This window comes from Lissotriton vulgaris, chromosome 2_1 (assembly GCF_964263255.1).
Source record: "Lissotriton vulgaris chromosome 2_1, aLisVul1.2, whole genome shotgun sequence".
Taxonomy (NCBI): domain Eukaryota; kingdom Metazoa; phylum Chordata; class Amphibia; order Caudata; family Salamandridae; genus Lissotriton; species Lissotriton vulgaris.
In genome coordinates, this window is record NC_141687.1 from 1,378,809,547 (window position 1) to 1,378,881,635 (window position 72,089).

General features: G+C 46.3%; 1 pseudogene; it reads left to right on the top strand.

Annotated features, from left to right (window-relative positions):
• Window positions 1-12,987: 12,987 nt before the first annotated feature.
• Window positions 12,988-14,470, top strand: LOC147732608 (uncharacterized; annotated as a pseudogene).
• Window positions 14,471-72,089: the final 57,619 nt, after the last annotated feature.

Sequence of the window (72,089 nt, forward strand, 5' to 3'; positions counted from 1 at the left end):
GCAAAAGAGAAGAATAAGACTGGTGTACTGTCTGAGTCTAATGAAGTGAGTCCATATAGTGCTAGTAGAATTCCTGAAACTCCCACTAATGTTATAGCAGAGGCCGACGAAGTGAGAGGTTATATAGATACAGCCACAAATGTTATGTTCTTTGCTTGCAAGTTGCTAGTGCTACTGTGACACAACTTTCTGCTGAATTATTTTGTGTTAATCTTAAAGAGCATTGGTTACAGTATGTTTTTCTTTCTTCATATAGATACTCCTTCTAAACTAACTAGGAAGGAGTTGGCTAGACGTGCCCGGTTGGAGGCAATTGTCACCGAATATCGGCGGCTGGTGGCCCAGGAGGAGGAGGACACACAGTCTCAGTCAACCACAACATCCACGACAGCTGCATCCTCCTCCGCTGCCCCTGGGTTATACGGTCAGCGCAAACCACCAGCGGTACGGAGCAACGGTCCGGCAGCCACCCGCCACCACCGAGCAGCAAAAACAACAGCTGCCCCCACAGTACCTGCAAGTGCAAGGGTCATGTGCATCGCTTGACCCTGAGAGTGTACCACCTTGAGCAGGAGGTGGCGAGGCAGAATGCCCTGCTCAAGGACCTCCGGAGAGAGCTGTGTGACCACCTGACCAAAGGACACCGCCGGCGTAAGTAGGGAGACTGTCCCTTGCCCCTTTTTTAAAGACTTATGGGGGGTGGGAATTGGGCGTTTGGGTTTTTCGACTTTGGGGACTGATTTGATTGATGGACATTGGTTGGGGTTAGGGAGGGGGTGGGTCGGGTCTTCTTGTAGGATAGTTTTTTTTTGTTAGGGCTCCAATAATTATTTATTTCTCTACTTAAACATAGCATACGCTTTTTTTTTACTGTTTTGTGGGGGAGGCGGGGGTTAACTGTACGTTTGTTTTCCTGAAACTTAACTGGCTGGTTGATTCAAATTGTCTAATCGCCCAAATTTGTACAAAAGTGCCACTTACAGAGTTAGTGAATTCAATTGTCCTACTACTTTACTAGTACTACCGTCAGTCTCTCCTCTCCCCCTACTCCATTATTCTTCCTCACCCAAAATGCTTATCTTACCTGGGATTCGTGTCAGAGAATAGGGCTAGGCACAGGGCTGGGTGCATGGCAAATGGCGATTAAGGTTGGCTATGGAATCCTGGACAGATGAAATGTCATCGTTGTGGTGGTAGTAGTAGTGGTAGTGGTACACACTGGCAGTATTAGCATATAAAAAAAATGAAATGAAACATTGAGTGGCCTGAGCGTAGCATTAGAACAGTACGATAGATAGTACAGTACACAAGAACAGTGCCATAAATTGTAGCCTAAGCAATGCTAAAGTATTCAAAATATTAGTACTAGTCACGTGGAGTATAGCTACTACAAGAAATAGTACTGAAGGTGAAGGACACAGCAGCGTAAGCATCCGATTCGTCCCATGTAGGAGGAGTATGTTGTTGATGATCAATCCACTTGATGGCGCACATGAAATTCTGATTTGATTTGCAAATACTTTGGTGGGAGTGTGTCAAGCAGAATAAGAATAAGAATATATCCTCGGATTCCTTCCCCAGCCTTAAAATTGATTTTCTGTTGCTTTGACCTTATCCTCCCCAGCAAGTGTGTGGAATTATTGTTGTCATTTAGTCACACCTCAATGACAACCACACGACCTGGGGGAAGAGGGTTAGGGTATGAAAATTGGATATGAATGGGGGTTTTTAGGAAAGTTTTGTGGAGAGAGGGAAAAAAACACAGCATAGACAAACAACAAATAAAGAAAAACAAATATTTTGATACAAAGATATCCATAAATCTTTTAAGGGACATAAAGGAAGAGCACTACTGCATGCATGAAGTTGTTTGCTAAATGGATGGTTATGTTACTGAAAAGTAGTACTTACTACAACTTACTAACTATGAAGAAACAATTTGACAGTACAGGGCTGCAGTAATTACGCAATTTCACTTGCCTATCTGCCCTCAGAGAGAATAAAGACTTATTAGTACATTAAATTAGTTTTAAAAATAGCAAATAAACGTATCAAATACCTGGAGGGATGAATTTGAAGCACAGAGTAAACAAACGCCCAGAGTCACACTCATAGATGTTCACAACAATAACATTATTTAATAGATAAGGAGAAGTGAAGAGGATACTGTAACTGTATGTTGTAGTTGTCCTGTTCAACTTGGGAAGTTGCATGCATCCAGCCATTCCTCTTATTCGTGGTACTCTTCCATTCCATCTGACGCTCCGTCGATCAATCTTGGTGACCAGACAGACACACTGTCCACTGCCTGCCTGGCGGATGTGGAATTGTGGATCGCTAATGGTAAACCTGAGTTAATCGTTTTTCCCATTGCACAGGGTAAAAGCCGCCCTGTAATTGTTGATGGAAAAACAGGAAGTGATATTAAAAAACACCACGGAGAAAAAATATAAGGTACGGTGTGTAGTGCAAAAATAACACTTTCAGTTTCAGTGGCGACAGTATTACATACAAGCATAATTTCTAAAGTGTGTACTCTAAGTCTTCTTTTCAAGGACAGTAATTAGCAAACAGCAGGCCAGGGGCATGCAGACGGTCAAGGCAGGCACCACTGAGTGAAGCAACCTGATGTAGCATACCTCTTTGACACATCAAGACAAAGCATATCTAATCCCTAAACAGCCTCCCATCTCTTTCCATCTTAGGAGTAAGCTCTCAGCGCCAGGATGCCTGCCAGGTGACAGTTGTGCTCTACAAGTGTTTTAAGTAAATAATAAATAAATAAATTGTATGCAGAAAGCCACATAGCTGTAATTTTACATGAACTGCTGTCTGAACTCTGGCATAACAACACTACACTGGCTCAACCACACCATACCACGACTAGACATACATGTAGTTCTGCTGTAGTTGTTGTTGACTGGTTTACCTGTTTGCCACTTACGTAATGGCCATAGTTCTTTCGTAAACCGACAATGATGAACCATCCATCCCAGTGACTGACTGTAAAGAAAAAAGATATTATGTAACTTTGATCATCAAGACTCTTCATCATCATGGTATATTGGCAAACTCAATGTTGTTCATGCAGTCGCAGTCTATACACACACAGTGAGTCCAAGGACATTTTGCATATTAAAAAATGCAACGTAGTGGCCCCTGCAGTAGAATTAAAATTTGAATTAAACAAGGTATAAAAAACAGAGTAGACTTGAGTTACATTTAGTGTGTAAAAGATGAAATATTAACAGAAGACATATGATTCATTTCATGCACAACAAATAAACAGGAATTACTTTCATCAGACCAAGACAGCCAGTGCTGTCAACTGCATGCCATCTCATTATTCATTACCTGTTCCACTTTTTGACTGCATCTTGTTCTTAAAGTGAAGGCCCACAGGGGAGCCTTTTGTGTCAATTTCAGAAGTAACTGTCAGCAATCCGCATATAGTCAGTAATTCCAGTCCCACTTCTTTTGAGGGGACTCGTCTATGAAGAGACAGTTTCTTCATTCTGCGTAATCCAGCCATCTGCCTTGAGAGAAATGGATAGGGGGAGTCTGGAGAAGGAGGATAGAGGAGCATGACTGAGTTATGAACTTGTGATTAGGATTGCAGAGAGCGGCACCTTCAATAAGGAAATAAGAGGAAGACAGTGCTGCTGATGGATTTGCTGTGATTAAAGTTTTGCTGTGGTAAAAGTTGCAAAACAAAGATAGACACACAGGAGTAAAAGTGAATAAGGAGTCAGGACGAAAAAAACAAGGAAGTCAGTTTCAGGCCTAGGTGCAGGGAAGTAGAGCTTGTCCTCAAACTCCTTGAATTGAGATGGGAGTAGGTCAGCTAACAGAGAAGAACTTCCGTCACCTAAATCGGTGTCCTCTTCTTCCTGCATGGATTCAAGTATTTTGTATTCTGGGGGTATGAAGTGCTGATTCATCTTGATCGTTGTAAACCGCTCCACATTTTTGGGCGAGAGGCGGGTCCTTTTTGAAGTTACAATGGCACCAGCAGCACTGAAAACACGATCAGAAGACACACTTGCGAGTGGGCAAGACGATTAATTTAGAGCCAGCTTGGTGATCAGTGGCCATTGACCCCTTTTCCTAAACCAATACAGCAATGGGTTGTGATCAATGTAGACCTCTGTTGCACCATCCACTCAAGGTCATCCAGGGGTGGTGAACTTTGTGTACCATCTGAGGCCTTTGCATCATCACTGGAACAAGCAAACCCTTGATGAGTTATCCAATCTGCTTCCGACAATATTATGGCTGGGCCTGGTGCAGGTGGGGATGATGATTCGGTTGCTGGTGTCGGTAACGGCTGTGAGGGAAAGTGACTGCCTTTGGCCACAGAAGTGGACCTTGACGCCGGATGGTCTGCTGATTCAGTAGTATTTCTGCCTGTTCCTTCAATTTCCTGCCGCTCTTTTTTGAAACGAGTGGCTGACAGAGCTAGCCAATGTTTGTACTTTGAAACATCTGCTTCATTAAAAGGAATGAATGCTTTTCTGGCCAGTGCCTTTTTGTACCGTGGATCCAGAATAGTGGCTCAAATGTAATGTTGTTCTGAATGTATTGCTTTAAGCCTTGCATTGTCAACTAGGCGGCTTAATAAGCTGTCCACCAACTGATATGCGTCTTGTTTTTCAGCATCTACTCGGAACGTTGAAGACAATGCCTTCAGTTGGTGCTCTAGCATGCACAACAAAGGGATAACTTTGCCCAAAGTACAGTCCTCCCTGCTGACTTCACGCCTGAAGACCTCAAAAGGACGAAGCATGTCTGTCAGGCTTTTAACTAGGTCCCAATCCTCCAACTCTAGCCTCATGTCTTTCATAGAAGAACCCTGTGCAAAGACATACTCATTGATTACCAAGCAATGCTCAGACAGACGCTAAAGCATATAGAAGGTTGAGTTCCAACGTGTTACCACCTCCTGGATGAGTCATCTGACTAGCACTCTACGGCCACGTGGAATGATCCTCAGCTGCTTCCGGGCCTTAAAAGAATGGCTGAAATGTGTGCAGAGTCTTCAGCAGGTGGTCAGTAACTTGCTGACTTTGTTTTCTTTTTTCACGAAATCTTGAACAACAATGTTAATACTGTGCGCCAAACACGGCACTATGAAATAGCCACCATCATTCATGGCCCTAACTATATTAATGCCATTATCTGTGGAAACAACCAATCATGCGCTTTCTTGGATGCAGCCATTTAAAGACCTTACGGTTAAACTCCTCCAAAATGTTTACTGCAGTATGAGATTTCTCCATGGCAAACATGATTACTGTTGCATGTTTCCGACTAGCTTGAAAAATTGTGGCAGTGTCAACACCTGCAGACATCTTGTCTCTAACCCCTGCAAAAGAGACCCAGTGTGCAGTGAAGCACATGTAATCAAGGGCTTGGCAACTGGTCCACATGTCTGTTGTCATGTGGAAAAAGATTATTTTTCGTAGTTTATGTCCCATCATACACCCTCTCAGTCACGTCCCCGAGCCCACCATGTCGGAAAACAAGCAAACGAGAACACAAGTAAACCCGATCACGCGCACACAAAGTTGCACACGCACTCTCCTTCCTCTAAAAATTCAAAGGTACATTCTTATGGTTTATGGCGATGCCGAGAAACAGCTTCCTCACTCAAACTGTACATTCCTATGGTTAAGCCGATTCCGAGAACAAGACCCCCCATTTGTAACAATTTCCCTATAATCGGGCCGATTTCGAGAAATAGGCCCGTTTCTGCTAAACCACGACAACCAATTCCGAGAAGAAGAGCCCCCGTTTGCTGAAAGACACAACACCAGACATCCTGTGAACGACCAGTTCTCCTTTTTCTCTCTCTCTCTTACTCTTATTTAAGGAACCAGCTTAGGATTATCTCTCATTGCTCTGCTTCTGCCGTGACTTCCTCATGGTTAAAGACACAGTCACGCTTCATCTTGTCTTGACTTTCGTATAATTTCGACACAGTAACGCTACTATGATTTCTGTAAAATTGTGACACAGCTATCCGAGTTTTACTAACTTCTGTATTATTGCAAACACAGCTATCCGAGTTTTGCTCAAGGGAAGCTCCTTCCTCTTTTCTGTGTATAAATACCATGTCCTCTTTGATGAAAGTTAGAGATTCTTCCGATCCTCCTCAGGTGACGGAGCTCTCCCTTAACTCGAGTTACTGAATAAAGACCCTTTATTCGAACCACCCCGGACTCTGCTCTTCATACTTGACCTTATTGATATTATAGAAATTCCGATCAAGGTAAATTACTAAAATATTTACCACAGCAAATTGGCGCCCGAACAGGAACTTCCCTTTCTTCCTACACGCCGGTGATGCGGACCCAAACCGGTCTCTTTAAGACATCGACGGACTTCAAAAGAGTGCATGCTGCAGGGTCTTCCTGCATGAACTCCTTCGTGTCCGAGAGAGGCTGTACCGAGGGCTGAGCATCCATACGAGGCGGTGAGGACGACAGCGGAAGTCTCGACCCAGAGCCTGAAACCTGTGAAGATTGCTGAGTCCGAGGTCTTCAGAATCCCGCCAAGTTCCCCGATCAAGAGCACAGCGCAACTAGTACAGTGTCCAGATCTTCAAGATCTTCAAGTTCTCTGCACCTCGGTGAGTACTGCTGGGGGTGTATCAAGACGGGTTCTGGTTTTTAAGAGCACGGTCAAGACGGGTTCTGATTTTTCAGAGCACAGTCAAGACAAGTTCTAGGTTTCTAGAAAACAGTATGTTTGTATTCTGATACTCAGGATATATCAACTTATCAAGTGTAAGTTTTTGTTGTTTGTTGTTTGTTGTTGTCACAATGCCTTTGTTTTCGAAGTTGTGTAAACTAAGTACCAGAGGGGATTACTGAAACAAGATGTACCAGTCCCCCCCAAAGGATACTCCTGGTTTCCTTATGTACACCAAGTATGGCATAGGTGCCGTTTTATATTTGGATTTGTGGAAAGAGTACACTCAAGATTTAGAAATTGCAATTAGATGGCCAAAGAGTAGCATATGGGATTTGAATTTTATCATGGTGGTTGAAAAGAAATGTTGGGAAAAGAAAGCAGGACCCTCGATGTTAGAAAGTATTGAATTATGGCAAAAGGAAGCACATCAAAGGGAACAGAAAGAGCAAATGAAAGTAGAGAAAGCAAATAGAATGTCAGAAGAAAGTAAGATGACAAAGTTACGAGAACAGAATGCGGTTATTCATTTTGAACAAATAAAGAGGGAGGCCTCGGCCTCCGTGACTGGAATGTATCCCGTCCTTTCACAGAAGACAGAGTCTGATGATAACCCTAGTACTCCCACAGCACCCCCATGTCCTAAGAATCCTTCTGCTCCCAAAGACTTCATTGCCACCTACTTAATGGAACCTCCTCCTGCTTATACCAATCAAATAACGGCTAGACGAATAGTCACCCAGACGGAAACAATCTCCGATACCTCAAGCAGGGATCCACCTATGTTAGAATGTGATTACGACCCGACCCCAGGGGAAGGTTCACAAGCAGATATCTCCCTTCGTCTACGAGAAGCCATAGAAGGTATACGAGAGGTACCGAATGTTGCAAATTGCCTAAACAAGATTTGCGAAACTCTCTGAACAGGAGAAAATTTAGAAGCCCTACAGGAAGCTATCAAAAATAGACCCATAGCACATAGAAAATGCCTCTCACGATTCATGATCACCTGTTTTATCAGAATGATAGCCAGTGCAGGAAAAAGAATTCCTGATGATTTGTTACAACTAGATCAAGCAGTGGTTACAGGTAGTTATAATAAGATAAAAGAAATAGATCACTTTATTCCACTCTTTACAAGCAAAGTTTCTGACTTCCACCAAAAAGACACCCCTACTCAGGAAAAAGAGAACAAGAGTACAGACAGGGAAGAAGAAAATGCCTTTCAAGGAGCAGTACGCTCCCATATCCCTCGTTCCCAGAATAGTAGACAAATAAGGATTAAAAATAAGAAATTGTCAGCTCCTACAGATAGGTTGTTCCAAAGAACACAAGATGCTCTAGATGATTGGATGGACGATGAACCTCCACTCACTACCCAAGAAAAAGAACTAGCATGATCAAGCACCCATTGGGTATCTCAATACTCTATATATGGCCCTGATATAGTCGCTCAAATGTTTTTATCGATCCCTCTAACATCCCAAAGGCTAGCAAGCATCTATATGGTTCAACACCTCATTACGATGTACGAAGATACTGGTTCCCCGCCCAAAAAGTTACATTCTCTCTTACGAGACTGCTTATAAGGGAGGTGGGTAGCCAGAGGACAAGAATTCCTTAATATCTTCCTTGACCTACGACAGCGATATGTTCAATACTTTTGAGACAGTTATGATGCAAATCCCCATCACTATGACCAAGGACAGTTCCCCCTCTGAGAAGTACATCCCGTTGTAGATTCTAGAGGAAAGCTACAACAAACATTTGTCTACACACCCCTGACAAAAATAGAAACACTAGAAATGAAGAAAATGGTCCCTTCTCACTTAAAAGATCCTTCGGGTTCTCAAAGGGAACTTAAAGATATTCTTCAAATGAGTTCCTTTACTTATAAAGATCTCAACATTCTCCTCAAAGTCCTACTACCTCAAGGGACATACAACAAACTAAAAGGAAAAGATTGGGAGGTAGAAGGGAAAAAGATAATATGGACAGCTTAAGAAACAGAAGTACTCATGCTGCTGGACAAGGCCTGGGACTTCTAGTCCTAGAACTCCCTCGCCTTCTCCCAAAAATACTCTCCCAGTTGCTGACTACTAAGAAAGAAGATTGGGATGCTATCTCTGCATGCAAACAGAAACCAGATGAGGATATAGGGGACTACTATACCAGGTTAGAGAAATGTTTTCTCATCAACAGCGGCCTCTCCTCAGGTGGAGACGCCTAAAGTCAATTATTTTTCTCCAAATACGTAGAAAATGCTTTGCCTTCGATCAGAAATAGAGTACTAAAGGTAGAGAGTACTTGGCAAGCAAGTTCCCCTTCACAAGCACTTCAGATGCTCCAATATCACCAAAACAGGATTAGAGACGAACAAGAACAAGAAAAGAAAAGAACGAAGGATACTAAAATGAAGGTATTGGTAGCACAGACTAATACAATCTAACAGACCCCTAAACAAGCTCAAGCGTCACAAGAAAAAGTTACTTGCAATTATTGCAAAAGGTTAGACAGCTGGGAGGAACACTACAGTCATCCACTGATCCCGGTCGACCAAAAGGGTCCCTATGTAAATGCTAACCTCTTAGGTAAGAAACAAAATTTCTAATAGACACCGGGGCCAGTAGGACGACAGTACAGCACAATGAAGTTCCCAAGGTACCCCTCTCTAGCTCGAATAGTATTTCCTTGGGTTTCTCAGGTACACCAGTCATCAATAAGTTTTCTGAACCAGTATCACTTCAAGTTGGTCCTCTCACAACATCCACTAATTTGGTACTTACTAAGTCATGTCCAGAAAACGTACTCGCCATCCAGACGTTAAAGGAACTGGGTGCTGTGATATGCTGTTCCCCGGAAGGAATACGACTATTCCTCCGAGATTTCAAAGGTCATCTCACCACACGAGAATTAGACATCAGACTAAAAGACATTCCTGCTACATTATGGGCGACAGATCCGACTGATGTAGGGTTCATGGACATCACACCACACATGGTCACATTGAAAGAAGGTGTTGTCCTACCTCGTGTCCGACAATACAAGTTACCTCCAGATGCAGAACAAGCCCTCATCCATATTATCGATGACTTAATACAGAAATGAGAAGTCAGAGAAGAACCTTCCAACATATGTAACTCACCAGTCTTACCAGTAAGAAAGAAAACAGACGACGGTGCACCATCCGTTTACCGACTAGTGGTTGACCTACGTGAATTAAACAAGTCTGTGGTACCACAATACCCTGTGGTCTCTGACATCAGTACTCTGCTAACAGCTATAGATCCTGAAGCCACACATTTTACTGTAATCGACCTGAAAAACGCTTTCTTTAGTGTACCCATTCACCAAGACAGTCAGTACCTATTCAGATTCTCACTACAAGGTCGTAGCTTCTGTTTCACAAGAGCTCCTCAAGGGTACACAGAAAGTCCCAGTATCTACAGTCAGGCACTTAAAAGACAGTTAGATGACATTGTTATGCCCTCAAATATAACATTGTTACAATATGTCGATGACCTACTGATCACCGCACGCTCTGAACCAGAATGTGAACAAGCATCACGGATTGTCCTAATGTTCCTTGCACAACATGGCCACAAGGTGTCACCCTCGAAATTACAATTGTGTTTACAGCAGGTGGCATACCTAGGACACCTACTGTCAAAGGAGGGTAGGGCACTCACACCTGAAAGAATTCAACTCATTTTTAACATTCCTGTACCTAAGACACAGAAAGAAGTCCGTGCCTTTATTGGCCTCACGTCCTACTGTAGACAGTGGATTCCTCAATTTGCATACTTGGCCAAACCCCTGATACAGCTAACGACCACGACCTCTTCCCCATTGCTATGGACACCTGATCATACTTTTGCTTTCGAATCTCTTAAACAAGCATTATGTTCTGCACCAGTCCTAGCTACACCCGATTATGGCAAACCTTTTGTCCTCTTTGTCACAGAACGGGAAGGTACAGCCTTGTCAGTGCTCACACAAACACAAGCCAACAAACATCGTCCCTGTGCTTATTTTTCTAGCACTCTTGACCCTGTTGCACAAGGTTTGCCTGCCTGTCTAAACTCTGTCGCAGCCACAGCTCTAGCAATACGACAAAGTGACTCCATAGTACTAGGACACTCTCTCGAAGTACAAGTTCCAAATGCAGTAGAACTACTCTTGAATAGGACCCAGACACAACACTTGACCATAACCCGCCTCACAGGTTACGAAGTCACACTATTCCAACCCCACATCATCATCAAAAGATGCAATATCCTCAACCCAGCTACATTACTGCCTACTATTCCAGTTGACAATCAGATTCACGACTGCTTAGAAGTAGTCGAACTAGTCACAAAACCCCGGTCTGATCTTACAGATGTCCCTCTAAGTACACCAGAACACACACTGTTTGTAGACGGTTCCTGTATGCGCCTCCAATCAGGCGAACTTTCAGCAGCCTACGCTGTCACTACAGAAAACACAGTCCTCTTAGCAGCTAGGATATCCGTACATTCAGCACAAGCAGCAGAGCTAATAGCTCTCACTCAAGCATGTGAGTGGTCTAAAGGAAAACGAGTCAACATCTACACGGATTCACAGTACGCATTTGGGGTTGTCCACAATTTTGGCATTCTGTGGAGAGAGAGAGGTTTCCTAACCTCTCATGGAACAAAGATCCAACATGGAGATCTTATCCTCCAGCTACTAGAAGCAGTACACAGACCCACAGAAGTAGCTATACTAAAATGCAAAGCACATACCAAAGTCATAGACTCTTTCAATAGAGGCAATGCTCTGGCGGACGCCACAGCTAAACATGCTGCTCAGACAGGAACACTAAGCACTGAAAACATCCCTGGAACTATCTGTCCAGTTATCAATCCCACCAAAGATATAGTAGACATCTAAAATCAAGCCACAGAGACCGAAAAGAGAAAATGGGAGGAAGAGGGAGGTACACACACAGATCAAGGTTGGGTAACAAAAGACAAGTCCAAATGGTTTCTCCCTGACATAATGGTTCCCGTAATGATAGAAACTGCCCATGGTCCTGCCCACCTAGGAGAAAAAGGAATGTTAGACAGTCTGAATTTGATATGACACAACAAGCATCTGCGTGCAGCAGCCAAACAAAAAGTACGAACCTGTAGGATTTGCTGTCAGTTCAATCCCGGGAAAAGTGTATCAGTTGAGAACAAGGAGGGTTCCATCCTCCAGATCACCCCTTTGAAGTCCTCTAAATGGATTATATCCATATGGAAAGATGTCGAGGATACAAGTATGTCCTCGTAGTCGTCTGTACCTTAACCCGATGGACTGAAGCTTACCCTGTCCCAGACTATGGTGCCCAAATGACAGCTAAACAATTGGTTAGAGAATTTTTCCCAAGATAAGGGTTGCCCAGAGTCATATACTCTGACAATGGACAACCCTTCTCCTCTAAGTTAATGGAAGCAGTTTCCCTACTGTTAGGTTACACCTGGAAATTTCATTGTGTCAGACATCCACAAGCAGCAGGCCTGGTGGAGCCGCACAACCAGACATTAAAAACCAAGTTGGCCAAATTTTGCGCTGACAAGAAAATAGACTGGGTGACAGCTCTTCCAGTTGCCCTGTTCTACATGCGAATGGTGGCACATTCTCGGATGGGCCTGACACCCTATGAGATCACCTATGGGAGACCTCCAAATATCTGGGGTGTCCCATCTCCTAAAAAGCTAACTGACATTGATGCTAATGTACTGACACATTACTTGGCTTCTTTGATGTCTGCACTACGTTCTTGCCGTTCACAGGTGGCTGCAGCCTTTCCAGACAAGACCACGCCCGACGAGCACCCCCTTCAACCTTGCCAATGGGTGCTCGTCAGAAATTTTGACTGAACCAGCCCTCTGAAAAGAAGTTGGACGTCTCCCAAGCTGGCGCTGCTCACAACGAGGACCGCCGTCAAAGTCGAAGGACGAAAAGGATGGCTCCATGTGAGCCACTGCAAGCCTTTCCACCAACCAATTCCTTCGGACACTGTTGCTGATCCCGAGACCAGAGACACTAAACCATCAAACTTTAAAGACACTGAAACGACAGACTTTATTTCACCCCTTCCAGAAATTTTGCCCAAAGAAGAGTACAAATCGCGGCTGCGATCCTACCCAAAACAGACTTGAGACTTTGTGCCTGACCTCGACCTACCAGTGGCTAATTAAGCCCAAGACGGACGCTTGGTGAAGCGGTTGCTGGGAAGTGTCCGGTCACTGGCGCATACTTTACTCAGACTAAGCAGCCGAAATCATGAAGACAAAGACTCATTGCACGAAACTGTTACAAAACAAAGCCTCTATTTTCCTTTCTATCATGATTCTTATTTTCTGCATCATGGCTTGTCTAGGTTGGTTCCTTCATCTATCCTTCCCACTTTCTTCCCCTACGCTTTTGAACAACACTGCTGTGCATTCACACGTAGATCTTCCTCCGCATCTCGAAAGTAGGAGAAAAGAATTCTTCAATAACACATTCATCTCCACACTCCATCAACACCAACTAGTTATTAACAAAATAACTGTTGGGTCTGCGGCCTAATGCCACACTCCGTACACGGAGGTATGCCTTTTATCCCTCTCCCTTTCGGCTATGCTGGATCTACCTATGCTCTCTCTATGATATTCTCTGCTTCTGTTAGAAACATCCCTGAAACCAAGACCAAGAACACTAGTACCTGGAATGAGATAAAAACAAAGACTGTGCGCGCTGTTCAAAAGATGGTAGATTTCACCGTAACATGGGGACGAGCAGACAATAGTGAAAACACCAGTTATTCCCTCTTTAACGACACTACCTCCTTTAGAGAAACATTCTCAGTTCAGAAGAGACAGACAGAGCAGGGAGGATGGGCTGTGCCTCATAAGGGCCTGTTTTGTATAAGAGGTAAGGGCAAGGGTCAGAAGATGGGACACAGCGAGTGTAATAAGACGTACACCCTACCTGACTTAAACTTCCCAACAATGACCACCGCCCCCAACACTTATTTTATTTGTGGACCTCATACACGTACTTGGCTACCTCAAGGTTGGTCCGGGAAATGCTACATTGCATTCCTCCTCCCCCTACCTACACCGCCCCAGCAGATTATCATCTAAGTGATCCTCCGACCGTGATTAATAGACGGCGAAGGGGGGTCATGGATGCTGAAGACACAGTGGATCAAGAGGCTGGCGATTTCTTCAAAGGAATCATCCCTTTCTGGGGGCCCATGATCAATAGCCGCCACATAAGACAACTAACTTGTGTAGTTCAGGGAGCCATAAACGAAACCGCTGGTGCGTTAAGCAACATCATGGCTGAGATGGCTTCCGATAGACTCATGACGTTACAGAACCGTATGGTCCTAGATATCATATTAGCGGACCGTGGTGGCGTATGTGAACTAATCGGATCCAGCTGCTGTATATACATTTCAGATAATGCTCCCTCAGTATATGCTGCCATTTCCCGCCTTCATGTACTTTTAAAGAAGCTAGACGCAGACACCGGAGCCTGGTCCCTGACGGGATGGCTCTGGGGCCTCGTGTCCTCATGGGGGTGGAAGATCCTTACGATACTAGGTCTTGCTCTAGCCATTCTATTCACCTGTTGCCTCTGTATTCAGTGTGGCCCAGCTCTCTGTAGTTTCTGTATCACTACCTGCATTCCCAAACTCTAGTCCAGAAGGAAAGAAAAGGATAGAATCATGTTACAGGAACAAGTAGACGGCCTAATGAGTATAGAGGTAGAATAAGAAGAACACTTTTAAAGGGTATATTATGGGACAAGGAGGGAATGTGGAAAAAGATTATTTTTCGTAGTTTATGTCCCATCATACACCCTCTCAGTCACGTCCCCGAGCCCACCATGTCGGAAAACAAGCAAACGAGAACACGAGTAAACCCGATCACGCGCACACAAAGTTGCACATGCACTCTCCTTCCTCTAAAAATTCAAAGGTACATTCTTATGGTTAGGGCGATGCCGAGAAACAGCTTCCTCACTCAAACTGTACATTCCTATGGTTAAGCCGATTCCGAGAACAAGACCCCCCATTTGTAAACATTTCCTATAATCGGGCCGATTCCGAGAAATAGGCCCGGTTCTGCTAAACCATGACAACCAATTCTGAGAAGAAGAGCCCCCGTTTGCTGAAAGACACGACACCAGACATCCTGTCAACGACCAGTTCTCCTTTTTCTCTCTCTCTCTTACTCTTATCTAAGGAACCAGTTTAGGATTATCTCTCAATGCTCTGCTTCTGCTGTGACTTCCTCATGATTAAAGACACAGTCACGCTTCTTCCTGTCATGACTTTCGTATGATTTCGACACAGTAACACTACTATGATTTCTGTAAAATTGTGACACAGCTATCCGAGTTTTACTAACTTCTGTATTATTGCAAACACAGCTATCCGAGTTTTGCTCAAGGGAAGCTCCTTCCTCTTTTCTGTGTATAAATACCATGTCCTCTTTGATGAAAGTTAGAGATTCTTCCGATCCTCCTCAGGTGACGGAGCTCTCCCTTAACTCGAGTTACTGAATAAAGACCCTTTATTCGAACCACCACGGACTCTGCTCTTCATACTTGACCTTATTGATATTATAGAAATTCCGATCAAGGTAAATTACTAAAATATTTACCACAGTCAGGTAGATATTGTGAACAGCACTCTTCTGCAAAGCTGCCCCAATCACCTCCAGCACATCTTGATGTAGTGCTGCTACCACAACTCTGGCAAAATAGGACCGTCTAGGAACCTTCCATTTAAGGCAGACTGATGCCACAAATTCTTGAAAACCCCCTTTTTCCAAGAAGGAAAAAGGGAGAAGGTCCAGCGCTAACATTTTAGTCAGCATTGCATTATAAAGATATGCCGTTGGGTAGTTGCGTTCTAATGGTGCCGCCAACCAAAACATGCTTTTAATGGTGGTCTGAACCATTTTCATATTTGATGATGATGATCCAGAATTCTTAAACCCAGTTAGGGACTTTTTATGTACTTTTTCGCATTGGTGTCTCTCCCAGACTGTTAGTGTGCCTCATAGATGTTGCTGGGATAGAGGGTGTGGGCGCTACCACTGCAGTGATGCTGCCAGGGGTACTTTGTGTACCACAAAAAATGTCTGTTGCTTCTTCACCTCCCCCCTGCATGATCATCAGCCCCTCGTCATCATCAGATACAATATCAATGGATACATTTGGATATGTTGTACTTTTGGCTTCCCGGATCTTACTTTGGTGCGCCTCCCACTGGATAGTGTGGTGTTTTTGGAGATGACCTCTCTGGCCTCCGGTATCATAATTGGTACCAAGCTTACCCCGACTAACTACAGTTTTACAAATCGAACAAACAACTAGGTTTTCCACCTTTTTGCTAATACTAAAGAAGTCCCAAACTGGGGAGTTGAGATTTCTGGTGGTGGTGGTGGAGGTGCTACTTTCAATGCCAGATGAAGTGGAGGATGGGCGTGGCCGAATTTGACTCACAGTTACAGCACCACTACTTGAGGTAACGGAGGTCGAGCTGGATGGAGGTCCCTGCCGGCCCTTCTGAAGAGAAAATATGGCAGCTGTAGGTCATATTGGTGTAATAGTTACCTGTGTTGGTGTTGGTGTTGGTGCCAGTGCCACGCCGCCAACATCCCTCTCAGCAGCATTTCGGGATAGGGTAAAAATGTCTGTCTGCTGCATGCCCGCTGGGGCTGGAGTGACGACTGTGATGACTGGGTCATCATTGTCAGACTGTTCATCAGCAGCAGAATACACCACTTCTTGTTCCTCGTCATCACCCATAAGTGAAAGCCTTGCTGGAAAATTCCTTTTAGGCTTAGCTACCTTTGTCGGCTCATGGTGTGCCTCCCTCTCAGACTGCATTGGTGGGTTCCAATCAAGATCTAGTTCATCAGAAGAAAGGGGGCTTGAAGAAGAACTTGTACTGGCCCTCCTTGACCCTTTTCTTGCTTGGGATCCGGCAGACAATGGATCATCAGGAGGAGTGGCTTGCTCGGATGATACCTCCGCTTGAATCTCGATTTCCTGATGTGCCCCTACTTCTGGAGGAACAAGCATTGTGGGCAGTTATGCCTCTCCATGCGCCTCTCCATGTGCCTCTACTTGCACCTCTCCATGCGCCTCTCCATTCACCTCTACTTGCACCTAGGGGTGGGCGTAGTTCGCGAAGTATCGCTACGCGAAGCTACGCGAAGTGCACTTCACACTACGCGAACTTCACGTAGCACTACGCGAGCTGCGTAGTAGCATGTTCGCACTGTGCAAGATGCATTTTCAATGATTGCACAGTGCGGACAAGCATCCAGCACTGTGCAATCATTGAAAACGACATCTTGTACAGTGCGAGCTGTAGTTTTCTGCTCCTCGAGTAGATTATTACTCGAGCGGCAGCTTTCTCAACGCGAACTGGTAGTTTCTCATTGAGAGCGGTCGTGAGCATGCGCAACTACTCACAATGAGAAACCTGACCTCCCCGCGTTGAGAATCTCGCCGGGATGTCATTTTGCTTGCTCGCGGTCGCGAACATGACGTTGAGGACCGCGAACAAGCAAAAAATGACCGCTGCACTGCGCTACGCTGCACTACGCGTGTTCGCACTGTGCTACGTGCAGCTCGCGTAGTGCGAAGTTGCGCAAACTTCACAAACTCTGCGAGCATAGCATAGTGCTTCGCCCAGGGTCACTTGCACCTCTACTTGCGCCACTCCTTGCGCCACTCCTTGCGCCGCTGCTTACGCCTCTCCTTGCGCCTCTCCTTGTTGCACCTGTGGTTGTCATTGTGGCTGTGGTTAAACACTCGTCAGATGAGTTACACCCTTCGTTGATTGGATGCTACTTTCTTGCGATGAGTCAATGCCAACATAACTGGTCGATGGTGATTGAGCAATTAAAGTGGCTGCCTCTGCGGCACTCATGGCCTTGGGCCTAGCTTGGCGTGGTGGCACTGAGACCAATGAAGCTGAGGAGCTGCTCCCCCCTTTGTCCCCGGTGGACACCGCTGCTGCAGGCCTAGTTTTGTCCGCAAAAAAGTGTCTGTGGGCACACCAGTCTCCTTCGTAAGTTGCGCCACTTGCTTCTTCTGCTCCTTCTTCTTCAGATGTCAGAACAGCAGGCCGCAGTTGTACGAGTTGCAGAGTTGTCTGTGGCCACACGCGACGTTACGTGCCGTTGTGCAAGCCAGAGGAACATAAGTTAAATAAATGTTGCATATGTCGTGCATTTATTATTATTTCAAAAAACACAGTTGATGGACAGAATGTAGAACAATGTCATACATTCACCCCAGTACAAGGATCTGGGCCTAAATCCATCGTTTTTTTGCTCTCCACACCACCCTGGGTTAGACACTGGCTATATGCAAATCAGTTCTGACCCTGTGCCTCATGGGAACAGTCCAGTCCGAACTACCAAGCCATGTCTTCCCCAGACCGGAATCAAGAATCCAAGGACCGGTTTCTGGCTATCACCCTTCATTCAGCCTGGATAGCTTGACTCCAGTGGTGTGGAGAGCCTGGGGCTCACGTCTGAGCATACCCAGCCCACTCGGGGTGAAAATTGCAAAAAACAGAGTTGATGGATAGAATGTAGAACAATGTCATACATTCACCCCAGTACAAGGATCTGGGCCTAAATCCATCATTTGTTTGCTCTCCACACCACCCTGGGTTAGACACTGGCTATATGCAAATCAGCTCTGACCCTGTGCCTCATGGGAACAGTCCAGTCTGAACTACCAAGCCAGGTCTTTCCCAGACCGGAATCAAGCATCCAAGGACCGGTTTCTGGCTATCAGCCTTTATTCAGCCTGTATTGCTTGACTCCAGTGGTGTGGAGAGCCTGGGGCTCACGCCTGAGCATACCCAGCCCACTCGGGGTGAAAATTGCAAAAAACACAGTTGATCGACAGAATGTAGAACAATGTCATACATTCACCCCAGTACAAGGATCTGGGCCTAAATCCATCGTTTTTTTGCTCTCCACACCACCCTGGGTTAGACACTGGCTATATGCAAATCAGCTCTGATCCTGTGCCTCATGGGAACAGTCCAGTCCGAACTACCAAGCCATGTCTTTCCCAGACCGGAATCAAGCATCCAAGGACCGGTTTCTGGCTATCAGCCTTCATTCAGCCTGGATAGCTTGACTCCAGTGGTGTGGAGAGCCTGGGGCTCACGTCTGAGCATACCCAGCCCACTCGGGGTGAAAATTGCAAAAAACACAGTTGATGGACAGAATGTAGAACAATGTCATACATTCACCCCAGTACAAGGATCTGGGCCTAAATCCATCTTTTTTTTGCTCTCCACACCACCCTGGGTTAGACACTGGCTATATGCAAATCAGCTCTGACCCTGTGCCTCATGGGAACAGTCCAGTCCGAACTGCCAAGCCATGTCTTTCCCAGACCAGAATCAAGCATCCAAGGACCGGTTTCTGGCTATCAGCCTTCATTCAGCCTGGATAGCTTGACTCCAGTGGTGTGGAGAGCCTGGGGCTCACGTCTGAGAATACCCAGACCACTCGGGGTGAAAATTGCAAAAAACACAGTTGATGGACAGAATGTAGAACAATGTCATACATTCACCCCAGTACAAGGATCTTGGCCTAAATCCATCGTTTTTTTGCTCTCCACACCACACTGGGTTAGACACTGGCTATATGCAATCAGCTCTGACCCTATGCCTGGACTGTTCCCATGAGGCACAGGGTCAGAGCTGATTTGCATATAGCCAGTGTCTAACCCAGGGTGGTGTGGAGTGCAAAAAAACGATGGATTTAGGCCCAGATCCTTGTACTGGGGTGAATGTATGACATTGTTCGACATTCTGTCCATCAACTGTGTTTTTTGCAATCTTCACCCGAGTGTGCTGGGTATACTCAGACGTGAGTCCCAGGCTCTCCACACCACTGGAGTCAAGCTATCCAGGCTGATGAAGGCTGATAGCCAGAAACCGGTCCTTGGATGCTTGATTCCGGTCTGGGAAAGACATGGCTTGGTAGTTCGGACTGGACTGTTCCCATGAGGCACAAGGTCAGAGCTGATTTGCATATAGCCAGTGTCTAACCCAGGGTGGTGTGGAGTGCAAAAAATCGATGGATTTAGGCCCAGAATCTTGTACTGGGGTGAATGTATGACATTGTTCGACATTCTGTTCATCAACTGTGTTTTTTGCAATTTTCACCCCGAGTGTGCTGGGTATACTCAGACATGAGTCCCAGGCTCTCCACACCACTGGAGTCAAGCTATCCAGGCTGATGAAGGCTGATAGCCAGAAACCGGTCCTTGTATGCTTGACTCCGGTCTGGGAAAGACATGGCTTGGTAGTTCGGACTGGACTTTTCCCATGAGGCACAGGGTCAGAGCTGATTTGCATATAGCCAGTGTCTAACCCAGGGTGGTGTGGAGTGCAAAAAAATGATGGATTTAGGCCCAGATTCTTGTACTGGGGTGAATGTATGACATTGTTTGACATTCTGTCCATCAACTGTGTTTTTTGCAATTTTCACCCCGAGTGTGCTGGGTATACTCAGACGTGAGTCCCAGGCTCTCCACACCACTGGAGTCAAGCTATCCAGGCTGATGAAGGCTGATAGCCAGAAACCGGTCCTTGGATGCTTGATTCCGGTCTGGGAAAGACATGGCTTGTTAGTTCGGACTGGACTGTTCCCATGAGGCACAGGGTCAGAGCTGATTTGCATATAGCCAGTGTCTAACCCAGGGTGGTGTGGAGTGCAAAAAAACGATGGATTTAGGCCCAGATCCTTGTACTGGGGTGAATGTATGACATTGTTCGACATTCTGTCCATCAACTATGTTTTTTGCAATTTTCACCCCGAGTGTGCTGGGTATACTCAGACGTGAGTCCCAGGATCTCCACACCACTGGAGTCAAGCTATCCAGGCTGATGAAGGCTGATAGTCAGAAACCGGTCCTTGTATGCTTGATTCCGGTCTGGGAAAGACATGGCTTGGTAGTTCGGACTGGACTGTTCCCATGAGGCACAGGGTCAGAGGTGATTTGCATATAGCCAGTGTTTAACCCAGGGTGGTGTGGAGTGCAAAAAAACGATGGATTTAGTCCCAGATCCTTGTACTGGGGTGAATGTATGACATTGTTCGACATTCTGTCCATCAACTGTGTTTTTTGCAATTTTCACCCGGAGTGTGCTGGGTATACTCAGACGTGAGTCCCAGGCTCTCCACACCACTGGAGTCAAGCTATTAGGCTGATGAAGGCTGATAGCCAGAAACCGGTCCTTGGATGCTTGATTCCGGTCTGGGAAAGACATGGCTTGGTAGTTCGGACTGGACTGTTCCCATGAGGCACAGGGTCAGAGCTGATTTGCATATAGCCAGTGTCTAACCCAGGGTGGTGTGGAGTGCAAAAAAATGATGGATTTAGGCCCAGATCCTTGTACTGGAGTGAATGTATGACATTGTTCTACATTCAGTCCATCAACTGTGTTTATTGCAATTTTCACCCCGAGTGTGCTGGGTATACTCAGACGTGAGTCCCAGGCTCTCCACTCCACTGGAGTCAAGCTATCCAGGCTGATGAAGGCTGATAGCCGGAAACCGGTCCTTGGATGCATGATTCCGGTCTGGGAAAGACATGGCTTGGTAGTTCGGACTGGACTGTTCCCATGAGGCACAGGGTCAGAGCTGATTTGCATATAGCCAGTGTCTAACCCAGGGTGGTGTGGAGTGCAAAAAAACGATGGATTTAGACCCAGATCCTTGTACTGGGGTGAATGTATGACATTGTTCAACATTCTGTCCATCAACTGGGTTTTTTACAATTTTCACCCCGAGTGTGCTGGGTATACTCAGACGTGAGTCCCAGGCTCTCCACACCACTTGAGTCAAGCTATCCAGGCTGATGAAGGCTGATAGCCAGAAACCGGTCCTTGGATGCTTGATTCCGGTCTGGGAAAGACATGGCGTGGTAGTTCGGACTGGACTGTTCCCATGAGGCACAGGGTCAGAGCTGATTTGCATATAGCCAGTGTCTAACCCAGGGTGGTGTGGAGTGCAAAAAAACTGTGGATTTAGGCCCAGATCCTTGTACTGGGGTGAATGTATGACATTGTTCGACATTCTGTCCATCAACTGTGTTTTTTGCAATTTTTATTATTATTACAACACACCCAAAAATGGAAAGACCAAAAATAAAAATTGCTATTATTTCTAATAAAAAATTGATTTTTACATTAATAGAAGAGAGACCACACACAGAGAGTTATTTCATGAACCAATGAGTACCCCTGGGCACAATGGATGAAAAGAGGCATACTGGGTGCAGGCCTATGGCACAAAGCACACTGCCCGGCTTCAAAAATGGCCCCTTGACCCCCAACCACATGGCCAGGCGCTGCCAGGACTCAAAATGGCCCCCACCCACATGGCGAGGCCCCAACAACACCCCAAAAAAGCAAAAAAACACACAAAAATCACCCAACCCAATGCCATCCATGCCCTAAATGATGTTTAAATTCAAGAGACTCCACAGAAAGCCTTGGTCCATGCACCACTGAGTACCCCTGGGCATAATGGATGAAAGCAAGGCAGACTGGGTGCAGGTCTATGGTACAAAGCCCACCTCCTGCCTTCAAAACGGCCCCTTGACCCCCACCCACATGGCCAGGCCTCAAAATGGCCCCCACCCACTTGGCCAGGCCCCAAACAACACCCCAAAAAATCGAAAAACACACAAAAATCACCACAATCCAATGCCATCCATGCCCTAAATGATGTTTAAATTCAAGACACTCCACAGAAAGACTTGGTCCATGCACCACTGACTACACCCTGGGCCTACTAGCTAGTGTTGGCTTTACACGCAACCCCAAAATAAAAAAAAGAAATTCCACATATAACAGTGAGCTATTCAATTCCATGACATAAATGATATTTAAGTTCAACAAAACTCACAGAAACAGCTGTATCATGCACCCATGACTAACCGTGGGCCTACTGGATACTAAGCCTACCCACAATATATATATTTTTTTTAAGTTGTGAAAAAGTTTAAAAATTGTAGTTGCAGCAACTGCAATGCCCCTAACAAACAACACCAACTTACTTGTAAAATCTCAAATCCAAAAGTAATCCAAAAGTGATCCAAACAAAAAGTCCTCAAATACAAATATCCAGCAGCAGCCACAAAAAGTAATCCTTCCAGCTCCAGATCCAAATGAAAAGTGACCAGGACATGGACAAAGCACTGGGAGGAGCCTGCAGGACAGGAACAGGAAGTTGGAGACTCTAGGGCACTTCCTTCCTCTCACCCCCCCAAAAATGTACTCATTGCACAAATAAGTGCAGCCAAATATCAATCTGAGGAGTTATTCTGATCCAAATCAATATTTTCAGAGGGTTTATGCTGCCTGTGGTAGATTGCAATTTTTGCAAGTTCGGGAAAGCGAGCTGTTCAAATCTCCCACCGGATGTCAGCTGCGCGGCGCATCTACGTGTTCGCAATAGTTTAATCCCGCGATGCGTGATTGTGGGCCTTTATGACGTAGTCACGTACTCAAACTCTCGCAGTGCAAGATGGCGGGCCGCTATGACGTACTCGCGGTCGAAAAGTCTTGCGCGATCACGCAGCCAGATCCAAAATGGCGCAGCGCATGCAAACCGGGAGGAAAAATAACTCGGCGAACTCAGAATCACGGTAAGTCAACGCCGCACGCGCAAGATTGTATTTTTGAAGAGCGACCAAGCAAAAAAATCCACCAGCTTGCGAATTGCAAACTTTTTTACAAGTGTGCGCGATTCGCAGACCGTGAAATTGCCAAAAAATTGCAAATTCCGCGAGCGAAATGGATTTTCAGCCCACACTTACACATAAATACCCAATGAGGGTTCCATTGTGACACATCATGACGTAAAGCAAAGGAATGACAGAAATAAGAGAAATGAATCTACAGGGAAGAAGAAATACTAATGGAACAATAGAATCATATATGATATACGTATATCGCATATTGAGACGTACAAAAGGCACCTAGGATCTGATGTATGAAACATCTTTCTATTCACAACTCTCTAAATCAGAGTTGCAACCGAAAAAACCTTTCTGACCATGTACCAAACCCATTTTAGAAGTTAGCAAAGTTTTATCAAATCCAAGGAATTGGTTTGCAATTGGATATCTATTTGGTATTTGGAAGGGGATTCCGATTGCTTATCATCAAAAAGCTACAGAACTCTAATTTGGGACAGATACTCATTCACAAAAGGGAAGGTATCCCTTCCTTTTGTGATTTTGAAATAGATTTCTGAGGAAGTAGGCAGTAGACCAGTTTTCTTTAAAGAAAATGTAAAAAAAAAAATCACAGACATGGTGGTTTGCCAACTCTTGTAGGTCCCCATCCCTGTGATGGTGACCTATTGTATGGAGCTGCAATTTAAGAAGGATGAATTATGAAATGACCTTTTATTATATTGGTCGGTTTGCAAAATACATTTCGGGTAGCAAAAATAATGGTGGCAAATTGTGACTGCTTTTTGTGACCAGAACCTTAGCAAATCTGGCCCTTAGTATCGTGGAACGCAAACTGGATGGTTTTACTGGGATGTGCAAGTGCTCAGAGCTATGGAGACCTGTGTTTTGCATTCATGATAACATTTCTAAACTTAATAGTACTCATTTTATCAATATTAAAAGACTGAAGTGTTGAATCCATCTGCCAGGAATAAGTTCAAGTTCTAGTTCAAGTTTAACATTTGTATAGCGCACTACTCACCCAGAGGGTCTCAAGGCGCGTGAGGGAGGGGGGTATTTTACTTGTCGAATATCCAGGTTTTTAGTTGTTTTCTGAAGGAGAGGTGGTTCTGTGTGAGGCGGAGGTGGGTGGGGAGAGAATTCCAGGTTTTGGCCGCTAAGTAGGAGAAGGATCTTCCCCCCATGGTGGATCTATGGATGCGTGGAATTGCGGCGAGGGCTTAATTGGACGATCGAAGTTGGCGGGTGGGGGTGGCATTCGGGTCCTAGGTCGTAGAGGGCTTTGTGTGCGTGGGTGAGGAGACGGAACGTTATTCTCTTGTTGACGGGGAGCCAGTGGAGGTATTTCAGGTGACCAGAAATGTGAGCTTGGCGGGAAATGTCTAGTATGAGTCTGGCTGAGGCGTTTTGGATGCGTTGGAGTTTTTTCTGTAGTTTGGCTGTGGTTCCGGCGTAAAGGGTGTTTCCATAGTCCAGTCGGCTTGTGACCAGTGTGTGGGTGACCGTCTTTCTCTTTTCGGTGGGGATCCAACGGAAGATTTTTTTGAGCATACGTAGGATGTTGAAGCATGATGATGAGACGGCGTTGACTTGTCTGGTCATCGAGAGGGAAGAGTCCAGGATGAAGCCCAGGTTACGTGCATGGTCCGTGGGTATGGGTGCATTTCCCAGGGCCGGTGGCCACCATGAGTCGTCCCAGGCGGAGGGGGATGAACCTAAGATGAGGACTTCCGTTTTGTCAGAGTTCAGTTTTAAACGGCTGGTCTTCATCCACTCGGCTACTTCTTTCATCCCTTCGTGTAGGTTGGCTTTGGCGGTGTTTGGGTCTTTGGTGAGGGAGAGGATCAGCTGGGTGTCGTCTGCGTAGGAGATGATGTTGAGGTTGTGTTGGTGCGCGATGGATGCGAGGGGACTCATGTATATGTTGAAGAGGGGGGGACTGAGTGATGATCCTTGTGGTACGCCGCAGATGACTTCGGTGGCCTCAGATCTAAAAGGGGGGAGGCGGACTCTCTGGGTTCTTCCTGCGAGGAACGAGATGATCCAGTCCAATGCTTTTCCTTGTATTCCGACGTTGTTAAGGCGTTGTATAAGGGTGCTATGACAGACTGTGTTGAAGGCTGCGGAGAGGTCAAGTAGGATGAGGGCAGCTGTTTCTCCGTTGTCCAGTAGTGTTCGAATGTCGTCTGTTGCTGCGATGAGGGCGGTCTCGGTGCTGTGTTTGGCCCTGAAGCCGGACTGTGAAGGGTCGAGGGATTTGTTGGATTCAAGGAAAGCGGCGAGCTGACTGTTGATGGCTTTCTCGATGACTTTGGCAGGGAATGGGAGGAGCGAGATGGGGCGGTAGTTCTTAAGTTCAGTGGGGTCTGCTGTGGGTTTCTTCAGAAGGGCGCTGAGTTCGGCATGTTTCCAGCTTTCCGGAAAGGTAGCGGAGTTGAGGGAGCAGATGATGACGTCTCGGAGATGGGGTGCGATAATGGAATCTGCTTTGTTGAAAATGTGGTGGGGACATGGGTCGGTTGGCGATCCTGAGTGGATGGAGTTCATCAGGCGGATGGTTTCTTCAGTGGTGATTGGGTTCCAGGCGCAAAGGTTGTTGGAGGGGAGTTTTAGTTCGGAGGTGGGTGGGGTTGGTTGGTCTCCGGACTGGTTATCAAAGCTGTTATGTATGTCAGCGATTTTGTTGTGGAAGAATAAGGCTTGGGAGTCGCAGAGGTCTTGGGAGGGAGTGATGTCGTTGGTGCCGGCGGTGGGGTTGGTAAATTCTTTGACGATGTTGAAAAGTTCCTTGCTGTTGTGGGCGTTGTTGTCGAGTCGATCCTTGAATGCTGATTTCTTGGTGGATCAGATCGTATGGTGGTGTTTGCGGGTGGCGTTCTTGAGGGTGGCCAGGTTGTCAGTGGTTGGGTTTTTTCTCCAGGCTTTCTCGAGGGTGCGACAGAACTTCTTGGATTTCTTAAGGTCATCGTTGAACAAGGGGGCTTTTTTGCTGCCTTGCTTAATTTGATGTTTTTTCAAGGGTGCTAGCTCGTTAGCGCTGTGGGTGATCCATTGTGTGAGGTTGGAGGCTTGAAGGTTTGGGTCCGATGATTTTGCAGGAGGGTTTTGGTGGAGCGATGTGAAGAGTTGGTCGGTGGTAATTTTGTTCCAGTTTCTGCGGGGAATTGGTTGTGGGTGGTTGTGGGTCATACTCTTTTTGTAGTTGAAGTGAACACAGCTGTGGTCTGTCCAATGGAGAGCTGAGGTGTGATTGAAGGAGATGTGCTTGCTGGAGGTGAAGATTGGGTCGAGCGTGTGCCCGGCATGGTGGGTGGGGGTGTTGACAAGTTGTTTGAGTCCGAGATTGGCGAGGTTGTCAAGAAGGGTGGTGGTGTTGCTGTCATTGTTCTTTTCCAGGTGGAAGTTGAGGTCTCCCAGTAGAATATAGTCCTCGGAGGGGAGGGTGTGTGGGCTAATGAAGTCAGCAATGTCTTAGCTGAATTGTGTGCGGGGTCCTGGTGGCCTGTAAGTGAGGGTGCCTCTGAGTGTGGTCTTGGGGTCGGTGTGGATCTGGAAGTGTAGGTGTTAGGCGGCTGCGAGGTTATCGTCGGAACTGGTCGTGATGCGGATGGTGTTCTTATGGGCGATGGCGATGCCTCCTCCTGTTTGGTTGATGCGGTCCTTTCGGATGATCTTGTAGCCGTCCGGGATGGCTATGGCGATGTCTGGTGCTGATGAGGCGTTCATCCAGGTTTCTGTAAGAAAGGTGACGTCCGGCGATGTGGTGTCGAGTAGGTTCCAAAGGCCAATGGCGTGTCTGTGGACCGATCGAGTGTTGAGCAGGATACACTTCAGGTGGTTAGTGTCGGAGCTCTGTTTGGAGATTGTGGATTTGGTGTGGGTCTTGATGCAGTCGTACTTGCAGAAGTGGCAGGTGAAGGGTCCATGGGTGTGTCCTGGGGCGGCTTGGTGGCAGTTTGTTGGTCGGCCAGGGTTAAGGGCTGAGAGGGTTGCGGCGTTGTACGTTATGCGGGCGGAGTGGATTTTGCGGGGGCCAGGGGGTTTGGCGCTGGGCGCTATCCAGGTGCGGACGGGCGTAGACGGGCTTACCTTTGGCGCACCTTCGGCACGCATGGGGCGCGTCCGCTACGCGTGAACGCTGCACGCGAATGCATCTGACATAAGTGGATAGTGGAGGGGGGCGGAGCGAGGGAGGAGCAGCTGGGAGGCGGGAGCGGGGTGGAGAGCCGGGCAGGGAGGCACAACAACAAACAACAAAATGGCAGCAAGCCAAAAGCCTAACAGGACGAGATTGGGACACAACTTTGATAATGGCTATTAAATGGCCAGTGGCACCGGCAGAATCAGGCACAAATTATTTACTCAGGCAAAGGCAGCAAAGCACAATTGAATGATAATGAATGCGCACTTTAGCAACATAGCGCTACGATACGAATGTAATCAGCAATCAGGCACAATTATATCCAGGAGCAATGCGAGCAATGCGAGTAATGTGCTATTGCTTTCAATAGCAAAGAGCGGTCTGGCAGTATAGCGCTACAATACCACAATAAGAGCAGGGAGCAGCGTGAGGAGCGACCGCTTCTGAAGAGCTCAGGACGGTCACAGCGCTTGCACAGGAGGGTCGAGCCTAAACTTTCAGTGGGAGGGAGGAGCAGCTGGGAGGCGGGAGCGGAGTGGAGAGCCGGGCGGGAGGCACAACAACAAACAACAAAATGGCAGCAAGCCAAAAGCCTAACAGGACGAGATTGGGGCACAGCTTTGATAATGGCTATGAAATGGTCAGTGGCACCGGCAGAATCAAGCACAAATTATTTACTCAGGCAAAGGCAGCAAAGCACAATTGAATGATAATGAATGCGCACTTTAGCAATATAGCGCTATGATACAAATGTAATCAGCAATCAGGCACAATTATATGCAGGAGCAATGCGAGCAATGCAAGTAATGCGCTATTGCTTTCAATAGCAAAGAGCGGTCTGGCAGTATAGCGCTACAATACCACAATAAGAGCAGGGAGCAGCGTGAGGAGCGACCGCTTCTGAAGAGCTCAGGACAGTCACAGCGCTTGCACAGGAGGGTCGAGCCTAAACTTTCAGTGGGAGGGAGGAGCAGCTGGGAGGCGGGCGCGGGGTGGAGAGCCGGGCAGGGAGGCACAACAACAAACAACAAAATGGTAGCAAGCCAAAAGCCTAACCGGACGAGATTGGGGCACAACTTTGATAATGGCTATGAAATGGCCAGTGGCACCGGCAGAATCAGGCACAAATTATTTACTCAGGCAAAGGCAGCAAAGCACAATTGAATGATAATGAATGCGCACTTTAGCAATATAGCGCTACGATACAAATGTAATCAGCAATCAGGCACAATTATATGCAGGAGCATTGCGAGCAATGCGAGTAATGCGCTATTGCTTTCAATAGCAAAGAGCGGTCTGGCAGTATAGCGCTACAATACCACAATAAGAGCAGAGTGTATGATTAATCATTTTGTGTAGATATATATTTGTCTATCTCCTCCTAGCCGTGAAGATGTGGCAAAGCAATAGGATTTGGAAAAATACCTTGGTGCCCTTTCGGAATGAATGTTGGAAAAGGTGATATGTCTAGTATGTTCTACGCGTGAGCTGGAGGTTGAGATGTGTGAGGGTGGGAGATTTTACAGCACAGCATGCAACAGCATGTAATGCTGAGGAGAGTGAGGAGAGATGCAGCTGTACCTGCATTCACACATTATTTGCAAAGATCACACCTTGAATCTTGTGTTTATGATCTTGTAAAGAGTGATGGTTGAAAAGCTTTATAGAATTGGAAATGATCGTTAATCCTCCTTATTTGAGCAGGCTTGGAGTTCCGATTTTCCTGAGCTCTAGCAAGGAGGTTCCAAGGGGGGACCCAGGGAGAGCCAGGCACGAGCCGGTCTCTTCCTGGGTAGGTTCGCGCGAGAATCAGGAAATCAGGTGGGACTGATTAGGGAACAGATATAAAGGGGTCAGGCTGACGGTTGGGAACTGCGTAGCGGGTGGCTATTAGGGAGGTTTGTTTTGCGACGCTCGTGGTTTCCCTTGTATCCTGGGTCATGGAGGCAGCGGCTGAGGTCCGGAGGGCGGTGCAAATCCTTTGTGAGGCAGGGCGTGAAGACTTGCTGCGGCCGGGTGTCCCGGCGGAGGCGTGGGTCGGCATGGCTCGCCCACCTCGCAAGGCTTCTGAGGGTGTATCCCGGGCGGTGGAGGCTTGTTTATCGCAGGACCTGGAGGAGGAGGACGACGGAGATGCGGCTATGCCGGCTGACGGGCCTGGGCTAGTGTTGCCCGCCGTTGATGTGGAACCCCCGCCGGATGCCCCGGGCGCCTCCCAGCAGGTATGTGCGTTACCATATTTTAGTGCTGGCACACGTGGGGCGCCCGGGGGGAGGAGGGGTCGCTCGGCGGGCCGGCAGGCTCCGAGCCCCAGCGGGCTGGTACGGGGGAAGTCGGGGAAGCCTCAGGCGGGCCCCAAGCCCAAGCGTGGGCGGAGCTTGGATGTGCCTGGGCGTGTGCCTTTTCCCCCCCCTTTGGGGGTACCCCCCGCCCCCGCCTCTGAGGTTCCCCAATTGTCGGCCGGGGCCTCGCCTTACCTGTGGCTGAACGGTCAATGTTTCCTGCTCTCTCCCGCTGTACCAGGGCACGGTACTGCCCCCCACCCCTCTTTTGCCCCCACTCCCCAGGGTGGGGCGGATGCCCGGTTCCTGTCGGGCGAGTTGCCGGCTTGCTCCCTAAATGACGACCCGCCCCCTGCTGAAGTTGTTCATGCTGCGGGTGCTGCAGCTTTTGGGCTGCCACCCCCGGCTGCCCAGTCCTTGGACCCCGGGGTGTCTGACCTGGGACTCGCCGTTTCCACCCCCTCGGCTCCGCGTGGGGGGGGTCCGTTGCCCCGGGGGGCGCACACAGGCGCGGGTCCCTCCCTGTTCCCGGTCCCCAGGGGTCGGCCGGGTGCCAGTGCGGGTGGACTTGCGTATGGGTCGATGGGTCACAATGGTTTGGCGTCGGGGGTTCGTTCCTCGGGGGAGGATGGCGTCTTCGTTTTCGGGGACCAGGTTACGGGATCTTCTTCTTTGTCTGGCTTGAGCGGCCGCGGTTTTCATGCTGCGCCGTCGGCTGGGCGGCTGTCGGCTGTATCTGCGGGCCCGGGAACTGTCCACACGGCTGTTTCCAGTGGTGGGCTTCACGGGGGGCTGTCTGGAGCGGATAGCTCTTCTACAGTTTTCAATGTAAACAGCTTTCAGCCTATTGATTGGCAGAGTTATGACGGGGGTATTGGTGATGGGGCTATGCCCAGTGGCAGTGACCAAGTTTTCTTTTCTGATCAAGCTTTCTGCGGGGATTTTCATGCTGAGGATTTGGAGGAAGGGGAATTGAGAGACTCAACTTGTGGGCTTTTGGCAGCACGGGCCCAAGGGCACTGTTTCTCGTGTTTTGCAGGTGTCTCGAGCGGACCATGCAGGTGTACGAGGGGCAGTGAGGTCTGGACCTTCGCAGAAAGATCGTGGGGCTGTCACGCTGCCGTCCGAGCAGTTGCCCAAAGGTAAGGATGGGTGGTGGTCTGTGTGGCAACCTAGGGAGAGTCTCCCTGTGAAGAGTACAAGGTCTATTGGTACGGAAGTTGGGGTTGTTGAGCGAGTCCCTCTGGCATCAAGGCCTGAGAGGCCGGTATTTTCGAATGTTTCTACTGGGGATGGGGCTATGGCTGAGCGAGTCGCTCTGGCACAGAGGCTTGAGCGGCCGGTATTTTCGAATGCTGCTACTGGGGATGGGGTTGTGGTTGAGCGAGTCGCTCTGGCACCAAGGCTTGAGCGGCCGGTATTTTCGAATGTTTCTACTGGGGATGGGGTTGTGGTTGAGCGAGTCGCTCTGGCACCAAGGCTTGAGCGGCCGGTAATTTCGAATTTTCCTGTGGGGCAAGTTGCCAATGAAGTTTCTACTGGGGGGACTGGGGGAAAGGTTGCCACACAGGTTGCGGAGGATAGTATCCTACCGAAAAAGTTACCTTATTCTGGGGTGGGGATGCCTTTGGGATCTCATTTGTCCGAAAAAACGAAGAATCTGATTTGGTCTGGGGCTTTTGTGGATGTTTTTCGTCTCCTCCATAGAGATGTTCAGGCAAAAGAGGGGTCGAAGGAGGAAGAGTTGGAACTGGCTCGGAGGCCTCGTGTTCCGAAATCTATAGAGAACTGGACTTCAGCCTTTTTGATTTATGCCAGTGTTTATTGTCAACGTCATCCTGACAAAGCTATTGATATGTTTAAATATGCTGATATTGTCCGCAAGGCCCACAGTTATTTTGGTGGTTTTGCCTGGTTGTCTTATGATGATGAATTCAGGGCCCGCATGAGCGCCTTTCCCGAGCGTTCATGGGGTGAGGTTGATTCTGAACTATGGTTACAGTGGATGGCATCGGCTAATCCGTCTGCTACGACCCACACGGCTAGCGGACAGCCAGTGTATTATCGGCCCTTTCCAGCTCGCCCCGCTCAGTCTGGGGCGGGGGTTTGGGGCAGAGGTCAATCAGCCGCCACTGGCACTTGCTGGCACTTTAACCGGGGTTCCTGCAACAGGCCAGCTTGTCGGTACAAGCATGAGTGTTCTCAGTGTGGAGGGAAGCACCCCCTCACCCACTGTTTTCCTGGACAACGAGTGGGCGACCAGGGACGAGGTTCAGGGGGTAGGGGCCAGCCGCAGCAGTCTGTTCACAAGGGCTCCTACTCCTATTAGACAGACGGTTCTCGATCTCTGGCTAGTGGATTATCCGGATTTTGAAGCCGCTAAGATTTTGTCTTGGGGTTTCAAACTTGGTTTTTGGATCGGGTACCAGGGGCCCAGGGTGGGTAGGTGGTCGGACAATTTGAAGTCTGTGAAGGAGAGTCCCCAGGTTGTGAGAAAAAAGCTGGACGCCGAACTTGCGGCTGGTAGAATTGCTGGTCCTTTTGTGTCTTGTCCTCTGCCTGATTTGATTGTTTCGCCTCTGGGCGTGGTGCCCAAGAAGGCGGCAGGGGAGTTTTGTCTTATCCATCATCTGTCCTGGCCAGAGGGTACCTCCATTAATGACTTCATCGATCCAGCTGACTCAACCGTTACTTATGCCTCAGTGGACGATGCCTTACGGCTCGTGCGCCTGGCAGGTGTTGGGGCGTTGCTGGCGAAGAGCGACATTCAGTCGGCTTTTCGGCTACTGCCCATCCATCCTTGGGATTTCAGTCTTTTGGGAATGCAGTTTGAGGGTTGTTTCTACGTGGATCGAGTGTTGCCAATGGGCTGTTCCGTGTCCTGCTCCCTTTTTGAAGCTTTCAGTACCTTCTTGCAGTGGAGATTCACTTTTGTCACTGGCCACTCCCTGGTCTGTCATTACTTGGATGATTTTCTTTTCATTGGGGAAGGTCGCTCCGGGCAGTGTCAGTCGGCTTTGAACAGCTTTCAGGCACTGGCGGAGGAATTGGGCGTTCCTTTGGCGCCTGACAAGACTGAAGGCCCCTGTACGTCCCTGGTTTTCTTGGGGATTGAAATTGACACGCTATCTATGATGGCGAGATTGCCTGCACCTAAAGTACAAGAAATGTCAGATTTCATACAACTGGTCTTGGGGGAACGGAAAGTTGCTTTGAAAATGGTACAAAAGCTGTTGGGATACCTCAATTTTGCTTGTCGGGTGGTGCGGGCGGGTAGGACTTTCTGCAGGCGTCTGGGGTTGTCCATGTCCGGTGCGACCCTTCCCCATCATCGGGTTCGCATTACCGCCGCTGTCCGTTCCGATCTGACAGTCTGGCTTCAGTTTCTGCAGGATTTCAATGACGTGTCCTTGTTTTTTGCGGATGAGGACATGGTGTGGCAAGTACAGTTGTTCACTGATGCTTCCGGGGCTCACGGCTTCGGGATCTTTTGGGACGGTCGGTGGTGTGCGGCCGGATGGCCGGCGCACTGGCAGGAACAAGGCCGTAGCATTGCCTTTCTTGAGCTTTTCCCACTACTGGTTGCATTGTATCTGTGGGGGGATGAGTTTCGGAATAGATCAGTTCTGTTTCATGTGGACAACTTGGCAGTTGTACATCTTGTCAATCACCAGAAGGCTCGTGATTTGAGGGTGTTGCGCTTACTGCGCGCATTCATGCTACGGTGTATGCAATTGAATATTGTGTTTAAAGCACGGCATGTTCCCGGTACCTCTAACTGCATCGCTGACTCTTTGTCTCGATTTCAGTGGGCAGAGTTCCGCAAGTTAGCTCCTGGGGCGGACCTGGAACCAACAGCGATCCCACAGTACGTATGGGACCTGGGGGATTGAGGGTTCACCAACTGGTCGAACAGTCGGTGGCTGCCTCCACGAGGCGGGGGTATGTGAAGGCTTGGAGTGAATTTCTGCAGTTCGGTAAGGATTGGGTGGGATCGCCTGGGGCTGTTTGGTCTGACGAACAGGGCATCGTGCAGTTTGTGTTGCATTTGGCTGACAAAGGTTTATCGCCCACTACCATTTCGGGCAAATTGGCTGGGATTTCTTTTTATGGGCAGCTTTGGTGGGGAAGGGATCCGGTTGGGGGGGTGTTGGTTCGTAAAATGTTGAAAGGTTTGGCCAGGCTTCGGGCTGGTGGTCCCCAGCTCCGGCAGCCTGTTACTTTTGAGTTGCTTCAGTTGTTGTTACCAGGGTTGGAGGTGTGTTGTCACGATGCTTTTGAGTGTGCCAAATTCCGTTTGTGTTTCATTTGGTTGTTCTTTGGGGCATTCCGGGCATCTGAATTGTTGGGGTTACGGGGTAGGGTGGGTATGACTAGTAGTGAGGTGGTGTTGGAAAGTGAGAGGTTGCGGCTGTGGCTGCGGGCCTCCAAAACTGACCAGTTGGGCCGGGGTAAGTGGGTGTTCCTTGGCAGGAGTGGAGTTTCTGCATGTTGCCCGGTTGGGGAATGGGAAGGGTTTGTCTCCTCTCCGCATTTTGTACAAGGGTCTATATTTTGTCACGTGGATGGGAGTCCCATTGTGGCATCCCAATTGTTGGCTGTCTTGCGCAAGGTGTTGTTGCGCCTGGGGAAGGATCCGGTTCTGTTTGGTACACATTCATTTAGAATTGGTGCGGCAACGGAGGCCGCTCGTTTGGGGTGGGACTGGTCCCAGATCCGGCGCATTGGGCGCTGGCGTTCCAAATGCTGTGAGAAATATGTACGAAAGTAGTGCATTTTGGCTTGTCTAACATTTCTTTTTCTCCTAGGTCCTTGGCCGTCGGTCGCCGGAGGCAAACGGAGGGTGTGGATACTGGGGCACTCTTTTATTAAACGTGCAGCTTTAGCCGCTGCCAATCAGCTCTGTGGGAGATCGCTGGGTCTCAACAGCACGGCACACGAGGTCTCCTGGCATGGAACTGGGGGCATGCGCTGGGGCGGGCTTTTTCCCGCCTTGGCAGCTTTGGTTTCCCAGTGTTTGGGGGGCCCTCCGGATCTCCTGGTGCTACATCTGGGAGAGAATGACCTGGTTACTTTATCGGGGTTGACTTTGTTGAAACTCATGAAGCAAGACCTGGAAATTATAAGAACCACATGGGTGAACACCATGTTGATATGGACTGAATTTGTACCTCGTCTACAATGGCGTGGAGCGAGGAACCATTCTGCTCTCGAAAAGGCCCGGAGAAAAGTGAACAGGACGATGCGACCTTTTTGTCATAATTTGGGTATATATTGTTTGAATCATTATCATTTACAGGTCTCGGAACATCATTTATTTTGTGAGGACGGAGTGCATCTTTCAGCTTTGGGTCTTTCTTTTTACCTGTTGGAGCTCAGGGATTTGATTAGTAAAGTTCTTCAAGTTCAGTTATGGTGTGCCCCTTCCTGTTCTTTTGGTGGGGCAGGAAAACACTAAAGGTTTTCCTGGGTGGCGGGGTTTTTGTAGGGGGGGTGGGCAGCCTGGAGCGGGTTGGCCATCCTGAAGGGTAGCGTGGGTAGGTTAGGGGTAGTAGGTAGGAGTTTTCGTTCTGGGTTTTGGGATTCAGTTTTTGCAAGATCATTTGTACAGTTGGAATTTGTAAATAAATAAATAATGAAATGTGTTTCGTGAAATGATGATGCACCTGTCCTAAAATAAAGTGGCCTTTTTTGCTCCTAAAAGAAAGAGGTGGACAATGATTTCTTGCGCGAGGGGGGACCCAGGGAGAGCCAGGCACGAGCCGGTCTCTTCCTGGGTAGGTTCGCGCGAGAATCAGGAAATCAGGTGGGACTGATTAGGGAACAGATATAAAGGGGTCAGGCTGACGGTTGGGAACTGCGTAGCGGGTGGCTATTAGGGAGGTTTGTTTTGCCCCACCCACCCTCCCTCTTTTTTCTTTTACATTTTGGGTGGGGGTCTTTTTTCTTCTTCTGCGGTACTTTAGGTGCTGCTCCTTTCCTTAGCTTGCCACAGTTAGGATGGGTGCAGGTGTGCTAACTAGAGGCGGGGTTTTTGTAGGGGGGGTGGGCAGCCTGGAGCGGGTTGGCCATCCTGAAGGGTAGCGTGGGTAGGTTAGGGGTAGTAGGTAGGAGTTTTCGTTCTGGGTTTTGGGATTCAGTTTTTGCAAGATCATTTGTACAGTTGGAATTTGTAAATAAATAAATAATGAAATGTGTTTCGTGAAATGATGATGCACCTGTCCTAAAATAAAGTGGCCTTTTTTGCTCCTAAAAGAAAGAGGTGGACAATGATTTCTTGCGCGACCGTTTGTGTCTTTAGGGACACTCTGTAACCCATTGTATTACTTTACCTGTTAAAGCTTACACCATGCAATTTTCAATGTTTTGGTATTGTTGCAACTATGCTATTGTTTGGAAGGCACTCCAATTGTCTCATGTGAGCTCTTGATATAAATATCTATGGCCTGTTTTCAGAATCGTGTGACTTGTATGCGCCTCTGTTAATTGAACCGTTCCTACACAAAGAGTCGAGTAGTGGGATAACTGTTTCTTTCTAACTGATTGTAAACTAATCCGTCATTTATTCTCTTGTAATAAAGTGGCTGGTGACCCTAAGGCCCAACACGGTAAGAAAGAATTACAGACCATCAGAGCCTGCTTGGCGAAGCGTGGAATCCTTTGCATCTCTGACACAGATGATGTTTCACCCGCAGGAATACACTGAGCCATGTTAAGATATCTGCTTCCAGGGATGTTGTATTTATTTTTAATCTGAAGGATAAGAATTGAAAAAATTGCCCTATTCAACCCTCTATTGTGTATTTGTTAGATCCTATTGGTGTGTGAGATTAAATCAGTCCTGGCCAATTATCACAGCTCTGATAGACTATCAACAGTGGCGAACTTGAGTGAACCAGTTCATTCAACGCATCAGGCCACAGAAGGCCAGCGAACATCCACGTTCAAATCACTGCACCGAACGGTGAACATGTTGCCAATTAGTTAACAGTGCACAGCCTGTGTAGTTCGTACATCGTAGTATGTGATGTGTAAATCGAGTGGAATAATTTTCTTTATCTTATTACAGTCGGAATTTTGTAAGCACCTTTGACTTCAGCCAATTAATTTTGCACTGGCTTTGATACTTAAAGCAGGTAAAGCAAAGAAAGTGGCGTAAATAAATACTGTGCTGACTAAACCAGCTTTACAGCTAGAACTAAGGTGCTCATTTTAAGTAGGAATTCTTGTCTTATGGTATTTATTTTTTAACATTTCCACCTGTATTTATCCAAGTTTAATTTTTGGCCATATTATTGAAATATATCCGTATTTATTTTGTATTTTGAGAATAAATAAAGTCGTAAAATGGCATAATTCTACATATATTTAACTGATTAACATACATTCATACTTTGATGCCTGTCCTGTTTCACCAAAATAATCAGCCAAATATAATAAGACTCTAAAAGTAAATATTAACATTATACTACAAACATATGTTAACGTATGACCAAATTTAGGGAAATCACATCTTGTTTTTTAATTCCCCCTGCTCTCTATCAGGTCAGACAATGGCCTGGAATTCATGAAAAAAAGCATAGAGAATCACTTACCAGAAGCCCAATTTTCGGTATTTTTATACTTTTAAAAATAAATATAAACAGGAAACACATTGTTTTTGTTTTGTATTTGTAAAAAAAAATGTATACGTGTGTGGAAATAATATACTCCCCACATAAAAAAAAACACAGATAAACTTGTGATATTTCCGTTTTAGGTCCCATTCTGAACTGAAAACTAAAAAAGGGCTGGGAAAGATATACCATGCTTATTCCACACTATGGCCCTGATTACAAAGCCTGGGCTAAACCCCATCCCTTTGCAGGCATGTTTACACAAGAATCATAATTTAAAGTTGTGTGATAATTATTATATCCTCGCAGTTTTTCCCTGAAAAATTCCGGCATATTTATCAGGGGGAAAGGCAAAACATTCAAACGTTGATGTGCTAAACACTGATTTTGCATTGTATGCTTCATTTACAAGTTACAAGGTCAAGGTAAGAGTTATTTACCATGTGTGGTAAATACTTAATTCTGGGGCAGGCGTCGTCAAACTGAGGAGCGGGCACTTCCAGTGGGGGTGTCAAGTGATCCCGGGGGCAGGACGCCAAACTCTGGCCAAAATATGCATTTTACTGATAACTGTGCTTTGTTTTCAGAAGAGAAAATCGCTACTATCTTTTGTCAATTATAGCCTGGCTGGGAGAAGGTGTCAAGAATGCCACCCCCTTTCTAAGAATCTCACTATGGACACTTTTATATGTTAATAAGGCCTGCCTGACGAGAATACTATGATTAGCAATCATTTATTTGATTGTATTTTTGAAATGGTAACAGAACTTAACTGCTATGTTGAAATAAGTCTAAACATGTTTAAAGATTACCAGTTTAATAGAATAATTGTGAAATATTTTGAGGAGGGCGGTGATTTTACATTTTATTTTACTGGAGGGGGGTGGCGCAGAATTTAAACGTTTGAAGACCACTGTTACAGGGTAATGGTAATTTCTTTGTGTGGGAAGTACCTCACCTATTCTGACTTTGGACATCTTTACAATAGGAATATGCCTCTTCACTCCGCATACTAATATCCCGCATGCAGTCAAAACGCGGTCGTAAGAACGACCGCGTTGTGACAACGCATACCATTAGTCTGCAAGTCATTACAACGACTTGCGGATGGGGGGGCGCTGGATGTTGGAACAGTAAAATTGACTATTCCAACTCCAGTCTGTGCAGAATTTAGAGAAGGTGTTGAATTTTAAATCCAACACCTTCTCCCCCCTCCAAAAGGCGCTGTAACGACTTTCGGAGTAATGGTATGCGTTGTCACAACGCAGTCGTTATAACAACCGTGTTGTGACAGCATGCGGGGTCACGGATGCAGGGTGAAGGTGCTTCACCTTACGATAGCGGTCGGACTGCAACTGATGGCTCGTCGGTTGCAGTCCGACCGCCATCTCCTGCTGCGGTCCAACCGATGCATTACGATGTGTGCAGTTGGAGGGATCGCCCAACACTTTCCAGGCAGATGGTCGTAAACTCACCATAATACTGTAAGGATGGCATGTCCGCTGTCGGGATTATGATGTTGGGTTCCGACATCCATTCCATGTCGGCCTTTCTAGCAAGGAAAGGCTTTTGTAAAGTGACATTTGGGGCCCCTAGCATGGCCCCCATCCCTCTGTGGCCTCCGCATTTAGCAACAGGTGCCCCCCTAAATATCCCTCCGCCATGTGGCAGGCATAGTTAGGTGCCTGCAACACGGCGCAGGGATGTTTGGAAACATCCATTTTACAATGGGGGCTTATGCTGAAGGCGCTTTCCTCCCACCCGCTCCACAAGCTCCAATAGAAAAATGTATGTTTCTGACCCCACTATGTGTGGTCTCATCCAAAGGATGCGGACAGCCACAGTCTAGGGCGGACATCCTACTCTGTGCCTAAATTGCAATAAGTGTAGGAATGAGCCCTAGTCAAGCAGCAACCACAAGCCTAGTCAGAGTAAGAAATGAGCAACCCTAAATTAACATGTGTTAACCCTCTTGTAGCTTGGAACAGAGCAGTCAGACTTAACTCTATAGGCCATGTGTAAAGTATTTGTGTTACACTTTGCACAGTAAAACAGTGAAAACACCAGACAAAAATTTGTCTCACGAGTTAAGAAAAATAGAGTCTAATTTAATAAATAAAACACACCCAAAATGACAAAATCCAATAAGTAGAACTTAAGATTTTGGATTTCAAGTTTTTAGGTAAAATAACATCAAGATGCAAAAAAGAGCTATTAATAAGATCTGGTCATGCCGGACCAAGACAAACCCAAAAGTTAAGGCCAAATTTGATGGAGCATGGGCTGGCAACAGAGACCCATTTAGGCCTGCTGAACCAAAGTACCTTAATCCTGATTGAGGAGTGCATGCGTGGATGCACCTCAAAGATGTGTTGCGCAGCGAGGCAAGGCGTTGGTTCCGAAGTGTGGCAAGGCTGAGGTACAAGTTTTTAATGACTTGACGTTGAGGTGCAGCAGAGGATATAGGTAGGTTCCAATTAGCGGTGAAGTTGAGATGCAGTGATCTGTCGTCAAGGCTACCGTCGGGTAAGGTGTTGTGCATCTTCGGTTTCAATGGGCAATTCATTGGTTCTCAATGTGAGAGGCTGCGGCGAGGTGCATCTTTTGCGATGGGTACAATCTACACAACAGTGGAGATGCATTGGTTCTGCTTGAAGATGTGCCACTCAGCCAAGCAGATGAGTCTGTTCTGCTTGGCAATGCCTCATTCAGCAGAGGCTGCATCGGTCCTGCCGGATATACCTCTTAGGCCGACTTCCAAAAGTCCAGGACTGAGGTAGCACTACTTGGCAGGGCAAACTCCCAGATGGCAGAGTCTAGGTGCTGAAGCTGGTTGGTTGGAAGTCTTGCTAGGTCGAAAATGGCAGTGTAAACTGCACACACAGGATCTAAATTAGTAGGCCTGACACATGGTTAAAGGGTTACTTATGTGGGTGCCACAATAAGTGCTGCATTTGAATTATATGACCAGGTCAAGATCGCCAAAACACTGTCAGAAATCAGACCAAACAACCACTATCAAGACCCTTTACCTGCAAAATGTGTAATAGAAATCAGCCACATTGTGGTTCCAATCTGGACCAAAATAATAAACGCTTCACTTACACAAGGGATCCTCCCTGATTGCCTAAAAACAGGACAAGTAGTGCCAATAATCAAAAAACCGACAGCGGACGCATCAGATCCGAATAACTATCAACCAGTAACCAACATCCCTTTACTGGCCAAACTAATTGAGAAATGCGTGCAGAGCCAATTGAAGCAACACATCACCAAGTTCTCCCTACTAGACGAGTGCCAATCAGGGTTCAGAGCAGGACACAGCACAGAAACAGCGATCCTGCATATTGTTGATGACGCACTACAAGCCCTAGACCAAAATCAATCAACTTGGTGCTATACCCACGAATTGTATCCTGAGGTGTATGAACTGCATTGACCACAATGCGATGGGGCGACCCGGTTAAGAGGTCAGGAGTGTGCTCCCTCCCTGTTTCCTGTTTCTGGGGCTCCCTCGAGTCTCCTTGGCTGACGAGCCGTAGGCGATGCACCTCCGCACCCGAGAGGCAACGAAGCCTGGATTGTTTGCAGCCTCTTAACCACCCCGGATTTATCTCTACTGATGACGGATATTATCCAGAAACGCGAGCCATGTCTCGCGTCTAGAGACAACATGTACTAGCACCTGCTTGCACCAACTTGGTGCTATACCCACGAATTGTATCCTGAGGTGTATGAACTGCATTGACCACAATGCGATGGGGCGACCCGGTTAAGAGGTCAGGAGTGTGCTCCCTCCCTGTTTCCTGTTTCTGGGGCTCCCTCGAGTCTCCTTGGCTGACGAGCCGTAGGCGATGCACCTCCGCACCCGAGAGGCAACGAAGCCTGGATTGTTTGCAGCCTCTTAACCACCCCGGATTTATCTCTACTGATGACGGATATTATCCAGAAACGCGAGCCATGTCTCGCGTCTAGAGACAACATGTACTAGCACCTGCTTGCACCAACTTGGTGCTATACCCACGAATTGTATCCTGAGGTGTATGAACTGCATTGACCACAATGCGATGGGGCGACCCGGTTAAGAGGTCAGGAGTGTGCTCCCTCCCTGTTTCCTGTTTCTGGGGCTCCCTCGAGTCTCCTTGGCTGACGAGCCGTAGGCGATGCACCTCCGCACCCGAGAGGCAACGAAGCCTGGATTGTTTGCAGCCTCTTAACCACCCCGGATTTATCTCTACTGATGACGGATATTATCCAGAAACGCGAGCCATGTCTCGCGTCTAGAGACAACATGTACTAGCACCTGCTTGCACCAACTTGGTGCTATACCCACGAATTGTATCCTGAGGTGTATGAACTGCATTGACCACAATGCGATGGGGCGACCCGGTTAAGAGGTCAGGAGTGTGCTCCCTCCCTGTTTCCTGTTTCTGGGGCTCCCTCGAGTCTCCTTGGCTGACGAGCCGTAGGCGATGCACCTCCGCACCCGAGAGGCAACGAAGCCTGGATTGTTTGCAGCCTCTTAACCACCCCGGATTTATCTCTACTGATGACGGATATTATCCAGAAACGCGAGCCATGTCTCGCGTCTAGAGACAACATGTACTAGCACCTGCTTGCACCAACTTGGTGCTATACCCACGAATTGTATCCTGAGGTGTATGAACTGCATTGACCACAATGCGATGGGGCGACCCGGTTAAGAGGTCAGGAGTGTGCTCCCTCCCTGTTTCCTGTTTCTGGGGCTCCCTCGAGTCTCCTTGGCTGACGAGCCGTAGGCGATGCACCTCCGCACCCGAGAGGCAACGAAGCCTGGATTGTTTGCAGCCTATTAACCACCCCGGATTTATCTCTACTGATGACGGATATTATCCAGAAACGCGAGCCATGTCTCGCGTCTAGAGACAACATGTACTAGCACCTGCTTGCACCAACTTGGTGCTATACCCACGAATTGTATCCTGAGGTGTATGAACTGCATTGACCACAATGCGATGGGGCGACCCGGTTAAGAGGTCAGGAGTGTGCTCCCTCCCTGTTTCCTGTTTCTGGGGCTCCCTCGAGTCTCCTTGGCTGACGAGCCGTAGGCGATGCACCTCCGCACCCGAGAGGCAACGAAGCCTGGATTGTTTGCAGCCTCTTAACCACCCCGGATTTATCTCTACTGATGACGGATATTATCCAGAAACGCGAGCCATGTCTCGCGTCTAGAGACAACATGTACTAGCACCTGCTTGCACCAACTTGGTGCTATACCCACGAATTGTATCCTGAGGTGTATGAACTGCATTGACCACAATGCGATGGGGCGACCCGGTTAAGAGGTCAGGAGTGTGCTCCCTCCCTGTTTCCTGTTTCTGGGGCTCCCTCGAGTCTCCTTGGCTGACAAACCGTAGGCGATGCACCTCCGCACCCGAGAGGCAACGAAGCCTGGATTGTTTGCAGCCTCTTAACCACCCCAGATTTATCTCTACTGATGACGGATATTATCCAGAAACGCGAGCCATGTCTCGCGTCTAGAGACAACATGTACTAGCACCTGCTTGCACCAACTTGGTGCTATACCCACGAATTGTATCCTGAGGTGTATGAACTGCATTGACCACAATGCGATGGGGCGACCCGGTTAAGAGGTCAGGAGTGTGCTCCCTCCCTGTTTCCTGTTTCTGGGGCTCCCTCGAGTCTCCTTGGCTGACGAGCCGTAGGCGATGCACCTCCGCACCCGAGAGGCAACGAAGCCTGGATTGTTTGCAGCCTCTTAACCACCCCGGATTTATCTCTACTGATGACGGATATTATCCAGAAACGCGAGCCATGTCTCGCGTCTAGAGACAACATGTACTAGCACCTGCTTGCACCAACTTGGTGCTATACCCACGAATTGTATCCTGAGGTGTATGAACTGCATTGACCACAATGCGATGGGGCGACCCGGTTAAGCGGTCAGGAGTGTGCTCCCTCCCTGTTTCCTGTTTCTGGGGCTCCCTCGAGTCTCCTTGGCTGACGAGCCGTAGGCGATGCACCTCCGCACCCGAGAGGCAACGAAGCCTGGATTGTTTGCAGCCTCTTAACCACCCCGGATTTATCTCTACTGATGACGGATATTATCCAGAAACGCGAGCCATGTCTTGCGTCTAGAGACAACATGTACTAGCACCTGCTTGCACCAACTTGGTGCTATACCCACGAATTGTATCCTGAGGTGTATGAACTGCATTGACCACAATGCGATGGGGCGACCCGGTTAAGAGGTCAGGAGTGTGCTCCCTCCCTGTTTACCAAAATCAAGCATGCCTACTGATTCTCCTTGACCTGTCATCTGCTTTTGACACGGTAAACCACGAAACACTACTGTCCAGGCTACAGGACAGGATGGGATTGGCCGGTAATGTGTTGAGATGGTTCAATTCGTTCCTAAGCAACAGAACTCAACGATTCCGGGTTAACCAAGCAATTTCAACCCCGTGTCCCAATGCAATTGGGGTCCCGCAAGGCTCAACACTATCCCCAGATTTATTCAACTTGTATGTCGAACCTCTTACAGACATCCTTCGGAAATCAACGATATCCTACCACATGTATGCTGACGACACGCAAATATACTTAAAGATCGCCTCCCTGGATGACATAGATCTAATGAATAAGACACTAAAGATGGCTATGCAATGGTTAACGACGAACCATCTGAAATTAAATGCCCAGAAAACAGTATTCGTGCTAATTGCTCCTCCAAGGAGCCACCCGGAAGTAAAGGAATGGACCAAATTGGTGACTGCGCTTAACTGCACACCAACCCTAGTCAACTCAGCTAAATCTTTAGGGATCATATTAGATGAGAACCTCGACATGAAAGCACACATCAATTCAATGGCGAAAAGTGCCCGCTTCCATCTGAACTACTTAAGAAAATTAAAACCATTCATATCAGAGGCAGACTTAAAATTGGCGATACAGTCCCTAGTCATATCCAGGATAGAATATGGTTGCTCTACATTAACTGGCCTACCTAAAACATCCACAGCACCACTAAAAGCCTGTCTCAACGCTGCGGCAAGACTTATCACTGGATCGAGGAAATTTGATCATATATCTCCTCACCTGAAAGCACTAAACTGGCTACCTTATGAGGCCAGAATTCAAATGAGAACAGCATGTATCACTCACAAAGCGGTTCACTATAACACGCCAGGATACCTAAGCAAGAAAATAAAGCTATCAGGAGGAAACAGATCAACGAGAAGCGCCAAGGAGATGCTGTTGAGGCCGGCCTTTTTTCGTAAGAAAAAGACCTATGATCGAGCATTCACTGGGGCAGCCCCCAGAGTTTGGAACTCACTCCCTCCAAGCATTAGGACGATTCAAAACACTGCAACTTTCAAACGGGAATTGAAAAGCCATATGATGAGTAAATACCTTGCATAGGGAAGCTGACGGAGCGCTGGTATGGACCCCTACCCATGCTGAAGAGTGGTCCCTCTCCATGGAAACAAACATTGTCAAGAGACTAACTCCACTCACAAGCCTCGGCTGTACTCTGATCGATACCACAGTCTTGGATGAACCAACTGCTGTTTTCATAACTAAACTATATAACCTCTACCTCACCTTATCTAATGATATGGATCGTGTTATAAGCTAGGCCTTTCTCACCTTTTATTTACTAATTGCACATGGGTTTGGAATATACTTATGTATGCACCCCTTATAGCCACAGCTTCTTTAACCTTCTATTGCTGGTTTTAAATGATATCTGACTGACAATGTGTAACCTACCTTGATGTTATGTTATATAATGTGCTGAGATGGTTCAACTCGTTCCTAAGCAACAGATCGCAACGAGTCCAGGTTAATCAAGCAATCTCAATAGCTGTTCCCTTAGCCAAACTATATAACCTCTACCTCACCTTATCTACTGATGGATCGTGTCATAAGATAGGCCTTCTCACCTTTTATTACTATTTGCACATGCGTTTGGACCAGACTTATTTAGGCACCCTCATAGCCACAGCTTCGTTTACCTTATATATGTTGGTTGTTAGAACTGATATTTGACTGTTAACGTGTAATCTACTTCGAAGTATTGTGATGCAATGTGCTGAGATGGGAGATGGTTCAATCCGTTCCTGAGCAGCAGAACTTAACGAGTCCGGGTTAACGAAGCAATCTCAACACCTTGTCCTAATGCAATTGGGGTCTCGCAAGGCCCACCTTATCTACTGATAGGGACCGTGTTATAAACCAGGCTTTCTCACCTTTTATTACTAATTGCACATGTGTTTGGAATATATTTATTTAGGCACCTAGCCATAACGTCTTTTACCGTATATCTGTTTGTTTTGAGAATTGATATTTGAACGTCAATGTGTAACCTACCTCGATGTTAAGCGCTCTGATACCCACGGGTCTTGTTCGCGCTTTACAAAACTTTATAATAAATAAATAAATAAATAAATAGTAGCATTTCATTTACAGGCCCTGGGCAAATGTAGTGAACTTTATTAAGGACTTATAATGAAACTAAATATGGCAATTGGGATGAGCCAATATTACCATTTTGGGGGGAGAGAATATGGTTAGGAGTGGTAAAGTGCTCAGAGTCCTAAGGCCAGCAAAAACGAAGTCAGAGAAAGTGGAGGAGGAAGGCGAAAAGCTGGGGGGAGACCACCTTAACAATGTCAGCTCTAACAGGGTCCTTGTAATAATGCCCCCAATATCTCATCTTTTTTTCTGTGAAATAAATCAGACACGCAGTATTTCTTTGTGCTCATTAACAATAGCAACAATATCATAATGGGAAGGTTAAGAATCTTACCATATTCCAAAGGACACACATAAGTTAATTTGTCAAAAAGGGATGGCAAAGCTGGCTGCATAATCTATTTCAATATCATTGCTAGTACAAAACTATTTTTTAATTGAGCCTCCTGACATTCTTGATAAAAATGTAGTGCAAGGTTATGATTCTAATATAATAATTGTATATACGGTTTCATACCGTTGCTGTCAGAACTCCTTTCACCTGGCCACGGGGCACATAGGGATTACTGAGTCCAACCTACGACGTTGAGGCATTTGGCTCCTGATGTCTAGGGGACTGACTTAATATGAAACCTGATTAACTGGGCCAAGTACCCCTTCTGCAGTCCAAGGCTCCCTCGGGGAGAGGAGTGCATACAGGATAGTGAACACAGACTCACAATATAAAATGCACACAGCAGCAGCAATATGTCATTGTCTAGTCAAATATTCACTTTTATTAAAGAAGGGAAGTATTATATTTCTAGCACAAATTAACACAAAAGCAAAATACAACATACACAAACAATAATGCGCTTCACTGTGTGACAGGGAAAGGGAAGTAATGCACAGTATTGAATGCAATGCAGCACATTCATTTCCTTTCCCTTGCACTAGTGTCCTTTTGGTAGCCTAGTGCCACTGCAGGCACCATTGCACCATGGTCCAGAATGCAGCATACATAGATAGAGGAAGAATAAAAGAGAAATAGAGATATTTCTCATCGGTATAACTCACCTTATAACTCACCTGGGAAGGCTTACGTTTTTAGCGCATCCCCAGGTTTAGAAGTTCTTTTAAATCTGGGGATGCATCAAAATCCATGGGAGTCGCATGGTAAAAACCCATGAAATGCCTACCTAGGGCAGAGTAGCAAAACACAACAATTTCTACTGCATCGCGTTGCACCAGATGTTTGAAGCCACTCAGAGCCACACAAAGTGGCTTTGCGTGGCTTCAAAAATCTGACTTAGAGGTTTGTGTTGCGCATGTACCACATTGCATGGTGCAAACATGATGAAGCCCTCTCTCTCCATACGTGAGGCCCTTAGTGCCAAACAAATAAGGGTGGAACTTTTGCTAGGCTCACACTATTGCAAAGCACTCCTTCGCAATAGCTGCCCAGTACTGATATCTGGGTTGTACTCTCCTACTAATAAAGGCTACTGGATTATCTCTACCTTTCTCATCCAATTGAGGTAACACAGCTCCAACTACTTTGACAGAGGTGTCAGTCTGTCCAATGAAAGGCAGACTATAGACATGCGCTTTGTGTACAGGCACAATACATAGTGTCTTCTTCCGTTGCTCAAATGCTTTTCATACTCTGTAGTTCATATCGCTTTTCTGGGCTGCTTCATACAGGTCAAAACATTCAATTGGGCAATTAAAGTTCCATAGTTAACCACAAAGTTCCTGTAATACCCGGTGAGTTCTAAAAAGGCCCTCACTTCAGTCTGTGTAGTAGGCACTTCCCACTCTATAACAGACTGTATCTTGGCATCCAACAGGCAAATGTTTATGTTCCTCACCTCATGCCCAATGTAGATTACAGGAGACTACGATTACAGGAGACTGCCTCATCTGATGCTAGGTTGCCATGATGGTTAGTTTTGGCTTCTGAATCCTTATCAACACCTGTCTTAGTTGCCTTGAGAGTTACTGCAATGAATTGAAGAAGACTGCAATATTATTAAGGTAGGCCATACAGAACTCTTCAAGGCCTGAGAGAAAATGGCTCTCCAGGTGCTGAAAAGTGGCATGAGCATTCTTCAACCCAAAGGGCATCACCTTGAATTGATACAGTACCTCTAGAATAGAGAATGCAGTTTTCTCCATGGCATTTGATGTCAAGGCAATCTGCCAATATCCACTGGTCAGATGTAAGGTGCTCAAGTACTTTGCAGCAACCAACTGATCCACAAGCATATTGGCTCTTGTAACTGGATGGGCATCTGTTTTGGTTACCTCATTGAGAGCTCGGTAGTCCACCTAGAACCAGAAGTTAGTGATCCGATGCTATGGCAGTAGAACCCCGGGATCATACCAATACAACATTTCTAAGAGACTTTCAGGCCCAACATCTTGGCAACATCTGCCTTAATACATTCCTGAGCATGGTCTTACATTCTGTACATCCTTCCCTTTACTGGCAGAGTGTTACCCCTGTATATGTCATGCACACAGAGAGGTGTCAACCCTTGAGTCAGTGAGAAGAGGTTGGAAATCCATCCAACCACCTCTATATATTCTCTCTGCTGCTCAGGCATTAACTCAGGGGCTCACTCAACCCCTTCCATTGTGTCATCCTTCATATCACTACGCATCAAGTTAGGAAGAGGCTCACTTCTTCCTCTACTTCCACTGCCATAGCTGTGAAATTTAGCTTGTTCACATGGAACTCCCCCTTGTGTTTCCTTGTGGAACCTGTGTCCACCAAGAGGTTTACTTCAGAAACCTTGTGATCTAACTTGTGTGGCTCACCCCATTTGTCCCTAAAAGCCTTTGGGCAAAAGGACTTTAGCATCAGCACCTCCTGACCTTCCTTATACCAATTCAGCATAGCTTTTTGGTCACACCATTTCTTCAATAAATCATGGCTGGCCTGAATATTTTCCATTGCCTGACTCATGTATTGTGTCATGAATTTCCTGAGGCCAGTCACTTAGTCCACTACATTTTTCTCTGAAGACTCTGAGGTTTCTTCTTGTCCATCTCTGACTAAGATGTGTGGACCCCACAACCGGTGTCCCTGCAGCAGCATAAATGGTCTGAACCCTACCCCTTTCGGAGGAATCTTTTGGTAGGCAAAAGAGACATGGAAGTAGAATATCCCACTTCCTTATGAGGTTCTCTGGCAGGGATCCCATCAAGCTCTTTGGTGTCCTGTTAACCTGCTCCAGCAAACCATTGGTTTGTTCGTGATATGCCATGTAGAAGTGGTCTGTCACACTGTTGGACTTGGCCCTTAAGGCAGGTTCACCCCTAATCTTTTTGCTTTTAATCTGTGATATGCGTGGATGATTTTCTGGTCTGTGCGCACTTTTCCTCTGTGTCCCAGAGTAAAGTGCGTGCATGTAGTGAGGCTGGCCTGCTCTCCCATAGGGATGCATGGGGAATGTCTGTATCCCTAGTAATTCCTGATGTGTGGGGAGTGCATGTTCGAATTTGGTATGTGCGTGTTCGTGGGAATGAATGCTTTGCAATGATGTATGTTGCGTGAATGTGGCATGTGTAGAAATGCCATTTCTGGGACTTGGCATATTGCTGGAAAATATGCCTGCAGTGTGATTGGCTGGAGCTGGCTGGTGAGCCTGGCTCCAGGAAGGCTGGATGGGTCTGCCCGGTGGTGAGTGTGAGATCAGCATGCTTGATGGCTTGGGAGGAGTGCACTTGGTCCCTGCTGGGCCTGGACTTTCCCCGGACAATGCTGGCTCCACCCCCTGTAGTGCGACTGATGGCCCTAGCCCTGCCAGTGAATAGAGAGGGTGGTTGGGGTAAACAGAGTACTTCAGAACCAGCTGCGACTGGTTTTACCCCACCCTGCACCCTTGAGACAAAGGAATTTGCTGTATAAGAAGGGGCTGTGTCCCCATGCAATTTGTCCTGTTCTTGGTTCTGCCTAGGATCCTGCCAGAGGGGGCTCTGCTGCTGCTGGGGCCAAGAGGACCGCCACTTGGGCTGTCTCCCTGCCTGGAGACCCAGTGTGCTGGCTCTGGCCCTGCCTTGCCCCTCTGCCTGCCTCCAGTCCCTGCTGGAGCTTTTGCTTTTTACTTAGAGTGCATGGGAGCGCTCTTATTCTGATTTATAGCGCTGGGCGCGCTTTATTTTCCTGGTAGCGCTGGGCGCCCTTCTCTTGGCGCTTGAGAGCGCTTTTATTGCATTGCCGGTGCCCACCCGGCGTCAGATCCGATTTGCCGATTTTCGGCATAGCGAGTGCCCACCTCGCTTTATTTTATTATTTAAAGGCCGGTGCCACCCGGCATTGCCCCGTACTTTGATTTTATAATTACCACGAGGGAGCCCACTCCTCGGGTACTGGGAGCCCGCCTGCCTACCTGGAACGGGCTGCCGCGCTGCCCGCGACGACCCGGAAGTGTTCTGGCCGACCGGCCTATCGCAGCGCGGCCCGGGAGAGGCGAAACGGAAGTCCCGCCCCCGGAGCCGAGCAGCGAGGAGGAGAGCAGCCGGCCGTGTCCCGAGGCACCTGGAAGGGAGAGGAGCCCCGCCCATGGCACCGGAGCAGCACGCAGGAGAGCCGGTGAGTGCAGGAGGGCTGGGGCCTCCCCATTGCGAGCAGAGCGGCCCCGGTTGGCAGAGGGCCGCTCCCGCGACGCCCGCATTTCTGTTGTATGGAGCCCCGAGGCTCCTGGGGGCATTCCATAGGGATGCATGGGGAATGTCTGTATCCCTAGTAATTCCTGATGTGTGGGGAGTGCATGCTCGAATTTGGTATGTGCGTGTTCGTGGGAATGAATGCTCTGCAATGATGTATGTTGCGTGAATGTGGCATGTGTAGAAATGCCATTTCTGGGACTTGGCATATTGCTGGAAAATATGCCTGCAGTGTGATTGGCTGGAGCTGGCTGGTGAGCCTGGCTCCAGGACGGCTGGATGGGTCTGCCCGGTGGTGAGTGTGAGATCAGCATGCTTGATGGCTTGGGAGGAGTGCACTTGGTCCCTGCTGGGCCTGGACTTTCCCCGGACAATGCTGGCTCCACCCCCTGTAGTGCGACTGATGGCCCTAGCCCTGCCAGTGAATAGAGAGGGTGGTTGGGGTAAACAGAGTACTTCAGAACCAGCTGCGACTGGTTTTCCCCCACCCTGCACCCTTGAGACAAAGGAATTTGCTGTATAAGAAGGGGCTGTGTCCCCATGCAATTTGTCCTGTTCTTGGTTCTGCCTAGGATCCTGCCAGAGGGGGCTCTGCTGCTGCTGGGGCCAAGAGGACCGCCACTTGGGCTGTCTCCCTGCCTGGAGACCCAGTGTGCTGGCTCTGGCCCTGCCTTGCCCCTCTGCCTGCCTCCAGTCCCTGCTGGAGCTTTTGCTTTTTACTTAGAGTGCATGGGAGCGCTCTTATTCTGATTTATAGCGCTGGGCGCGCTTTATTTTCCTGGTAGCGCTGGGCGCCCTTCTCTTGGCGCTTGAGAGCGCTTTTATTGCATTGCCGGTGCCCACCCGGCGTCAGAGCCGATTTGCCGATTTTCGGCATAGCGAGTGCCCACCTCGCTTTATTTTATTATTTAAAGGCCGGTGCCACCCGGCATTGCCCCGTACTTTGATTTTATAATTACCATGAGGGAGCCCACTCCTCGGGTACTGGGAGCCTGCCTGCCTACCTGGAACGGGCCGCCGCGCTGCCCGCGACGACCCGGAAGTGTTCTGGCCGACCGGCCAATCGCAGCGCGGCCCGGGAGAGGCGAACCGGAAGTCCCGCCCCCGGAGCCGAGCAGCGAGGAGGAGAGCAGCCGGCTGTGTCCCGAGGCACCTGGAAGGGAGAGGAGCCCAGCCCACGGCACCGGAGCAGCACGCAGGAGAGCCGGTGAGTGCAGGAGGGCTGGGGCCTCCCCATTGCGAGCAGAGCGGCCCCGGTTGGCAGAGGGCCGCTCCCGCGACACCCGCATTTCTGTTGTATGGAGCCCCGAGGCTCCTGGGGGCATTGCTGAATCCCGAGTCCCCCGTGAGGGACTCCAACGACCCGGGCATTTCTGTTCCCTGAGTCCCTGAGAGGCTCAGATCGCCCATAATTGTTTTGAGAGCCTGCAAGGCTCAGAGCCGGCCTCATTGTCTTTCGAGCCCCGAGAGGCTCCAGAGGCCACAGTTGTTGCAGAGCCACGAGGCTCATTGCCCACATCGTTTAGAGCCCTGAGAGAGGCTCTGGGGGCATTTTGATCGTCCTAAGAGCGCTGAGGCTCTATTTGTACATTTGCTTGGTGAGCCCTTGTGAGGCTCCTTGCCCACCTTTGTTCTTGAGCCCTCCTGGCTCCAACGTTGCTCAGTTCTATTTAACAACTGTCCAGCACTTAGTGGACAGTTGCCACGTTTAGGCTTTGTGTCTGTGCTGCCTGCACAGACCTCCCCTGACATTGAGACTCAGGGCATTCCGCCCCTTTCGAGGCCAGTTGGCCTGAGGGACAATTATGAGAGTTGTGCTTTGTGCACCCCGCGCATTGTAATTTCTTGGTATGTAATTCTTGCGCATGTGTTCTAACCTGCATAGAGAAATGTTGATTCCTCTTACCTTTTCTAAAAGTAACCTGATTAGGTATTCTTATGGTTATCCCCTTTTGCTAAATGTGACCTGCAGAGAGGATTGTTTATGTTTATCCATTATGCTAAATGTGACCTGCATAGTAGATTGTTGATGGTTCATTTCATGTTAGGTTTCCTTCCCTTTGCTAAGAGTGAACTGCTTAGGTGTTGGTATTCCTTCCTTAGGTCCTAGTTACCTGCGTGATTTACCTACAGTGTGTTAGGGTTGCGTAGGAGGTCCGTACTGTTCCAGTGATTACTGGATGTGTGTTGCATTTATAATTTTGGTGCTACTCATTCTATGTTTACGACATAAGTGTATATCTACCAGTATTATCATCTAACAAGTGCCTACCCCTGACAGTGGTCCATGTGGCCCTGTCCTGTACATAATTCCCCTTGTAAATTCTGCCCGTGCCTCTGGCACATTGTACAGTTTGCGTGTGTTATCTAATGTGTTTTGTTTATTATAATACAAAGGCTATTTTTTATATATCCTTGTGTAGAGTCTTTCTTTGTGGTGGGCCTTGGGTGTTGTTGCTGGGGTGCGTGCGCAAATACTTAACTCATACCGCCTCCAAGTTTAGCCTAGACTGCTCGCGCCACGCTACCTAGAGGGCGAGTGGGGGTTGCCTTGGTGTGTGACTCCCCTGCCCTGACTTTAGAGATGGTGATCCCTGACTGACCTCGACGCGAGTCTTGGCCGGCCAGGGTTCCGTTTCTAACACACACCAACATGCTGCCACACCTCTTTTGTGTAAGAAGAGATAAAGTTGGTTTCCCAGTCAGAACTGACTGCCTTTGGAAATCTAAACCTAGAAAATATGCTTAGGAAAGATCTCACTACAACTCAGGCAGTTGTGCTCCTAAGAGGCACAGCTACATGGTTCCTGGTGGCATGATCCACACAACCAAGATATACTTGTTGGCCAATTATGTCTATTCACAACTGCTCAAATGGAACATCTACAACTGGTAGAGACACTAACAGTGACTTAGTCTTCATTCCTGTCTTACTACTTATCTGGCAAGCTGGACAAGTTGTACAGAATGTCTATGTGTCTCTGCACATTGCTAGTCAGTTAACAGAGGGTCCAACCTAGCCAGGATTTTTCCAACCCCTAAGTGTCCTGCGGAGGGCTCTTCACAGGGTTTGAAAAAATAATGGGACCCCTACATAACACAATGAACACCGGCTAGCTAGTAGGGTAAACTATATAAAGGAGAAGAGAACTAGCTAATAACAAGTATGAATATTTAGAATTATATCAGGACATCCTACACTTAATCAACCGACATAGTGCTTAAATATTATCAAAAAATATATTTTTATTTTGTTTTGCATAATATTTCATTATTTTTTTCACAGTATCAAAAATATGTAGTCCTGTATATTTTTACAATCACAATGCATCAACCCATATTACATCATGTAAGACATAATCACATAAATAAGAGATTAGAACATAATGATGCTGTTCTCTAATAATATAATATTTTCCCTCCTATGTTTAAAACAGGGTCCAGATCAATGTAGACAGAAAGGAGGGTCAGCGGTAGATGGAACTCTTCACAGGCCAGGGACAATAGGAAGTTCCTATGCACTTATGGAACCAATATCCTCTTGCTAGTTCCTGACTCAGGATTTACGTTGTCACTATTGGTTCTCCCAACCACTCATTTGCTGACCTGTTCCAGGGCTTCCTTCCACAAGCGTAGGACACTCCTACTCTGTCTTGCAGAAATCTTCCCCAGAAGGTCCCTGTAATGCTATTTTCAATTATATATTGTGAGATCATTTATAGACTATTGACTCAATTTTATCTAATAGCATTTTGTGATCACAGTTTCATCTTATGTGTGTCTGACCCTCCCTTTCAGCTGCAAATGCAGATAGACCCCAGGTTACTTGTGCACACAAAGAATTGTTTATGTTTCCCATGTCACCGAGCGAAAGAGATAGGCTGTTAGAGAACAGACAGTGTGGGAGACGTGCAGTGTTCAAGGATGAGAACGTGAAGAATCTTGCCTCAGCTCTCATAGAAGCCTATCCAGCTTCGTTCAGAGACCTCGCCGAAGAGAGTGTAGACAGAACCTACAGTGCAGATGAAGGGAGGGGGAGCTTCTAGAAATCTCTCTTTGTGTTAAAATGAGTATAAAGATGGAGACCTCTTGGTGATTGACAGGAATTCTTCTAGAAGTGGATGCACTGCCTAGAGCCCTTTCACAGTTGAGAGCTCCTGCTGAGACTGTAAATGGGTTTCCCAGTTGTGCTGGCAGGATGATGCAAGACAGACAGATGGTAAAGTATTCCATGTTTAATTATTCTTTCTAGTGTGCATGCAGTTATCTTTCTATGAATTTATTCTTGTGGAAATATGCTTACTATATGCTTTTACTTTACATATGCATTATTGCCATTTGATATATGGGAACCTGCTGCAATAAATATTTCCCTTTATTTGACAAATGAGTGTTGAAATCTGCTTATGTTGTATATTGTATTCTAAAGGGGATAGAGTCCTATTTTAAAGAGTGTTCATGTTGTATCCTGGTATTTTAAAGTCTTGCTAACATGTACTGAAAATAAAGCAGGACACTCCCCCAGCAGCAAGCAAACCATGCAGCTCTGGAAGTGACTCAGACTATAGCAACTGGTCTGCTTCAGGAGCCTCATCCTCCCTTCCCTTAGGTGCAGAAGCAATGATGTCTATGGCCATTACCTTCTCAGAGTCTGACTCTTCCTCCAAACTAATACATACAACAAAGGGGGGAAAGGAGAGATTAAATGGGGTGGATTCGGTCTCCCCGAACTTAATTTCATAAAGCACTTCATGAGATGACTATGTGTGGTGTGTGACGGGGTTATGTTATTCAGTGAGTGGTGGGTTTTGGGTGAAAATAGTGAGTAAAATTAAAAAGAGCTGGCGCGTGAAGTCTAATAAATTTTAATATTCTTCCATGCAGGCCCTGTTAAAAGGTTTGTGTTGAGGTGTATGTGTATATTAAAGTACAACACCTCATTGGTGCGTCAACATGTTTTGATGCACAGCATTTTCTTCATGACAGGGGTGCACAATCTCCACCTTACTCACAACTAAATGTCGAAAAGACAACAATATTTAAACAAAATCAGTATAATTCGGCTTTCCGAGGCTATTATATGCCTACTTTTTAATTATAGTAGATACCAGCAATGGATACCTGTAAAAAAAAAAAGGAAAAAAGAAGAACACACAAACAAATGGTATTATATTAATTGAATATCCAAATGCTGGTTCAGTGACCTGAAAAATAGTGGGGGCATCATTAGCTAGACAAATGTGTTCATACTAGTTCAGTGAAGTGCCCTGAAAAGGAAAAATAGACAGACATAAGACAGACACACACATAACATAAAGCACACGCTCTATTTAAATATCCATAGGGTTAGAGGATTGTAACCAGAGTTGTATGTTCACTAGAAGGAAAATAGAGCATACTTGCTGCCAAACGAATTGTTTGCACCATGAGCCCGTAAAACCGGAGGGGCTTTGTTCTAGATAGCAAACTAAATGGTAAAGAACAAAAAGACATATCGCAAAACGTCATGATCCTCATGGTCTTTCAATGACTTACTTGGAAAATTTGTTGTAAAAGAAACCTCTCTCGTGTGGATCGGCTGTGCCGCACTCACAAAATGCATGACATACTCTGTCCATGTCTCCCTGACCCACGGCTCCGTCGATAATGGGAAACTAGCTGCGGTAGTATTTATATACAGATCCCAAATCCCAGTTAAGTGCCGCTTCCGCGGGGCATAGACCATGTATGGTCATACCGGTTTCTGTGTCTGTTACCTGTTTAATTTCAGGGTTATGCCGGGATGCCTCGTCTAACAGGTTAGTGTTCCTGTAGCGCACATGCGCAGTGCCGCTCTCTCCCTTCGTGTTGGTTTGAGAGGCGTCATGCACTATCTTCGTAGTGGTGCTGAGGTGCGCATGGGTCCAAAGCTGACACAACTTATTCGCTGTTCTTTTTGACAAAAGGCAAGTAACTCTGCTTGTGGCTCCGCTTTTTTAGGAACAGCACATTATCGCCTGTTCAAAGAGGCGTCAGCACTGGTGGTGTCACACTGTCCCATAAATATACAGTGGTGGCCAAAGATAGAAATAAACCAACACAGTGGTGGCCAATGATAAAAATAATATGCTACAATGAAAATACCAAAGTTTAGAAAAACAGGGGTTGTTCAATGTGATCCCCCTCTCTGGTATCTGTTGGATTGATGTACACTCGAATTGGATACAGTTGAGCTTCCTTATGAGGGGTCACTGTCCTGGTCACTGTTTTAATCTCTTGTGAGATAATCAGCTCTTATGTAGGGATATGCCTTCTCATGTGTGAAGCGATCCTTGTCTTTTTTGATTTTGTTGAATTTGCTCTGTTTCAATGTAAGTTCAAACTCTGTCATTTGTTGGTTAAGTTCATCCAGTCGTTTTTTTAAGGACAGTATGGGATTGGTAACTTCTCAGTTTGACCTCAAGTTCTTGAATATCTATTTTTAGTACCTGGGCTATTCTTGTGGCAGTTTTTTATGATGAGGACTAACCAATCCCTAGTACAGTGCCATGAGATTAGTGACCAATCCTTCATAAAAGCCATATCATTCTGGAAATGGTTTTTCATGATTAGGCCCTATGGGGCCACTTTAGCCCTTAGTTACTCAGTCATCAGTAGACCATGTAATGCAGCTTTTTGGTTCTCCTCAGATTGGTCAGTTCATCCAAATCTGCCCAACTGGGGCCTGGGTCAGTGTTACTCAGACCTTCGAAAGGGTTGACTGCTGCCAGTATTCTTCCAATTTCATCTTCTCCAAAGGTAAGACCGTTCTCGTCAGCCATTATTGTCGTTTGAATTGGCAAAGAGCAAGTGGTGTGTGTCTATGTGTAGTGTGCTGAAAGTGCCTAAATCTGTACTACTCAAAGGTCAAGATATATGTTCATCTCCCACAGCTGTGCGCTGTCTAGACAATAAATACAACAAAGGGGGGAGAGGAGAGATTAAATGGGTCGGAGTTTAGCAGGGCAGTTACAGAGGGTTTGAAAAACGTGTTAAATGAAGTAGGAATGGTCCACCAGGGCAAGGCCAGAAAGACAGTGGAGTCCACCCTCGACTAGAGTGGCCTTGGGCTTGTGGAGCATCACCTTTCCTGGTTCTACCAGGCTTACAATATAACTGTCCTGACTTTGTCTGTGCTCAATAATGGGAAAGGGAGTGGGCCCCAGCAGGTGAGAGGTACGGAACAGCTGGGCGGAGGTGAGTCCTGCATGGCCGTGAGACCTGTGATGAGATGGGAGAGGATGGCTCTGAGTGTGGGAAATGTCGTACCCTGTGTTCCCCAGTCCCTAGGTGATAATTTATTCCTGCTCCTGAACATGTCACCCCCTCTGAAGTCTGTACACAACTTTATAACCCCATGTAAACAACTTCTTCCTTTGACAAACACTCTTTACAAACCCTCAGTAACTGCCCTGCTGAACCCGTCCTTTGAAAATGTCAGTTAGTTAGTGTGATGAACCTACTCTGCCCACTCGCAGAACTCTGCGGTTATTCAGCTGAGTTTTTCTGAAACTCTGCAAGCTCCGCCCAAGCCTACTCGGCATGTGTATGGGATATATCTGTGTTAAGGAGATCCTAGAGGCTGAAACCACTGTACTCTCTTCCTTGGTTCCCTCCCCAGAGTCAGCTATATCCTCCTCCCTTTCACCGACTTTGTCAAACTGGTCCCTAATAAAATTAGCAATGAACAGCTCGCTGTCCCTACTTCTAGGAATCCTCCGCCCTCTGTCTCTAAATCCTTCATTGGATCTAACAACATGGTGCTGAGGTCAATTAACAAACCTTTGTTCTCCATTACCTGAGTATATAGCCTTTGTGCATAGAAGAAAAAAACTGGACATATTTCAGTACTGATGCTGATTTTAAATGTATAGTGCCACCTCTGTATCTTTGAATGTTAGGCACCCCACAATTTGCCATCAATTGTCAGAACCCCTTTAGAGGGCCACAGGTCATGAAGGGGCTTCTGGGTCCAACCATGGTGGCTAAAGCCTTTTACTCCTGTTTTCCTAGAGCCTGGCCTACTATGGATCCCACTCAACTGTGCCAAGTACTCCTTCTGCACATGTCTCTCAGTGGTAGCTGTAATCAAGCAGTCAAGGCTCCTTCAGGGGGGATGTTGATATAGGTCAGTGAACACAAATCATAAATGATAGTGCAAACAGTACGAACAAAAAATCAATCTCCAGCAAAATAATTGCTTGTATAATAAAAAGTAGCATTATATTTCTAATTCTACACATGTAAAGAAATGTGACATTCAGTTGCAACAACACAATGAGGTCGGAGCTCTAGCAGTTGTCAGTCAAATCCCTGTCACACCGGCCTTTAAGTATTGTATTGAGGGCTATTCCCCATCCACTTGTGGCCGCTTCCAGGGAACACTATAATGCTGTACTCACTCTTCCTTATGACTCTTAGGATTTCAGTCAAAAAATGTTATTGTGCTGCAGCACCTTCAGCAGCAAATTCCCTTGGGGCCACACGCCCTAGTTCAAGTCTTACCTACTTCTGCAGCATGGAAGCATTCAGTGTTACAGTAGGAGATCAAATCCTGCTTAGAGAAGTCAGGCAGATGTGGTACATGTAACAGCATCAGGAAGGTGCAGTCTCACTCTCCGGAGTGGCAGGGTGTGCTCTCCCCAGTGATTGGAGCAGCTTCCAGCTCACAGAGACACAGTATGTCAAGTTTCCTCATTGGGGGAATTAAATCCTTTGACTCCTGACTAGAGTCCTGCAAGGGTGCATCATCTTCCTAAGCACCCTCTTGGTCCTTGGGGGTCAGTCACGGCAGATCTCTAGATGCTGCTAGAACCTGTAATTTCAGCCACCCTCATCTCCCAGCCAACGGCCTGATTTCTTTGGTGATTTTGTCCCAGCAGCACCTTCTGACACACGCACATGCCACAGTACCTTCTGGATGCAACATAGACTGCTCAGGTGCAATTACTCACACCATAGTGAAACCTCACAAGTGTTCACGACTCCTTGCTGGTCACACAACTACTTCAACAATGGCCCCTCTTGCAGACACGGTCACCACAACAAGGACTTGTGCTCTCTCCACAGTACACCTACCATTGTATCTCAACACACCTGCGATCATAAACATATATCATACACAAACACATCCACTATCATAGGCAACATGTACTCTTCCTAAATCCTTTAAACCAACTTTATACATCAAATCACATAAGCAAATAAAATACAAAATGATATTCTATATAAGAGCTAATAATGAAAGGTAGTTATGATTGAATAATATGCCAACTGTGGCTTCATCATGATACATAAAAAGTGCTGTAATTCACAAGTTTATGAGCTGCATCAACTTGTTTCTCAAACCTACTTATGAAGTGAGCCTCACTATAAAACCTATTTTGTTAACACATGTCTTTTATTTGCTGAATAGGTTTGGCTATAAGCTTCTAGCCACTTTATTCCAACTTGAATTAGACTAATTAAACAGAATTAGATAAATATACTTATAAGTTTTTTTAGAAGTTTAATTTTGTTTGCTCTCTTTTTGGTATTTCTATTGTTGCTATGCCTGCATATCATGAGATACTTCCCACCAATCTACAAACTTTAAGGAGTTTAAAAAAAATGTTGGATCCTTTCCTGGATATTCTCAGCTTTACTTTCTCGTACATATATGCATTGATGCTATATATAGATCTCTTGAGGTGTACTCCTCCACTCTAAAACTTTAATTTGGCGGCTTCTGTCACTGGAATTGCACAGTGCCTACAAAAGTGTTAACCTTACGCCACCTCGTCTTTTCCACTCAGACTTCTAGATTTGATGCTGTGTCCTCTCTCCTTCTTATTCTCCTCAGTGAGCTCCCTTTCTCTCTAGGTGATCTGTTTAAAATGAAGATAAGGCAAGATCCCAAAAGTCTCAATGCCTTCATCCTCAATTACCCATCTAACCTGTCTAAGAACGCAGCAAAAAAACACAAGCACCAAATCCATAAAGCTAATCCAGGAACTCTAATCTCTGACCCCTATTTCTGCACTTACAAGGGCAGTGTGGGTAATGACCTAATTCTTTATACCAGGAAACGTGCTTGCTGGCATACCGTGCTCTACTCTAAGTTGCATATTTCAGGTGCTAAGAACACTCCTCATGGTCTCAAGCTAACAACCTCTCCTTCATCCTCCCTCACAGCTTCCACCGCTATCACCCTCTATAATAATGGGATCATTCTAATACAAGCCTCCAATGACAACCTTGCTAAGATGGCTAATATTTACCCCAACCTCAGAAAAGTGATATACGCCAACTCCACTTTTCCCTACTCATCCACCAACTCTTCGATGAGTTTTACTAGTACTCCCCCATTAACAGCTGTGAGTTCCTCACTCTCCCTAAACCTTTACCCGTCAAGTGACCTTCCCACCGTCCCCATAATATTGCCCTCTGCTAGGCTAGAACGTGTGCAACGCTCCACTTCTGCTCCGGATCTACCTAACCCTCAGCGCATTGACCTCCCTCCCCTTGCAAAGACTTCCACCTCAAAAAAGAAAATCCCTCTAGTACTCTATGATCAGTCTCCTATCCACGAATTTCTCACCACCACCATGGATTTCACAGGCCCTGTTCTACCCAACCCTCAGCACAATTGCCTCTCCCCCATTGCCATGGCTCCAACCTCACCATCAAAAGGTCCTCTAGTACTCTCTGATCAGTCTCTTATCCTGGAGCTTATCACCACCAACGTGGTCCCCACAGACAGTCACCAAGTCCCTCCGACGTTGCTTGCCTCTCCGGCATACCCTACATCCCTCACCCATAATTCAGACTTAGCAGTTTGCCTAGATGATATGTCTCTACAACTGCTCCGTCTTAGGGCTGAGATACATGACCTAAAATCCCTCCCAAATGATCTTTTCAACATGTTCAGTTCTTTATATTGGCCCAGAGGCACCACTGGGGTCATGGATCACATGGGTCATTTGTTAGCCCCTCCCTTTTGAAGCACATTCCCTTGCCAAACTCCACTCCATGCTCCAGACGCAATGAGTCCCTCTCGGCATCCGCTGATCGCCAAGTTCATCTCAACTCTTGTTCTTCGCGGACCAACTCTAGCCTGACCCTGCCAAGGCATATACACTCCATCCTCTCCAACACAAATAGAGACCCTCCCCACAATCTGAGATCTAGCAACTCTGACAACTCTGACAACTCTTCCCCCGTAAATTCCCCATGTCTCAAATGTGCATTATTAAACTGTAGATCAGCCAGAAAACAGGCCTCAGATATCTTTGACTTCATCCAACACAATGACTTAGATATTAACATTCTCACATTCTCACAGAGACTTGGCTAAATCCAGCCTCAAAGCCTAACCTAGACAACCTAGTACCTCCCACTCATGATATAATCAGGCTTGACAGAATTCTGATGCTGGGTCGGGTCTAGCCTGTATGTACAGGAGTACTCTCTCGATTTTGCACTTGGAGTCGCCCCTCCGTCTTCTTGTGAATACCTCTGTCTTAGTATTGCAAGTAAGAACTACACACCTTTTACCACCCACCGGGGGACAATCTCCCTTTCATTGAGCAATTAACTGATATCATCCCTAGCAATGCCGACTCTGCGGTGTCACAGATCTTCCTTGGGGACTTCAACCTGCATTGGTCCAACCCCTATGACCCTGCAATATCCTGCCTTAAATCCTTTCTAAATGATCAAGATTTGATTCAGCACTGTGACCAACCAACCCACATTAAAGGTGAAATTCTAGACCTCATCATCTACAAAGAACTGACCATCACCTTAGAATCTACAACCCTTTGTGATTGGTCGGACCATCACAGCATCCTCTTTTATATCAACAGGGAGGTAGTTTTGAAGTCGGCTCAACCTCTCAAATCAAAGATATGGAAAAGGGATCTCAGATCAATAAACCTTGACAATCTAGCTGCCCAATGTATATCTGTCCTCTCCTCCCAAGCTTACTTGGTTGAAGTTCAGACTCTCACGGACTCCTCCAACTCGACCATGGCCATCATCATGGATGATGTTGCTCCACTCCAGCTTAAAAATACTGCATCAAAATTATCCAAACCGTGGTACAATGAGAGCGTAAACTTGGAACGTCGCATCCTTAGAGCTGTTGAACGCTCCTGGCGATCCAATCCCTCTTCGGACCAACTAAAACCCCTGAGAGAGGTCAGGAGCATCTACAATACCCAAGTCAAGAGAGCTAAGTCTGACTATTTCAGACTACAACTAGCCAAGCAGCAAACCGTCTCAGGAAACTCTTCGAACTCGTCAATCAGCAATCGGTTATCAATCCTATCCTTTCTGATCATTGTGGCAACCCACCCTCCCGTGAGGAATTTGCAGTCATTTTCTTGGAGAAATCACAACTCATTCTATCGACCTAGCCTCTAAGAAGGCGCTATTGCCCTCCTCTACTGCTGCCTCACCCCTTGACATCTCTGAAAAGTTCAACTCAACCCTCATGACAGCCAAGAACAATGCATATTCGTGCACCTTTTCCCCTTTTAGTGAAAGTGACATAAAAAAACTTCCCCAGATTATTAACCCGTCTAACCACTTCAGTGACCCGCTGCCTCTGGCCATCTTCAAGGAAATCAAGCGAGCTCTCATCCCCACCTGGACCAGGATTCTAAATGCCTCTTTATCTCAAGGCTCTATCTCTGACTGCCTAAAAGCAGCCCAGGTCACAAATCTGATCTCAATCGTTTCTGTCCTATCTCCAACATCCCCACTCTAGCGGAACTTCTTGAAAAATGTGTGCAATCCCAACTCTGTGCTCACAAAGAATCTTACCAATTTCTTGACCAGCATCAATCTGATTTTCGGAAGGGACACAACACTGAATCGGCCCTCGCAATCGTTATGGATCACATTTGAAAATACTAGACAAAAATGAATCCTGCCAACTGACCCTCCTTGACCTTTCCTCAGCTTGCAAGAGGGTTAATCATGACATCCTCCTATCCATCCTACAAAACAGAATGGGTTTCTCGGATCGGGTGCTTCTATGGTTTTCATCCTTTCTTCGGCATCGAAAACAAAGAGTCAAGGCAAATAACTCTCTCTCTCTCAGCCCTCTCCAGTACACATGGGGTCCCCCAAGGATCCCCCTTTCACCAATCCTCTTCAACCTCTTTTTGGAACCTCTAGCTAACGCACTTAACTCCACAAACTTTCTCTTCCACATGTATGCCGAAGACACACAACTCTATCTGAAAATTTCATCCCCGGAAAGCATCATCTCACTTATCTCGATACTCAAGTTTACACAAAATTGGTTAACTGAGAGCCATCTCCTATTCAAGGCCTCCAAAACAGACTTCATACTCATTTCCCCCTGAACCACATCCCCAAGCTAGATCTCTGGCTGTCTCACCTCACTGCCCTCAATTGCACTCCGATCATCATTGATTCTGCCAAATCGCTCAGGGTCACCATAGACAAGCACCTGAATATGAAGTCTCTTATCAGCAATGTATGTAAGGGTGCATACCACTTGTTGAGAACCCTCAGAAATATCAAACCTTTCCTGCCTCTAGTTGATTTCAAGCTGGCGGTCCAAGCGCTTGTTTTGCCAAGGTTAGAATATGGCAGTGCTACTCTCTGTGGCCTACCCTAGCTGCTAGATTGGTTACAGGCGCCAATAGAAATCAGCATATATCCTCAGTCCTCTTAACTGGCTACCCTTTGAAGCCCAAATTCAGCTTAAGATTGCAGTCCTGGCGCACAAAGCCTTTCACCTCAATACTCCTACATACCTAGTGCAAAAACTTGAAATATCTTGTGTTGAGAGGGCATCAAGAAGCGCCTCTATATTCCTATTGAAACCTCTCATCCTTAACAAAAAGAGAACTTGTCACAAAGCCTTCTCCGTGCTGCTCCAAAGATATGGAACTCTCTGACATCTGAAGTACGCAGCCTCTCCTCAACGACGGCCTTTAATTCGGAAGCCAAAAGATTCCTAATGAGTAAATTCTTTCCGTAAGGGGAGGAGGTACATCCAACTCGTCTGACTTTGTTCTTTTCACCTAGGTGCCTCCAGCTACAATGGATAATCTGCTCAGTTTAGTTTTTTTGTTCCACATGCGGACACCTGCTTACTGTATTATTTTTTAGCTGCTGTTTCCCAATTGATGTTTATACTACCCCCTTGTTCTTTCTTTCTGCCTACTGTAAAGCGCTCCAATATCCTCTTGGATCTTGTTCGTGCTATATAAAACTTTATACATAAATAAATAAATAAATAATTAAGTACACATGTCTGATGAATAATGCACTTATATTGTACAGTGACTACCTGTGGAAGTTCAGTCAGTTCTCCATTAAAAATGTTACCGGTCAGAAAATATTACACTCTACATCTTCCTTCATCAATCAGATTATACATTACATTGAAAATGCGTTCACACATTCCTTTTTTTCATTTACAAACCCAGTTTGTTTTATAATTTTTCAAAGCACATGGACCTTCAGACAAACATGGGGAATGTGTAATGGATCTGACATTGCTTTCCAATAAGCAAAAGATTCTTGACAGACAAAATCCTTGGTTGTAATAAGAATGTTAATGAGGAAAAATTGAGTACTTTCAGAACATTCTACAAGGCATAACATTTTACCAGAAAATGTGTCAGCAATGTTTTTACCATAATAGAGCTGAGAGGTCCATTGTGAGATCCACTTTGGAGGCCACAGAACAGATAGGGGATGCTGGGCCACAGCCATGGATGATGGGGTTAATTTTCCTCTGATGTCCTGGGTTCCATCTTACTATGGCTCTGCAAACTGGGCCAACTGCAACATTTTCAGCAGTTCACTCTCGGTAGTTGCAATGGTAAGCAGTCACAGACCTGTCAGTGAGTTCCGTGTGGGGGTTCAACAGGATAAGAACTCAACAAATGCACACCAGTGTAATAGCATGAATAGTTTGGCCAGTGTTTATCATTGTAAAAAGAGAACACTCAATTATATGCACTACTAAAAAGTAGCACATACTCATAGCCTATGGTGCTGAACTACAATCCCTGTGAGGATGTCCCCCATGTCCCCTTCCTCCTCCCTTTGACTAAGTTTAAATTTAAGCACTAGTGTAGCGCTTCCCCACTTTCATCTAGTAGGCACTAGCAGGCACTCAGCATCTCAGTGTTTGTCTCACCCACAGTTCAGGTCCACACTAGGCTTCATTTTGGCCTACCGCTCTTCAGTCTTGGTCCTCTTACAGTGGGAAAAAACATCTAGATAGCAAGGCTGTCTCAAATGGCTGCTTCACTATTTCCAAGTGGAAGTGGACCACAAAGCAGCATTGTCTAGAGGCACTGGCAGCGTTCTGCCATCTTCAGTTGGTGACCCTTTTCTGGGCACACAACATCAGCAGCAATGTGCCCACAGTTCGTGGTAGGGTCTCTTTCCTCCTTTACTGTGTGAGTTGTCAATTCAGCGGCTTGGTTCTACCCAGGGTGAGGCAACAATGTAGGTCACTTCTAGTCACAGGTCTGAGGACAGCTTCTTAGTTGATCATGCTGCTCTAATGCAGCAGTTACACCTTGGTTAAATTGGGTGCACTACTGATCAATCCCTTAGCAGCTGCATAGTCACTTGGGCACAAAATGGCAAGAACTTCGGGACAACAGCTTCACGTCTAGCACAGGCATATGTTTGTCAAGTCTTTTTGTTCAGGCACATTTATGATTTATGGCAACTGCCATGTCATTATACAGGTCTCTTATTTTGCAAAGCAGACTGCTTGGGCACATTTATGGCAAGTGCCTTGGCTGCGACAGCAGAGTCAATTCAGGCACACTTGTCAAGTTCCAGGATTTAGCTATAGTTTATTCATCCAGGGCAAAAACCACTCAGGTACACTTGGGGCAAGTGCCACAGCTGTGACAGATGATTGATGGGGCAAATCTGTCCGAACACCTTTCAGCAGTGTCAGGAATCATTTGCTTCAGTGATAGTTCCCTGATTCAAGCTTGAAATCCACCAGTCACACCTCCATAAGCTTCTGCTAGACAAACCAACAACACCGGGGTTTATTGCTCATTCCCATGTCATGTGTTCAGTGCATGGCACATTGTAGTTTTCCCTATGTTAGCCTAACTGTGCACCTTCAGCCGCATTTGCTTTGCACTCGTTACTATATAAATATGTTTACCTTTGTGCCACATTGTATTTTCACTCACAACTGTCAGCTGTTTTTGAGTTTTGTTCTTATCTGGGATTTAGTCTGAACCCAGCAGACAAGGTCAAACAACAATGTCCCTTGTTATTTCATTCTGGTCAGGCATGAGCACGTAGACGCAACACATGAGTGCAGCAGTTTTTTGTGAGCATATATTGCCTTGTTATATAGGTATGCACAGAGAAGAGAGAGAGACTATCTCAGAGGAGATCACGGCTGTACCTGGGTTGTGAAATGCCCACCTGTGTATGCTATGGTGCAGACACTGCTATTAATACCAGAGATATTTGCCGAATAATCATTCTGCTTCTGTAGAAGGGGAGTGAGGTTTGGCTAATCTGTCTTATTATATGACAGGGCTATTCAAAATATATGGTTTACTGACTATGCTGTCGGTTGTTTTGTTAAGCATTTTGCTTTCCGATTGTGGCACAAATACTGCAGTTTAGAGCACAATAGTTTAAATAAACATTTTAAACTTTTTTGTGTCTCTGTTGTATGTTATTGTGGATGAGAAGGAGTGTGAGAGCGAAAGGGGGTGTCCTGTTACCGGGATCTTTGAGAGGGTCAGGAGTGTTGTGTTCTGGAATGTTGATTCATTTGTCTCGCTGGATATGGTTAGGATGGCAAGTGAGACACTATAGCTAGTTGGACTCCCATACTCACAGCTCCCCCTGCAGGGTTGGCTTGTTCCTTTCATTTTCTTGCAGATCGGATCCTCCACACATTCCAGTACAGGGAACAGCTCTTCTTTCAGGTCACCCAGTATGTTATGTCCCCTCACTTTTGGAAAGCTGGCTCTCAGACAGAAATCAGCTTAGGTTGCACAGTAGTCCTTTAGGTACTCTGCAGAACACCTCCACCTTGGTTGAAGGGAACCTGTAACTGTGACAACACATTACTCCACTGCTCCCACTCTTATACAGGTATAGCAGATAGGGAATATCTATTTTTTGCACTTCCAGTAACGGTTTGGGTTTGATATTCTTTCAAGTGGGCTTCTCATGCTGTGTGGCAGACTAAGAGGCAGATTTATCAATTTTACACTCAGCCCGGGAATCTCAGCTCCCAGGCATTGAGCCTAAACTGATTATGTGTGCACTGAAAATCCATTGTATGTTGGCAATTTTCTCAACCTCCTGTCACTTTATCCTGTTCTGTACACACCACTATAGTCACCTGTTTATTACCATGAGATTTACTATGATATCACAAGATCACTGCAAATCGTAGCGAGCATCTTAGGTGCGATCAGCTATTTAAACCACACCCAGGATTACTCATCCACTTTGCCTCAAGGATCTCGAGTGGCAACATCTTCCTTGTCATTGTGAACCAATTCTTCATCTGCATCGTCCAGGTGAAACTTCAATGCTCGGGTCCTCTACATCATGTCCCACTTGGCCCCATTCTTCCCTACAAAACAGAACAGAAAATGACAAAGAAGACAGTGAGTTACCTATGTTGCATCAAGTGCAAATGTACCCAACCCATGAAGAATGTTTAAAACGACTTGTGAAACTTTTAAAGATTGAAAGACTTTCAAAGTTTGTGACAACTTTTAGAGCTTTGAGAAATAAGTCAATGAATTAATATCTTAGCTTCATTTTGGAATCCAAGCATTGCAGTGCTAAGCATACCAATCCAATACCATGCAAGAGTGGACAGAAACAGTTATGCACCTGATTATTTGATGCTATTCAAGTCATTATAAGAGTGATGCAAACTTATGTTATTTTTGTTATTAGTAGGTCTACATAGGTACTTGCAATATCCATTCCTGAACAAACACCAGAGAAGCATCTGGATTCCTATTGCAGTATTGTCAGTAAAACACAGAAGAATCCTAGTACAGATCTGAAAATCTGCTACACAATGGACGTCACAACCCTACTTAGTTGATTGCACTTAGGGTATAAGGACATTAGACTTACTAGGAGGTTGTACACTTCAAGGGGGGAACACATAAAGAAGTAATATCACACTTAGTGACTCTTTCCTTTATTTCAATATTCAACAACTACATCCAGATGACGGCTCAGACAACGTCCAAAATTATACCTATTCACCGGCTCTTACCAAACTTCCTTGTGGATAAGAGCTATCAAGGGCAGAAAGGTAAGGTACACAGAGTTGGGTTCCTAACATCTCTACAAAACAAGCAGTGTAGGCTACAAGGTAAGCACCACATTGTTATTATTTAGCAGAAGGCAAAGACCACAGTGATTGTCTCACCCAGAAGATATGGAAGTGCAAACATTACCCTTCAGGCTATTGCTGCCATGTTAGTCTCCATGCAAGCAGAGAATTCAGCCCTTAGACATGACTTAATGGCTATTCAGCCCCAATTGAATACTTCCAGAGCAACCCGTGGGCCCTTCCTGCTCCTAGTCATCAGCATGCTAAACACTTATTAAAACCCCTTCATTTTCAAGCCTCTGGGGAAAGTCTGTCGTCAGATTCCAGTACAGCTCCTCTGATGCAGATCCAGGTAGTTACACCAATCCCTGTTCCTTTGGCTCCTCCCCAATGTTTTTTGGGGGATAGTAATAAGTTTGGTATCTTCTTAAAACAAAGTCAACTTCTTTTCATGGCCCGTCCAGTGGTTTTTCCTCATGATGCTAACAAGGTTACGTCATCCTCTCTTATGTAGACGGAGACGCAAGGGCGGCTCCTCCACTAGGGCAGAGGAGGGTGCCCCACTGCTTTCTCTGTGCGAGAAGCAGAAACATAAAATGGTATAACTAGGAAACAACCGTTACAAGGCATGCATTACAAAGCATGCTTTTACCCCGCATGCCATTACAACGAAATGGCTTGCTATAGGGAGTATACGTTATTGGATTTAACTCCAACACCTTTCCTACTGTTGTACAGAGTGGAGTTGGAATAGTAAATTATACTAGTCCAAACTCCAGCACACCCCGACCCCAAATCGGGGTAAAAATTGCGTTGTAACGGCATGGGGGGTAAAAACATATGTTGTAGTGTCATACAACCGGGAAAACTAGAAGAATGATTTGGTTGGGGGCAGGCAGGTGGGTGGATCTTCTCTAGGGCAGGGGAGGATTGGCTTGCCCACTGCTGAGGTTGCTGACGGTTTGGTCAGCCCACTGGGGCCAACCCACCCAATCATGTGCACGCTGCCTTTTCTCAATGTAGGCTGCATGCATCCATGTGCGCCTGGCTGGGTGCCATCCTGACCAATCACAATGCTGCCAATGCAGCATTGTAATTGGCTTAGTGGAGGGAGGCTGTCTGCTTCCTGTTCAGGAGCAGACCGAGCACAGAAGACACAGGACCCGGGAAAGGTACGTTTAATTTTCTTTAATTTATTTATATCCCGCCTCCCCGTGTGACCCCCTTCCCTCGCCAACATTCGCCTGCACCCCCCGCATGACCCCGTGCCCATCCCCCCACCCATGAGCCATGCCAGCCATGACTGGGGAGACCCAGTACTTTGGTGAGTTCAACTGAAAGCGTGTGATGATCCCTCATTGTATAATTGCCAATTTTAAGGAAGCAATTAAGAAATTGTTTGCAAAACAAGCCTTTGTTCAAGCAGTTGGTAAATAGCTACTAAATGTTCTCGGAGCTTCTAGACAACATATCTACATTTAATTGATTAGTTATAGTAGCTGACTGGCCGGAAGAAAAGAGGATATCACTATTCTACCAAAGGCTCAAAGATGAACTGAAAGATTTCTTGTCTCAGATTTTAGATCGACCCAAGAATTGTTCTGACTTTTTAAATTTAGAGATGAAACGGAATCACCACCTATTAGAAAGCAAAGGTGAAAAGGACAATCAATAGACCATGAAGTCATTGTTAGAGACAGACAGACAACAAGAAAAGGCTTTATTTGATTGATTATTAAACAATCATAAAAGCAAACAATTAAAAATACATAAAATAATTCATACGTTAAAATTCAATACAAATATTACATAGATTCCAATTCAAAATAAAACAATATTAAACTTACAAAGACCCTCATTTCATTAAAGAAGAGACAATTAGATAAGCACATATTTCCTTAGGCTCAAGATTTTTTTCAGGAAAATTGTTACCCTTAAAACACTGTTCACGTTGTCTAAGAATTGTAATGCCAAAAAGGCAGGATGACATTGACGGAGCCAAACTGTTTTAATATAGGTATCAGAAGCAGACTCCTTGCAGCGGAATAAAATTTACAAAAAAGAGTAACATGAATCATAGATTGAGGGGAAATATTATCACAGGGGCAAAGCTGGGGGTCTCGAGACCAGTTATTCATTGTAAGAAAAGTGACTAGTCTATGGAAAACCCCCAACCTAAATCGAGTTAATAGGAACCTATCATATGCACCAGGCACAAAAGTTAAAAAGGGTTGAATATTAAAAGTAGTTAAAACTAACTCATTATGCAGGACAGTGGGCATTAAATTCTCAGATGACATTCTAAGGGTATCCACCAATAAAAAAAATCTTTTCCTAATTCCTTCCTTATTATTGCCCCGATAGTGGCAGGATTAGTAAAATACTCTAAATGGCCAAGATCTTAAAAAAATTGTAAATGTATCTTAGCCATGTTATCCTCATTAGACTTTCCAATTTTAAAATATCTAACAGAATATCTCTGTTCAGTTTGACTTCCTCTTTCGTCCAGTGCCTGTGCCATAATACCAACGGCTCCAGCCTGATTAGATCAGAGATAAAGGAAAGTCCTAACTCTGCATGACAAATGCATGCTGAGGTACCACTTGGGACAGATAGGATGTTTTTTAAGAAGGAATTTTCTACACTCTGAATTTGGAGGAGGTCAGCAAACCCCCAAACCCCGCTTCCATAAACTGCGGCAGAAACACACTTTGCCTTGTAAATTTTAATAAGCTCCTCGGGGGTCTTCTACCCAGTTTCCTGGCAAAGGCAGTTAGGGCAGATGTAGTACGTAAAAGTACCAATTTTTTAGCTGTTACAGCTTGTACCCAGGTGTCATTGTGGACAAAAAGAATGCCCAAATTTGAAAATTTCTTTATAGCCCCAATCTTTTGTCCTGCAACAAACATGTCTCTATATTTCTTGATGCCCCTACCACAGCGCATAATAAAAGTTTTGGATGAGTTTACCCTTAAACCTAAATATTTCATGAAAAGGGAAAAACTATCTGAAACGCGCTGAATTAGTGTGTGGGACATCAGCAAGGTGTCATCTGTGTAAAAGAGGGCTGGAATTTGACAACCGGCTGCTTGAGGGAAGTCTTGGTT